General features: G+C 35.3%; 1 protein-coding gene across 1 annotated transcript; it reads right to left on the bottom strand.

Moving 5' to 3' along the window:
* Positions 1 to 37,058: 37,058 nt before the first annotated feature.
* Positions 37,059 to 37,679, bottom strand: LOC145112540 (secreted RxLR effector protein 161-like). Its single transcript, XM_079048695.1, has one exon. The coding sequence runs from the start codon at positions 37,677 to 37,679 to the stop codon at positions 37,059 to 37,061; it is 621 nt and encodes a 206-aa protein (XP_078904821.1).
* Between the last annotated feature and the right edge of the window lie 34,410 nt (positions 37,680 to 72,089).

A 72,089-nucleotide genomic window follows, 5' to 3' on the forward strand; every position in this document is an offset into this window, starting at 1 on the left:
TTTGACAATCACACACATACCTTTAATATAACTAGGAAAAGGACCCATGCTTCGCATGGGTCGGAAAGGTTTTTTCAAACGTGTTTGTAAAGAAATAAAAATAAAGTGGCAAAAATATGAATTGGAAAAGGTTAAGGCAAAAGTGTAAGGAAATAAAACTAAAGTGGCAAAAGTAAGAATTAGGAAAAGTTAAAAGTGGCAAAAGTATGAATTGGAAAAGGTTAAGGCAAAAGTGTAAGAAAATAAAAGTAAAGTGGCAAAAGTATGAATTAGGAAAAGTTAAAAGTGCCAAAAGTATGAATTGAAAAAGGTTAAGGCAAAAATGTAAACAAATAAAAGTAAAATGTCAAAAGTATGAATTGAGAAAAATTATTGTTAAAACTATCCATATGCTTTAATATATAATGATAAAAAATTGGGTGAAACCAAAAACACAGCAGAAACAGTGATGAAGTCTGGAGGGAAGTTACAATAAAATCAAACTCTAAGCTATTACAAATCCAAAATTAGGGGTGAGATACCTGGAACTCGCAAGCCAACCTTGAAGCCCTTTCAAATTCGACGAAACCTACATAAGAATGAAATGAAATTAGACGTAGCCAGTCGATGCAAAACCAGAACGAAGCAGAGTGATGTAAGGGACGATGATAGAGACGTTGGAGGGGTCGACGCTCCGCCGAGCACTTCCACCGACCGCCTTCGCGAACACCGGTTGCCTTCAACGCCGACGAAGCACCTCCGGTATACCATTTTCTCCCACGAAGCGACTAGGAACAACAATGCTCCTCGAAGGCACTCCTCATGCGTCGCCGCCTCACAAATGTACATGAAGCCATCAAAGAAAGAAAATGGTGGGTTGAAGAGAAAACGATGAATAGCAGAAGAAATTGGAGCCAGGCAGCAGCAGAACAGCAACGAAAGTAAAGAAGGAAGAAGGAGGAAATAAGGAAAATCGAAGGAAATTGTATTGGACGACGAGGGGGGAAGGCGGCCACCAAAACGGATAAAAAGGAAAGGAAAAAAGAAAAGAGTTGGGGCGCTTTTATGAAAATGTAAACTTGAGTGGCAGAAGATGAAAGATAAAAGAAGTTACTGCTACCCAACTTTTTAAGCTTTTATGGTATATATAATATATAATTTTGTCTAATTTTAAAGTATTATTTTTCCTGTGATCAGGTGAAGAAGTTCGTGCATGCATGAGCGAAGCTGCCAAGGCCAAAAGAGAGTTGCGGTACGAGCGAACGGCCTATATATAAAATAAGATCCCCACGACTTTCCCTTGGGCCCTTAAAACTATTAATATATATACCTTTTAACTTATTTCATTTTTAGTGAATATATTTAATAGTTAATACTAATATAATTAAAATCACAAAATACATTACTTAAAGCAAAAATAGTTTGTGACATATCCAGGATTACTAATTGTAACTCATAATTATTAAGATATACAAAGTAAGATTTGTTACATCTAAAAATGTTGCAACATTTTAAATAACCCAAAATAAATTATCGTATATTTGTTATTTTGTAAATAATCCTGCACTTGTTATAAACACTTGTAAAACGAATAGCTAACAAAGTTCTCGAAGTAGTTTTCAAAAAATGCAAATCTTAATTTAATTACTAGAAAAATAATACATTTAACTTTTTTTTTAATAATCGAACAAATTTATATCAGTTGGAATCTGCTTAAAGTATATCTTATGACTTCTTAAATTATTCTACTGAACAAAAATAAGAATATAATTTTAATCGTAAGAGTTCTACAATTATATATTTTTTAGACAGAATTGCAAAAATAGTCCCTATGATTTTGGTCCCTGTAATTAATATTTTTGTGTGTTTTTGGTCCCTATAATTACGGTTTTGATTCAAAATGTTTAGTAGGGCATTACGGTCCAATTTTAGATACTTTGTGTGATTTTGGTCCCTGTAATTAATATTTTTGTGTGTTTTTGGTCCCTGTAATTAATATTTTTGTGTGTTTTTGGTCCATACTCAACTTAAAATGACTAATATGCCATTTGAATAACTATTTTTTAACTTTTTTTTATTATTTTCTTATTCTTAGAGTTAAAAAAACAAAAAACAAAATCAATCTCTCTCTCTCTCTCTCTCTCTCTCTCTCTCTCTCTCTCTCTCTCTCTCTCTCTCTCTCTCTCTCTCTCTCTCTCTCTCTCTCTCTCTCTCGTTTCCAACTCAAACCATACATACTTCACACATGTAAATACATTCACTGAAAATCAAAAAATTCACAAAATTGAGTAACAATACTTGTAACTCAGAAGTTTGCGACGGCAGATTCGACGGCAGATTCGTATACACATGATATGTTAGAAGAAACAACAAGATGAAAGGAGAAGGTTGCACCCACTTTTTTATTTTCGTTAAAACCCCCAAAAACATCATCGATCCTACTGAAAATCAAAAACACACAAAACTGTATGTTTCTTTTTACAAGTTTGAACATACATACATACAAAGGGTTTACAAGGATAATCACACACACATCAATTTCAAATTTGATGGAGAATAGATGATGGTTTTACCAGGATGAACACGCAAACACACAAATCATTTTTCATAGACATAGGGCTTAAATGTTTTTAGAAATCGTTTCAGAGACGAGGTGCACCAGTGAATTCGGTGCAAACTGATCAAATCGAGCTCTCCAATCGCCATCACCGGTGAATCAGAAAACGCCATCACCTCCTTTAGATTATGAAACTTGATTTCTCCAGTCTACATTTCCTCTTTCTCGCCTCCCATCAGCGACACAACCTGCCACCAAACCTAGAAAAAAATCAATGAAACAAGTATGTTCTTGGTGCAAACCCATATCGGATTAATAAGAGACCTCCCTCGCGCAAGTTTTCTCCACCATCTTCTCCTTGATCGATATGCAGTTCTGCAATAAAATGAGAACATGGCTTCTTTTCTTTTCTTTTTTTTGATTTTTTTGTTGGTGTACTAAACAACAACAGGGGATGTCGATTATTGAAGGTTTTATGGACGTAGGTGAAGAAGACGATGACAAGGTGTAACAGCCCAAAAATCATACGAAAATTTTTCATTATATAATTAGTAATATCAACCACATTTGTTTTCCAAAAATCCCATTACATAACCACATTGTTTAAAAGATCAGAGTATTCAAATACTAAGTGCAGAAATACTGGAGAGCACACGCTGTGCCATCAAGTCGGGCCCTTGCCCTTAGAACCTGTAACGACGTAAATTTTAAAACAATTTTTCATTTTTCCACATAATAAAACTCATATGATATTCTCAAAATCTCATGTATCAAATGTCATCATAATAAAACATATCCCAGAATCTCAAAACATTATCCTCTGCCAGTGTGTACAAATCATGCCGGCGCCTTCCCGCGATCCTCGCTGGTACCTGAAACACATATCACATAACACGGTAAGCATAAATGCTTAGTGAGTTCCCCAAAATACCACACACAACACATAAGTCACTCGAGGCTATAACTCGGTATGACCCTCCGGTCAATGTGTCTCAGCGGGACCCTCCAGTCCGGTCTAGCTCGTTGGACCCTCCGGTCCGGTCTAAATCATTGGACCCTCTGGTCCGGTCTAAATCGTAGGACCCTCCGGTCCGGTCTCTATAACACATGGCATACATATATCACAAATCACATAAACTCAACATACACATAACACATAAGACCCTCTGGTCTGCACATAGTTACCACTCTAGGTAATGTATAGTGAGAAGACTCACCTCGGGTAATCTCGGAAAGTCTCGAACTCGAAAATCTGATCTAGCCTCCGCCTAATCACATAAAGTAATTATCTCTAATTAATACGACTCTCAAAGGCTAGACTAATCTGTGACATCCCCATTTTCACGGCCAGAAAAGACCGATTTTGTTTATGCTTGTTTGAAAATCAGAGTAACATTTTAAATAAAAGTGTTGCAGAATTTGTCCCAAAACAAAATATGATAAAGATTTATTAAAAGCATTTCCAAAGAAATATATTTCATTAAAAGACTCGGGATGTCATGTTCGATACAGATCAAAAGCATAAACAGTACAATATAAGCCTTACTACATTATTTCATATCTACAGGCCTATATCCGTAATCCCTCATCCAAAACATCGCATCTATGCTCGAACGCCACAGTTGGTATCAGAGCATTAGTTTAAGCGAACTAGGAATTTCTAGGATTTCTAGACTTAAACTTAGAATGCTAAGCGATGATTGTGAGATGAGTGTCTGCTATATTTTAGACACGTGCACTACCTTATTTTAGGAAAGATACCTAAATTACTATTATGTGCTAAATGATTTATGTTATAGCTATAAAGATGCCTTATATGCTATTAATTGATCAGATCTATGGTCTATTGCCGACCAGATCTGGAAACTTTATGTGTTCAGATTTCTAAACGTATAAATTATGGTATTATAACTAGCATGTAATTTTTCGGAGTGACAATGAGGAATTATACGTCTATCGTAAATAAAGATTTCCCTATCTTAATATTCTCGTCTCGAAATTCTACTTGGTGCGAACCGAACTCTCCAAAATTGAGAGGTTCGCAAATGGACTGTCAGCCGACTTTGGCCCGACGGTCAAGATGGCAACCACTCTGAAATCAGCGGTTCGAGGAGCTAAGAATGTGGAGACCCAGCAGAAGGAAAGGGGTCTGGAGAGGGCCGAGGTTGGTGAGAAAAGGAAATTCGATGGATCCTCGAGGTCCAGCAAGAAGAGTAAATTCTCGAAGTCTGGTTCTAGAGGAGGAGGAGCCGAAGCAAAATGGTGCGACAAATGCAAGAAGAAGCACCAAGGAAAATGTGACGGAGGGGTCACCTGTTTCAAGAGTGGAAAGCCCGGGCACTATGCTAACGAGTGCACGTTCACTAAGAAGGTCTGTTATGAGTGCAACGAGGAAGGGCACATTTCGAGGGACTGCCTGAAGAAGAAGGAGGCAGGAAGACCCAACATTCCACCGAAGCCGAAGGCAATAGCCTTCCAGATGACGCTCGAGGCTGCAAAGGAGGCAGCAGATGTCGCTTCAGGTACCTTTCTTGTAAATGGTTTGCCTGCCAATATACTATTTGATTCCGGAGCAAACTACTCCTTTGTGTCACATAAGTTTGGTGGGAAACTAGCATTGCCCGTAGAAAAACTTGATAATGCCCTGATTGTAGAAGTTGCCAGTGGCAAGTTCGTACCTGTTAGTGATCGTATTAAGAACATAGTCATCGACCTAAATGGAAATGAATTCCACGAAGAGCTATTGCCTATAGAGTTGAACGGTTTCGACATCGTTTTGGGAATGAATTGGCTTAGCGCCAACGATGCTGAGATTCTTTGCAGGAAGAAGATAGTAAGGGCGAATCCCCCTGGAAAGGAGTCATTTATGGTGTACGGGGACAAACGCAGAATGAATTCTGGAATCATCTCCCTGATGAAAGCCAGGAAATGTTTGTCCAAAGGATGCACATCATATTTGGCATTCGTAATTGATGCAAAGAAGGAGAAAAAGGAGGTGCAGAGTATACCAGTGGTGTGTGATTATCCGAAAGTCTTTCCCGAAGATCTTCCCGGATTACCTCCTGATAGACAAGTAGAGTTCTGAATAGACTTGTTACCAGGAACGACACCAATAGCAAAAGCACCGTACCGATTAGCACCGACGGAGATGAAGGAGCTTATGACGCAACTTCAGGAGTTGTTGGACAACGGTTTCATTCGACCTAGTTCATCGTCCTGGGGAGCTCCGGTGTTATTCGTGAAAAAGAAGGACAGAAGCATGAGAATGTGTATAGACTACCGAGAGCTGAACAAGGCAACAGTGAAGAACAAGTATCCATTACCAAGGATTGATGACCTATTCGATCAGCTGCAAGGTTCGAGCTATTTCTCAAAGATCGACCTTAGGTCAGGATATCATCAGCAAAAGGTGAGAGAGCAGGATATTGAGAAAACTGCATTCAGAACAAGATATGGACACTACGAGTTCTTGGTTATGTCGTTTGGACTAACCAATGCTCCATCAGCATTCATGGATTTGATGAACAGGGTTTGTAAACCATTCCTCGATAAATCTGTGATAGTGTTCATAGATGACATTCTGATTTACTCGAAAAGCCAGGAGGAGCATGGCAGACACTTGCGAGAAGTATTGGAAGTATTAATGAAAGAGAAGATGTATGCTAAGTTCTCCAAATGTGATTTTTGGATCCGAGAAGTACAATTTTTGGGTCATGTGGTTAACCAAGAAGGGATAATGGTTGACCCAGCAAAGATCGAAGTTGTGATGAAGTGGGAACGACCAAAAAGTCCCACGGAGATTCGAAGCTTTCTGGGATTAGCTGGATATTACCGAAGGTTTATCCAAGGCTTTTCTTCGATAGCTGCTCCATTAACAGCTTTGACCCATAGGGGAGCTACTTATACATGGAGTGAGAAGCACGAAGAAGCATTCGAGAAGTTAAAGAAGAAATTATGTGAAGCGCTGATTGAAACATCCCAAAATTACAGCCCAAAAATTTTATTTTTAATTCATTGTGAAAACCATAATATCCAATATCATAATAAAACCATAAGTATTATGTCTCAAAATACCATAACAAATGTCACATATCAAATCTCGTGTCAAAATATCATATCCAAATATCAGAGTCTAACTCCCAGGCTGAAGACTGTGGTGTGTGCCATGCGATCATCCCGAGCCCTTCCCGGTGCTAGTGGAAGTACCTAAAACCAAAACTGAAAACAGTAAACACAAAGCTTAGTGAGTCTCCCCAATCTACCACATACCATCTACACATAGCATGCAACTAGGAGATACGGGCCTCACCCACACTCGTGGAGATACGGGCCTCGCCCACATTCCGCTAACTGGGAGATACGGGCCCCACCCACATTCCGCTATCTAGGAGATACGGGCCTCGCCCACACTCCACTGTCTAGGAGGTACGGGCCTCGCCCACACTCCACTATCTCTAAGGTACGGGCCTCGCCCATGCTCAGCTACTTCGAGATACGGGCCTCGCCCACACTCGGCTATGATGAGATACGGGCCTCGCCCACATTCAACTACTAAACCCAGCATACAAGTATCACACAGACAACATATAAAGCTAATCTACTGACCATACATCATAATCAACTACTACTATGAGATACGGGCCTCGCCCACACTCTGCTAAGATAGGATACGGGCCCCGCCCACACTCAGCTACTATCATATCATACTACGGGCCAGCCTTGGTGCCGTAGACCCGTTCCTACTGAAGGAGAACTCACCTCGTAACGCTGGCTACCAAGATGCTAAATCTGAAACTGCCTGACTGCTGCTCCGGAACTCCCCGGCTACAAATCCCATAAACACTAAATCAAATACTGATAACTAATCTCAGGGTAAAATAACTATTTACCCCAGGTCAAGTCAACTTCCTGGTCAAAGTCAACTTCCAGTTGACCGGACTCGCCGAGTTGGGCCGCCAACTCGTCGAGTCCCTATCATCCATTCTAGTCCTCTACTCGCTTCTACTCGTCGAGTTTGGCAAGGACTCAACGAGTTCTTCTTCGATACTAACATCAAGTCTAACTTCATCCGACTCGCCGAGTTATATGAATAACTCGTCGAGTTCTCCTTCATCATATGAACACGTCTAGTCTGTGGCTCGCCGAGTCGTATGAACAATTCGTCGAGTCTGAAGAACAACTCGCCGAGTTGAAGAACAAATCGCCGAGTCCCAAGCATGCTATTACTATACAGTCGATTCTAATCGATTTCAGTGCTTCCAAATCATAGATCTGAGCTTCTAGGACTGGTTTTACACGTAAAGTTTCCAACTTTACGTGCATGCACAAAAGTATAAGGCTAAAATACCAAAAATCATCAAATACTAAGCACTTAGGGTTTGGAACAAGGCCATGATTGCATAAAGGTGGCTATAATGAGCTCCTGGAGTTCAATAACGTCCAGATCTAAGGTTTCCATCCAAAGGAGAGTCCATATCTCAAGTTTTGAATCATATAAGGCTCCAAAAGAGACATAACAAGCATAAAAGAGGGTTTAATGGAGGAATACACAAGGTAATAACTTTATTACCTGAATGAGAAACAGATGGAAGCTAACTCTTGGATCTCCTTTCTCTTCTATGGACCTTCTTTCCTTCATTATCTTCCAAAGCTTCCAAACTAGCACAAACACACTCAAGCTCAACAATGGGGGCTAGGGTTTACAAAGGAAATGCTCCAAAGGTGCTGGAGGCTGGGATGGGAGGCTATAATGACGTTTAAATAGGGTACAAACCCTTGAAATTAGGGCTTTATCCAGACAGGCAGACTCGCCGAGTCCCAACATATGGATTCGCCGAGTAGCCAACTTAAATCACGAGCTCATCCCGCTTCTACTCGACGAGTCGGGCTACAGACTCGTCGAGTACCCTTTAAGAAATGAAAATTACTTTAATTAAATCACATACCAGAAATGGGGCGTTACACCGATTCTTTCTCTACCCGATGGAGTTGAAGACTTCGCGGTCTATAGTGACGCATCTGGAGTCGGGTTGGGATGTGTTCTAACTCAAAGAGAAAAGGTGATAGCATATGCATCTCGACAGTTGAAGGAGCATGAAAAGAACTACCCCACTCATGATTTAGAGTTGGCAGCGGTAGTATTTGCCCTAAAGATATGGAGGCATTATCTTTATGGCACGAAGTGTAAACTTTTCACTGATCATAGGAGTCTCCAGTATCTCTTTAATCAGAAGGAATTAAACATGAGGCAACGATGTTGGCTATAATTACTCAAGGACTACGACTGTGAGATACTTCACCACCCCGGCAAAGCAAATGTTGTCGCTGATGCTCTCAGTCGGAAAGTCAACCTTGAAAGAAAAAAACCAAGAGCGTTGAGAATAGAAGTTGTCTCGACCATTGTGGAAAGTATCAAGAAAGCTCAAGAAGAAGCTTCAGAGAAGAATGACCGAAAAGAAGAACGTTTGGGTAAAACATTGGGTTCAGTACAAACAGTCAAGGACTGAAGGTATTCCAAGATCGGATTTGGGTACCTAAGACGGGAGGAGTTAGAGATCTTCTGATGGAAGAAACTCACAAGACCATGTACTTAATTCATCCCGGTAGCACTAAAATGTATAAGGACCTAAAACCCTACTACTGGTGGCCGACGATGAAGCTCGATGTTGCGAAGTATGTGGCCGAGTGTGTAACTTGTGCAAGAGTTAAGGCACAACATCAGAAACCGTACGGGAATTTAGAACCTTTACCTGTACCCATGGGTAAATGGGAAGACATCACCATGGATTTTATGACTAAACTTCCCAGGACGAAGAATGGTCACGACATGATTTGGGTGGTCGTGGATCGTTTCACTAAGAGTGCACACTTCATAGCAGCTAACGAAAGGTGGTCTATGGATAAGCTCACAAATGCTTACGTGAAGGAGATAGTAAGACTTCACGGTGTTACTCTAACGATTGTATCCGATCGTGATAGTCGTTTCACGTTGAGGTTTTGGAGGAGTCTACAAGAGGAACTGGGTACGAAGTTGTGTCTGAGTACAACTTACCATCCGCAGACTGATGGTCAGAGCGAAAGAACGATTCAAACGCTTGAAGATATGCTGAGAGCATGTACCCTTGAGTTCCAAGGTAACTGGGATGAGCACTTACCTTTGGTAGAATTTTCCTACAATAACAGTTTCCACTCGAGCATCAAGATGGCACCCTATCAAGCTTTGTACGGGCAAAAGTGTCGTACGCCGTCTTGTTGGCTTGAGGCTGGAGAAAAGCAGTTTATGGGCCCCGAGATAGTCCATGAGACTACTGAGAAGTTAAAGGTGATCAGGGAAAGGATGTTAGTAGCTCAGGATCGTCAAAAGAGCTATGCTGACAAGAAAAGACGACCGATGACCTTCGAAGTTCGGGATTCGGTTTTGCTTAAAGTCTCACCGTGGAAGGGACTTATAAGATTCGGAAAACGAGGAAAGTTGAGTCCAAGGTTTATTGGACCGTTCGAAGTTCTTCAGAAGATTGGGAACCAAGCTTACAAGCTCGAATTACCCGAAGAACTAGATGGTATTCATAACACCTTCCATGTGTGTTATCTAAGGAAATTCACGGGAGAAGTTCCCGACATAATTCTGATCTCAGAACTAAGAATGGATGAAAACAAGAGGCTGATTGAAGAGCCCGAGACAATTGTTGACCGTAAGACTAAGAAGTTACGACGCAAGATGGTCGACTTAGTGCTAGTCCAATGGAAACATTCGAATGGGCCGAATCTCACTTGGGAAACAGAGGATGACATGACGAGTCGCTATCCGCATCTGTTTGCTGACGCATGATTCCGGGACGAAATCATCCTAAGGGGGAGAGAATTGTAACGCCCGGGTTTCGGGGCTAAACATTTTTAGACGATGTAATAGTCTAGGTCAACTATTGTAACTCTTTTGATGTAATAAAGATGAAATATTTGAGTATTTTGTGAATTATGTGAATTTATATGCTTATTATTTAATTATAAATGTATAATTAATAAAGAATAAAAATAAGCGTCAAAATTAAAGTGTGAGATAAGCCTGATATCTTTACATAAAGTTGTAGTGGTCGAAACAAGGATTCCGGAGATATAAAGAACGCCGAAATCCGAGTTATAACGAAGAAGTTATGACCCGTCGAAGTTTCGCGACGGAACCGGCACGACACCGGGAAACGTAAATAGTGAATTTACGATAAAGCGACTTTTATCCTTAGCGATCTAAACGACAGTCATAGAAAACGTTAAACCGAGAGCGTCCATAAAAAGAACGCCCAAATCTGACTTCGTATGAGGAAGTTATGATTTTTCGAAGTTTCGGCTTAGCAGTATACAACCCGAAGTTCGAATATTAGATCGAGCGGTTTTTAGCCGACACAACCTAAACGAGAATCGAAGATCTCGTTAATAGTAGCGTAACGATAAAAAGACAGACGAAAACGGATGTCGGATGAAGAAGTTACGAATTTTTAACGGACCAATCCTGTCACAGCCTGTTAAAAATATAACTTTTAAAATAAAGTCAAAATTAGCCGACGGAGTCTAAACGAAAGTTGTAGAGTACGTTCCCGCCTACGCGTGGATATAAAGAACGTCGAAAACGGAGCTCGTACGCGAAAGTTACGAATTTTTAAAGTTTGTAGTCGAATTTGCGAAACTGTGATGACGCGGCAAGATCTAAGCCGTTGCTTGTTGCCCAAGGCTTCGCTTCGGATGGAGACACGTCGCCTCGTTTCGCCTTACGCCCCGCGTCCGAAGTTGGGTACGCCCAGCGTACCTTTAGCCTTATCCTTCCGAGTCCGAGTGCGAGCCAGCTGTACGCGAGCTGGAGCCTTATCCGATCTACGCCCCGCGTAGCCAAGGATTACTGTGACAACCGTCAATTTTTGGCCAAGTCAAAGTCAACTAAAGTCAACAAGTCAAACTGGTCAACTCATCTAACCCTTGTATATTAGGGTTTCCATTATGATTCTTATTGTACTGCTCGCAATCTTAATATAAAGTAACACTTAGAGTTTTCACGTGTTCGGAAATTCTAAACCCTAATCAGGGTAAGTGATGAATCTACTCGATAAAACATTATTCCATACCCCTCGAAAGCGTATAACATTCATAACAAGGCTTAACAGAGCGTAAGAACCTTGCGTTGCGAAGCCAAACACTCAAAAAGGTCACAAAAGAAGTCTCTCCCAATCTCTTTCACTCTGACTCTCCCAAAACTCTCTAAGTAGGAGAAATCTCTCCAAGTATGTGAAATCTCTCCCAAATCTCTCTCTGTACGAGAAATCTCTCCAAGTATGTGAAATCTCTCCCAAATCTCTCCAAGTAGGTGAAATCTCTCCCAAATCTCTCTCTGAATGGGAAATCTCTCCAAGTATGTGACATCTCTCCCAAATCTCTCTCTGAATGGGAAATCTCTCCATGTATGTGAAATCTCTCCCAAATCTCTCTCTGAATGAGAAATCTCTCCAAGTGTGTGAAATCTCTTCCAAATCTCTCTCTGTATGAGAAATCTCTCCAAGAATGTGAAATCTCTCCCAAATCTCTCTCTGTATGAGAAATCTCTCCAAGAATATGTTATCTCTCCCAAATCTCTCTCGAAATCTCTCTCAACTTCTTATAATCGTTTGGGGCATCCCGACCCTCAATTTAGTCGAAAACCGTTCGAAAATGGAAGTCTACGCGAAAAACAGCCTTAAGAAGCCGAAACCTCTTAAGGAGCCGAACCTCCCTTAAGGAACCGACACCTCCTAAGAACCGAAACCACCTCCTGAGAACCGAACCTGCTAAGGGACCGAGAGGCCACCTTCGGTCCGAGATTGCTACTTTCGGCTCTTACTCCACTTTCGGTCCCCTGACCATTCCGAACCAAGACCTGACCTTCGGCTCTCCCCTTCCCACCTTCGGTCCGAGAGGACTGCACCTTCGGTCCGAGAGGCGACCCTGCGCAGCCGAACCCTACTCTCGGTTCCTCTTCTACTTTCGGTTCTAAGGGCTAGGACCGAACCTCCGGCCCTGAACTTAGGAAATTGGCAGTTTTTGCCCGGTTTCCAATATTTTTAGCGTTTTGAGCCCGTTTTTCGAGATTTTAACATGAGATTTTCACCCAAACTCGTATTTTAACATAATAAACCCTAAATATTCATATTTTAATTATATTTTGGGGAAAATCCTTGCCTAAGAATAAAATCTAGTAGGTAAGATTTATGGGTGGAGTGTTTACTTTGCCTTAGTGTGTGACACAAGCAACCACCCCATGCCCACTCCATGAACCACCCTTGTCCTTCCACCATACCTAGTCATTCCATAGTACTTTTCCCACCATTTTTCAGCCACACACTTGGTCAAGAGCTGGAAAACTCTCCTCTCTCCTCTATTTTCTCTCATTTTCCACCAAAGAACAAACTTCATTCTCTCTCACTTTCTCTCTCTAACTTTCGAGATTCAAGGTTATTATCCAAGCTTTTCTTCTACTTTTGGTAAGTATTATCATCCTCCATATGATTATTTCACTTCTTTCTACTTAAATCATAGGTTTCTTACACAAACTTAATCATCTTTGTGTTAGAACTTCGAATCTTCAAGCAATCTTCTAAGTGTTCTTGAGTTGAACACTTCTTTTCTTCATCATCCATCTACTGAAATCACTCAAGGTGAGTTCATACCCCTACATTTTCATGTTTTCTTCAAGTTTTAGGGGGGGGGGGAATACAAGTTAAAACACCAAGAACACAACTAAACTCAAACAACAGCTTTCATCAGAAAAGTTGAGTCTTATTCACGGACTGTTTTGACTATCTTAAACTTAATATCTTTCAAAACTGTTTAATATTCAAATAGTTCAGGTTCATACCTTTAAAATGACTACTTGCACATCTCCATACGATTTTTCTACGATTTATGGTGATTTTTACAAAACTGCCTATCATTTCAGAAACGAATTCGGACCAGTCTGTGAATATGAATATTTTGACACAAGTTAAAGACTTCTAAAAATCATAATAAAAATTATGAATAAACTAGACACATTTTATGACCTCTCAGAATTTACGGAAATCAGTTTTCGACTTCGTATGATTTTTCTATGATTTTTCTAAAATAGTGTAGAAAGATAAAAATCTAGATAACAGCTTATAACTTTCATCACACTTTGTAGCTTGTTGAGCAAAGTGTTAATCTTTGAAGATTTCATATTTTACATGTGTTTCTTGTTGTGGTATAATTATATAACAGAAAATACTCACTGAATTGTAAGAATCCTCCATCATTACCAATAGTACAAAACAAGGCATGATAAACATAGTTATATTTTGCTATACATTCGACTTACATAGAAAATGGTCCTTATACACCACAAACAAACATACTAAACTATAATAGGTATAGTTAGGTTGCATATACATTACAAACATTTTGATAAACTATAATAGGTATAGTTTATGTTCATTTACATTACGAACTCATTACAAAAGGTTTTCATACAAAAAGGGGTACAAATACAAAGTACCGGGTTTTCTTACAAAAAGGGGTACAAATACAAAGTACCGGATTCATACAAAAAGGGGTACAAATACAAAGTACCGGGTTTATACAAAAAGGGGTACAAATACAAAGTACCAGGTTTTCATACAAAAAGGGGTACAAATACAAAGTACCGGTTTCATACAAAAAGGGGTACAAATACAAAGCACCGGGTTCATACAAAAAGGGGTACAACTACAAAGTACCGGGTTTATACAAAAATGGGTACAAATACAAAGTACCAGGTTCACACAAAATGGTTTTTATGATATTAAAACTACATTTCATCTAGAATTGTTAGACTTCAGCTATAATTGCTAAGTGTATATGCTAGAGTTATATAAGAATCTAGTCACAATCGACTTAGAATTGGTGGGTCCGCCTTATCTCCTGTTCCTTGTTTGGTTGTGGACCTAGGGCAGACCCATTATATTCAACGGTTTATTTAACTTAAATTTTATATAACTTATATACGCTGGGCGATTATAGAAGGAATCTATGGGTCCTTCTAGGGTACATTATCGCATAACATAGAAGCATTCTTTTCACACTTAACTAAGAAAATATTGGATTTTCTGGAAATTATACTCTATCGCTTTTACAAGAAAAACGATTTCTTCCTCAAACAAAACTCTTATGAACTCACCAACTTAATTGTTTACACTTTTCAAAACTACTTGTATTCTCAGGAAATCAGTGAAACAGGAAAACATCAGCACTTTGAGGATGGGACGTTAAATCGTCAAACAGTTTATTTTGTCATCATAATGTAATTGATTTTGAAACATGTAAACATATACTATGGTGTAACCTTTTCAATTATATTTATGATGGTTGTATTTACTTTGAGCACTATTATACTCGTTGTTGTGATACTTTCAATGAAGTCCTCCACCTTCGGACGTTTCCGCCATCCTTGGTTTGGAGGTGTGACAATTACGCCCAGTGTAGTCTGAGGCCCCGCAGGCTATAAAAGGGGGCGAGGGTTTCCGGATTTTTCACACCAAAATCACTTCTCTCTCTAGTTTCTTTCTCTATCTAAGATCCCAAACCACCCCTAAACCCTAGGAAAAATCCCTAGCACCCTAAAGGAAGCCCCAAGGCTCCCGGAGTCCCGAGGAAAAGGGTCTTTCGGTTCGGAAACGCTGCTCCGAGCAAAGCCCGGTTTTCTTTAAAATCCGCTGTAGGTGAGCTACACCTACGCAATTTTTAATATAACTTTTAAATAATTATAGTAATGTTATTAGGTCCTTAAAATAATTATTTTGGCTATTATTATGAGTTATATTGAGTGTTATTTAACGCTTATATAATAATAATAATAGCTAGACTATTAATTAGTCGAGGTTAACGTTAAAACTAAACTCTAGTGGTATTAATACTAGGTTTTGATCAAGGAAAAATTGTTTTGAGATAACGAAGTGTTGTTCGAGTACCGAGTCACCACCTAATCAAGTGAGTGCATAGTTACTTTCATCTTACACATAGATATGAAGTATTTTATATAAATTACGTGCTATGTGTGCATATTATCTGAATACTTGCTGTCTATGTTGGATGAATGATTTTTATACACGTTTTTCATGATTTAAACTGTATATGTATTTTATATCTACAAAAATATTGGGGTAAAACATGGGTAGATGTAATAAGACGATGTGTGATAAAATGATGAGAGGCCTCGATGTTGTTGTTGATTCTGTCATCTAGTGGAGTATGGATGACAACCACAGACTCTTCTAGACAGTCCGGTGGAACGCTAGCAGGCTCGCAACCTGTAGCTGTTGTGAACGATGTGTTCACCGGTATACTCCATCCCCCTCATGGTTGTCTTTAGGACATTTATTGCTGAGGAACCTCCTTAGCAGTAGTGTCCATCCCGATGATGATCCTTAGGCTAGGTCCCTTATGATAGGTGTTTAGGGACGTAAAGTGAGGATAACGGGAACGGGTAATCGGGTTATTGTTGATTGATGAAATTAATAAACTTATTTATTGTGGGTTGAAAACCCTATGTGCTCACCAGGCTCCCAAGCCTGACCCACTCAGTTTCATGTATTACAGGTAGTGGCGTTCGAGCATAGATGCGATGTTTTGGATGAGGGATTACGGATATAGGCCTGTAGATATGAAATAATGTAATAAGGCTTATATTGTACTGTTTATGCTTTTGATCTGTATCGAACATGACATCTCGAGTCTTTTAATTAAATACATTTCTTTGGAAATGCTTTTGATAAATCTTTATCATATTTTGTTTTGGGACAAATTTCGCAACACTTTTATTTAAAATGTTACTCTGATTTTCAAACAAGCATAAACAAAATCGGTCTTTTCTGGCCGTGAAAATGGGGATGTCACATAATCCCTCCCTATATTCTCTCAGAAGGGGAAAAGACCATTTTACCCCTCCAATGGTCCAATGTCCAAATGTTGACCAAACCCTAAAAGTCAACCCCAGTCAACGGTCCAACTTTGACCAGACTCGTTGAGTGCACTCAGGTGACTCGGTGAGTCCATACGTGTCCTCTGAATCATCCTAAGGCCTCACTCGACTCGTCGAGTTAACCTTTCTCTTGACGGTTACCACTAATCACGAATCGTGGTGCAACACGATCCGACTCGTCGAGTCCGCTCATGGACTCGGCGAGTTTCTTCCATGAGAATGCCCAAACGACCTCCTGAGGTCAGATCTGTTTCTATAACCTATAGATCTGGCCTTCTAACACTCAAAAGTTACGTAAAGGTCTAAACTTTATGCTCATGCAACACTCATTTGGCTCTATATGATGATTTAGCCCTAAAATGACAACCATGTTCCAAAACCCAAAAAGGGACTGCATAAAGCTGGATGTTTGGGGCTCTCTGGACCTCTCAAGGTCCAGATCTAAGGTCTATTTCACATTGGGACCTCTCATGCTCTTATTCCAACTCAAGAAAGGGTAAAGAAACCCTTGATTCAAGAAGCCTACACAATAAAGAAGAAAAGGGCCGAATTGCTACCTCAAAGTGAAGCCTCCTTGCTTGAAAGTCTCAGAACAACAACCTCCTTTGGTCCTTCTTGCTGGATCACTTCTCCCCTTAGCAAAATCACAACAAATGGATCAAGATGGCTCTCTCTCTCACTACACACGCTCAAATATGCTAGGGTTCTTTCTTCTGGTAAGGTAGCCGCAACTGAAGGCTATAAATGCCTTTAAATAGGGCTCAGGCCCAAAGATTTAGGGTTTCTGCCAACAGCGCGGACTCGTCGAGTCGCCTCACCGACTCGTCGAGTCCATTCATTAATCCGAGTCATCAATCGCGATCCTACTCGACGAGTCTAGGCGTCAACTCGTCGAGCCCCTCTTCTCAACTCAAAATAAATATTTAAATTATGATACCTGGAAATCCGGATGTTACAGAACCAGAAGTACCTGAAACACCTAATAAAAATGTAAGCACACGCTTAGTGAGTTTCCTAAAATACACAAAACACATAAGCATATAATGACATGCACATATACACATAAATCTGCCATGGAATCCATCCATGGTCTTCAACCGGGATGCCATGGGCTACCCCCATGGTCTTATACCCAAGGGCCATGGGCTCCCCCCATGGTATTCACATAAGTCCACACATAAGTCAATTAACAAACCATAGCATACTCAATTACTAAACATCTCATAACAAATAATGGGCCGGCCTTGGTGCCTTTGACCCATGGGTGTAGTGAGAAGACTCACCTCAATCTGCTGAACAGAAAAGTTGCTCGCCTAGCAGTCTGAAACCATACACTAAACAATAATACAAATAACCCTAAATTAGGATTATAATTCAACCTAGTCAAAGAGTCCAAACACTTAAGCCTAAGCCCTTACATGGTGGCCCAAAAGTCTTTCCATTACTAATGACTAAGGAGCCTACGATCCAAGATAAAAGCTATTATTGGGCTACATGTCCCAACAATCCCAATCGATAGAAGTATGGCCCAAAACATAATAACAGCCCACTAACTCTAAATGGAACCAGGTCCAAAACAGAATAAGGCCCAAAAAGATCACAAGCCCACACGAAGCCCAAACCCATCTGAGGAGCGTACGCCCAACGTGCCACTCTAGTACGCTTAGAGTACTGAGCCCCTTGGTTGTACGCGCATCGTACATGATATTACGCCCGACGTACAAGCTGATTATGCACCAACGACCATTAAGTTTTTAATACTTGGGATTTCAACGTTAAAATTCATATCTAAGTCCATTAAGATGTCCTAGGGCATAAAGTTGGCAACTTTATGCCCTTGCATGCCATAAAGGTCCCCAATACTCTATTCTTCCCATTAGGACCTCATTTAAGACTTCAAGCTCATGCATGGAATCAAAACAACCTTCAAGATGGCACCTTTATGCATCTAACATGATCAAAGAGCTTAGATCTAACCATCCTAGTCTTTGGAGTTGCTCAACTCACAAGAGAGGGTCCAAGAACCAAAAAGGGACTTCATAACAAAACCCTAGCTCAACCTAACAAAAGAAATGACAATGTTATGACTTTATACCTCCAGAAGTTCCTCAAGATGAACTAAATGCAGGATCTAGAAGCTCAATGACACCAAAGACTTGCTCACCACCTTCTCCTTCTTGATTGCTCTCTAAAATGGCCACCAAAACACTATTTAAGCTCAATGATCACACTCTCATGAAAATATGGGGTTAAGGGACGAAATGAGGCTATGGAGGCTGATTAGGGTTTGGTCCAAATGATATAAGGTTGCTTAAATAGGGTGCAAGTCAAGATATTAGGGTGTTAGCCACCTGACACATACGCCCCGCGTACCCGCTCGAACGCCCAGCGTACGAGCCTCAACCACCCGATGCGCATCTCTCATGTACGCTAAGCATACCACATGTACGCCCAACATACGGAAGGGTCCTTTTTGCCAAAATGAAAATACTTAAAGATGGACAATGGAATACCTGGATTGGAGTGTTACACAAGGGGTGTTTCGTCCAGCTCCTCCTAATACAAATGTCCATTGTATGTGTATACGTGTGTGTGTGTGAGAGAGAGAGAGATGGGTTGGTAGGTGGGTCATTTTTTTAGTTTTAATTAACTAAAAATATTAAACATAAATAATAAAATAAAAGAAAAACAAATCTAAGGGGTATAATGTTCTTTTTAAGTTGATAGGGACCAAAACCAATAAAAAGATTCAATTTTGGACCAATGGTGCACCAACATTTCGTTTTGGACCAAAAACACATAAATTTGCCAACCACAAGGACCATTTTTGCAATTTTGTCTATTTTTTTATTTAATTACGTTTAGAAGAAAAAAAATTGTTTGTGAGGGAACCTGGCCCAAAATAATCTGCATATATACCGTATTAAAAATTACTCAAACGGTGAAACCCCCCCTTGATTTATACGCTAGCACTTGTTCATTTTGCAGCCTCTCGCAATAACTTTTGAAGATAATTGTAATAACAACAATTACTTAAAAAGGTTAACACTTTTTTATTTGTATTTGTCATTATGACCGGCTATTTCAGGCAAACCGAAAAAAAAGACTTAATATAGTAATATATTTCTTAATTTGTACACATTTAGTCATTAATATTTTTTTTTTTTGCAAAATAAGTTCTTGTTATATTTCTCTACATATTCAGTACTTATGACCGATTTCTTTAGGTTTTTCTCAAGGGATCCTACGTGGTACAATCATTAATAAGTTATTTGGAGATGGTTATGATTATGGTCACTGCGGCCTCGACTGCTTGGTTGCTTAGGTCTTGTGGTTTGACCTAAGTCTTGTGTTCTGAACGTCATAACTTCTTCATACGATCTCGAATTTTAACGATCTTTATATCCACGCATTCATATTCGATATTACAATTTTCGTTTAGATTACTCTCATTAAAAATTAATATATTTTTATTTATGATTTTAGAAAAAACGTTCACACATACATACATAAAGAACACATGGATATAAAGATCGTAAGTAAAAACATATATTACTTTTTAACGAGAGTAATCTAAACGAAATTTGTAGTAGAAGAAGTTACGACGTTTTTGGGACACAAGACCTAAGCAACCAAGTAGCCGAGGCCGTGGTGGCCTAAAACATCAACATCTCCAAACACATTATTAATGATTATGCCACGTAGGATATCGTGAGAAAACCTAAAGAAACCGGTCATAAGTACTGAATGTGTAGAAAAACAACAATGACTTATTTTGCATCAAAAAAATATTAATGACTAAATGTGCAAAAAAAATTAATGACTAAATGTATACAAAATGAAAAATATATTACTATATCAATTATCAAGTCATTTTTTCCGGGTTACCTAGAGTAGCTGGTCATAATGGCTGAATGTGTACAGTTAAACTAATTGAAAGGGTAAATATAGAAAAAACAAAAACTCAGTCACCAAATGTGTACCATCAAAAAATATATATTACCTTTTAAGTTATAATATGAAATAAAATTATTTAATTATGCAACACAAAATTTCTGATAATATCAATGGATTTATATTAGCTGGGGTAACTTTATGTTTCACGAACATAATTTCAATAAAAAATAGATATTTTGGTAATTTGATCTTTTTAGGACCATGTTATAAAAAAGAGGTGATTTTCCCGTTTAAAAAGTCGATTAAATCACGTAAAATACAATACATGTGTAGCTAATGAAACATATATATGTTATGTAGATGGATCAATTTTTAAATGAAAAAATGAACTCCTTCGCATAAATCTCACGATTTCTTTTGATTTTAATGTACCAGCTGTCACTATTATTCTGTCATTTTGTTCCTTTAAAAAAAAATTACAAAAAAAAAGATATTTGAATATTTTTTAATAATGGAGGGACACGTAAAGAAAATTAATGGTTGGAGGACTGGAGGTATATGAGTGACATTAGAATCGGGGAATCTCTTTTTGGATTTGTCAATAAGGTAAGGTATAACTATTTCACGGATGGAAAATTTTGGTTGTGTGAAAGTTAAGTTTAGTAGATCGTTAAAAGATAATTTTAAAGGAATTCAAGAATATTCAAGAATCCTTATCAAATATCGGCTTCTTAGTTTGCATAAGTTATCTTTTATTCGAAGCTAGTTGTCATCTTTTTTTTTTTTTTTTTGGGAAATCTCCGGAAAAATCCCAATATTTTACCATAATTTACGAAAAAGTCCAAAACTAAAATTTGTTTACGAAAAAGTCCCAATTACCGGTAAAAACGACGATTTGACCCTATTTTTCCGGTTTACCGGTTTCATTACTTACCCGGTTTTAATAAAGTCTCATTATTTTACCATAACTTACGAATAAGTCCCAAAATATGGTAAAATAATGGGACTTTAATGAAAGTTATGGTAAAATAATGAGACTTTAATGAAACCGGGTAAGTATTAAAATCGATAAACCGGAAAAAAGGGTTAAATCGTCATTTTTTCCGGTAATCGGGACTTTTTCATAAACCAATTTTAGTTTGAGACTTTTTCGTAAATTAGGGTGAAATATTAGGACTTTTCCAAAGATTTTTTTTTTTTTTTGGCTAAGGAAACTATTATATTTATATCCTTTTGGTGATTGAATAAACCATTAAACTTTGAACTATTGAAATCGTTATGGTATTTACAAGTTTGCAACGGTTGGGCTCAAGAGATGATTTTTTTTTCTCGCCAAGAATAAGATTGGGTTCATAAACGGAATGATCAAGAAACCAAAAGAAGACTCGACCACCTACATGATGTGGATGCGTGTCGACGCAATGATAAAGACATCAGTGTTAAGTACTAACACTACACAGACACAACGAAAGAAATCTGGGACGATGTTGAGGAAATATTCGGAAAAGAAAGTGCTCTAAGAGCATATGAGCTGAAGCAATCGCTCACGATCACGCGACAAGACGAAACTTTTGTTTCGGCATACTACACCAAGTTACGACGATTGTGGCACGTGAACCATACCATGTCTCCTGTTCCTCATTGCACATGCTTGGATTGCATGTGTGACATTGGCAGAAGACTTAAGGAATTCAAAGAGAATGAAAAGACTCTCCGAATTTCTCATGGGTCTTGACAACGAATAGTCAACCATAAAGACACAAATTCTCTCCATGAAACCTACACCCATGTTGGGAACAGTGTACCATCTTGTGTTAGAAGATGAACAACAAAGGGCAGTTTCAGCATTAAAGAAGTCGACAACAGAAGCAGCCGCCTTCCAAACTTATGCCCCCGAACGAAGGGAAGTCTCCACAGACTCTAATCAGCAAAAGAAAAAGTTTACACCAAAGGATTCTAAATGAGTGACATGGGAAGAAACGAAGCATTGTAATAATTATGGCAAGAATGGTCATAACATAGACATGTGTTTCAAAAGGCTTGAGTATCTTGATTGGCGACCAAGCAAAACAAAATAGGAAAAGAACAAAACAAATGCAACTAATGTGGATTCAGGGACCGGTCCAATCCAATATCAGTGCTATCCAATGAAAATTACCAAAAGTTCAAGTAAACATACTAGTAAACTATAATAGGTATAGTTTAGAGTTTCAGTTCACACTAGACACTAGAACAGAGAGAACATACTATAAAGAGAAACAGGGAGGTAGATACAATACACGATAACATAAGAGAACATACTATAAAGAGAAACAGGGAGGAAGATACAATACACGATAACAGAAAGAATATACTATATACTATAACAGAAGAACAAATCGTGATTTACAAATTATACCAATGATCACTAACTCATTGTTCTAAACAAAATGTGATAATAAATTGGGTATACAAGACTACTATAACTTTAATGTGAGACTACTTCACGGCTTAGCAATTTGTTTGCTGAAGACGCGTTTTGTAACCAGAATCTCTTGCAGGGAGAGCGTATAGTATGGGTACAACCACATCACATTATGACCTTAATAAAACATACTTGTTTTAAGGTAACCAGTACTTCAGAATGTCAATTTAAAGGACAACTGTGTACTTACATTTTTCCATTACTTTCATATTGTGACGATTCCACTTGAAAGTGAATGCAAACTATTTTCGAGTTAAGATAGTTATAAACTAGGGAAAACTTACAACTTTTCAAGCGACAAACAGAACGGTCGAGTCTAGTACATTCAGTAGAAAGGGGCCTATAATGCTAACTTTATGATTCCTTAGTTTATACATCAGGAATATATATTAATCAGATCCGACAGGTGGTAGGATGTGTGCTTTCCGCTTCATTTCCTGTTCCTTGTTTGGTTGTGGGCTTAGAGCAGATTCACCCAGCCTACTATCTATTCGATCTTAGCTATATATATATATATATTCCGTATACACCAAGTAATCATAAGGAGTATCAGGTATGGGTCAGGTCATAGGACACTAATTCAATGCACCGTTTTCTAGTACAAAACATACTTTTCAAATAGAACATTTGGTAGACAAAACTAGAAACTTACCAGTAAAGGGCTTAATCCATTTTATTAAACCAGTATAACTTAAAAGACCTTAGGTGGTTAATACTATAATACCTTAGTTTATACATCAAGGTTATATATAATTAATACCCGATAAGTAGTTGGATGTGTGCTTTCCGCCTTACTTCCTGTTCCTTGTTTGGTTGTGGGCTTAGGGCAGATTCACACAACTAACTATCTATTCGATATTAGATTATATATAGCTAGTATAAACTAAGTGATTATAGAAGGAACCATTGTGGTTACCATTTTTACTAAAAGAAATAAGGGTTTTCTTAAAGAATGTTTTCATCAAATATAAAGGAACTATTACAGTTAACTCCGTGAGTACCAAGTTAATACGCCAGGGTTATATACAACGATGATCTAACAAACAATGGGATGTGTGCCTTCCGCCTCATTTCCTGTTCCTTGTTTGGTTGTGGGCTTAGGGCAGATACACACAACCGATTGTTTGTTTACTTTGGGTTTTATATAACTTGTATCCATTTAGTACTCATAGAAAGGATTGTAGAGTCATTTTTGCTTATCATTCATCAAAGCAGGAAATATAGGATTTTCTGGAGGAACAGGCGAACTTTTCTAAAAGAACTTACAACTTACTATAACTTTCTTACAACTTACTTACATCACTAAAATCTTATGAACTCACCAGCTTAAATGTTGATCTACTCTTTCAAAATAACTTGTATTCTCAGGAGACCAGTAGACAGGTACGCGCACTGGGATTCAGAAGATGGAGCAGTATAGCTTCATGTCTTGTTTGTTATTTACTTTGTAGTCTATGTTATGTGAACCACATACTTTGTAAACACTTTCTTTCTAATGAAATGGTTGTTTGTTACTTTGATTACTATGATGCAAGTCTTGTGATACTAAACATGACGTCCTCCACCCCCGAACGTTTCCGTCGTTCCAGTTTTGGGGTGTGACATATATATATATATATATATATATATATATATATATATATATATATATATATATGACTGATATTTCTTCATTCTACACTCCTTAGCCGAAAACTCAAAAGCCTCTCTCAAGTATCATCAACCAAAAATCCTACTCTCTCCTCAAGATCATGAGAAACTTCCTCCTTTCTTGAATTTCATGTGAAATTCTCTTGAATTCAACTTAGGATCTTGCCAAGAACACCAAGTGTACTTCACTTTATCAAGCAATCACCTTCCAATCTTCATATCTTTGATCCGAAAACACTTGAATCTTCAAGTGTTCTTCATTTCATCAAGAACACTTAACCGTAAACCCAAGAACACCAAGATCTTCTTGGACCGTGAACCCATAGGGCTAGCCGAAAACCCCCTTACAGCCTTTCATTTTGCTTCTAACGCTTTTAATTGTAATTTAAACTTACAAATTAGTCCAATTCCTTATCATTCTTATGTTTATATACACTAATTGTATATATATATATATATATATATATATATATATATATATATATATATATATATAACATAAAATGCTTATAGGATTCGTTTTGCCTCGGGATCTAACTTGTGGAATAACATCCTATATCGACCCTTCTATCGAATCACTCAAATAAGGTGAGTTCATACCCCCATATTTTTCCAAGCTTTTTCAATGTTTTTAGGGGGAGAGCACAAGTAAAACACAATAAATTTTGTGTTTTAAAATATAATTTACTTATTATGTTTTTCTTACCATCAATATGTATTTAAATGAGAAACTTGTTAAAACATGGAAATAAACTTATAAACTATAATAGGTATAGTTTATGGATCATATGAACTATTTTACAAAGCCCAGGTTAAAACATGGAAATAAACTTATAAACTATAATAAGTATAGTTTATGGAACAAAGGTATCTTTTTACAAAATTACTTGTTAAATTATAAAAAGGTTTTCACATTATTACTTGTAACGTCGTTGATCTAGTTTGTGAGACACGTATTCGTGTACTTACCTAAGTACCAGTGAAAGTCTACCCTTATGAACCAGAGTGTCTTGGAGGGAGGGCGTGAGTTTGTGTATAGATCTATATGAGACCGACAATCCCTCACCCCTACTGTTAGCTACAGTTGGAACGGCATGTCTGCGGGTGACAAACGTCATAAACAATATCGACGTCCGATTCACGTCATATCAATCGGTATGGTCATAAAACTCACAAGGAGAAAACAACGACATATTTACGTAGTAATATACTTTTCCTAAACAGTCTCAATGGATATTAACTATATGATTACTCAGTATATACAATAGGGTTAGATAAAATTGAAGTCCGGTAGACAGTGGAATGTGTGACTTCCGCCTCATTTCCTGTTCCTTGTTTGGTTGTGGGCTTAGGGCAGATTCACCCATTCAACTGTCTGTTCGATCTCGGTTATATACAACTCGTATGTATTAAGTGATCATAGGAGGGTATTATCGTCACATCAAGTTTTCATGGCAAACAAATCTTTAACTAGTTAACTTATAAACAAAACTAGATATCATTAAAGTAAGTATAGTAATTATACTTGTGTTTTTCGGTCTTAGAACAATTAAGACTACAATTTGGTTTTATAGAAAATATAATATTTTATATGATAAATATCGTTATTTTTGAAGGTAAACAGTTTCGATTTAACTTTCTGAAAACAATAACAATTATTACTGAAAACAATGTTTTACAATAGTACAAGTAGAACTAGGAATATATTTACAAAAGGTTCAGCACTTATTTATAAACTAGTATAACATAAAGGACCTTAAATGGTTAATTCTATAATTCCTTAATTTCTACATCAGAGTTATATATAAATAATATCCGATAGGCAGTGGAATGCGTGACTTCCGCCTCATTTCATGTTCCTTGTTTGGTTGTGGACTTAGGGCAGATTCACACATTCAACTGTCCGTTCGATATTAGGTTATATATAGTTAGTATAAACTAAGTGATTGTAGAAGGAACTATTGTGGTTACCATTCTACTAAAGAAAATATATAAGATTTTCTGGAGGAATAAGCGAACTTTTCCAAAGAACAAAGAGTATATTTTTTATAACAAAAATACTTATGAACTCACCAACTTTAATGTTGACACTTTTTCAAACCACTTGTATTTTCAGGAACGTTAGTAGACAGGTACCTCTCAGGTGTTGCGAAGACGGAGCTTTACGTCTTAACTTTTGTTGTACTTTTAATGTTATTCAAGTAATGTTTTGAAAACAATGTAAATATTATATTATCAATACGATGGTTGTTGTTACTTTGATTACTATGATGCATGTGTTGTGATACTTAACATGAAGTCATCCACCCCCGGATGTTTCTGTCGTTCCGGTTTGGGGGTGTGATAAGTTCTGGGGAGAATGTGTCTCACAAAAACTTATATCATAAACAGATTGCCCTCAAAAGTCATTAAACAAAAGACACCATATGAAGTTCATTTTGGGCAGAAACCTAGTTATGACCATATTAAGGTATTTAGGTGCTTGGTTTATGCAAGAAATACAGAAACCAAAGGAGACAAGATCGAAGTGAGGGGGAGACTAGGCATATTTAATTGATATCCACAAAGGTAAAAAGGGATATCGAATATTTGATTTAAGAGATACAAAAATGGTTGTTTATAGGGACGTTAAATTTGAAAAGAATGTCTTACCTTTCTTCATTAACTCAGAAAGCGATTAGCAATAAAACAAGACAATATGAGTTTTTAGATAGACCAATCCAAGGAAACGATGAGGAAACACAAGAATAGGATAATCAAGAAATATGCAAGAATCACATCATGAAGACAATATGGATCAACATATAAATAATGACCAAGACGAAGTCACCACCGATCCAAACACAAGGATTGAGAGCATACCTCAAGGTTCAACAGAAAATATTGTTGAAGACGTGACCGTTGAAACAAAACGGACTAAAGGACAAAGAGAAAAAAGGAACGGGTCGAGATCCAAACATTATGATGATTTCGCTGTAAAGTTTCCCCTTCTGTAGACCATGCATCATCTACTGCCAATCAACAGTCTTCGACGGTACATCCTCTTATTAGTTTTATCCCTTATAAGCATTTTACTGATTCACACAAAGCTTTTTTGGCAGCCATTAGCTCAAACTAAGGAGTCGATATTCTGATAAGGATTCTTGAATATTCTTATATTCCTTTAAATTTTACCAAACTACTTAGACGATCAATGACGAATCTAGAAATAAATTTTAATCAACGCACGCTACATATAAAAATTCAACAATCAACAAACCAAACCAAATTGTAATTCTACTGTTTAACATAGAATATTGATTATATTTCAACTTTCAACACATCCTAACTAACTAAGAGCTACTACCAGGCAACAATTAATGATCATATTGATTTTGAATAAACCCTTAACATATAAATAGACAACTTTGAACATTAACAATAGACAATAAACGGAATAATTTTTGATAAGTTAAAAGATACCAATTAATAATAGGCAAATCAGTCAACAAATACTTCAGTTACCATGCCCCAACTTAACATCATTAACTAAAATTTAATATTAGTATTAATAAATCTTAATAAAAATCAATATTTCAAAATCTAATAGTTAATTATTATTAATGAAGTCAACTGCCTTTTCTTTCTCGAGGACCTAGTTCAAGAAACTATAATTTCTATAACTTTATATAGCTAACATTGTACGATGTCTTCAATTTTGCTCATATGATGACATTGTATGATATCTAATATGGAAAAAAGCATTTATATAAATTCTAGCCAATTACACGTATAAGACAACCATCTTATCAACGTCCTCTTTAACATCCAATTAGTTCGATACAATATTCTGAAGCCCTCTATCAACTAAAAATAAAATAATTTTAATATTGAGTGTTTAGATAAAGGATTTATCTTTTTCTTTAGAGACTATCACATTTTCCAAATTTAGATAAAGCGATTTATCTTCTTCTTTAGAGACTATCACATTTTCCAAATTGTTAGACCTTAAGGTTAGAAATAACAAAAAGTTGGATAATCTAATGGATTGTGTTTGGAAATCATTTTTCGAAATCTACAATTGGGCCCTTATTCCCAGGGTTACACAAATGCAGACTTATGAGATAATCCAATAGATCGAATCAGATTGCAAGATCAATCTAATTCACAAACACAAAATACATTTGATGTGTTGTGTGTTCTTCGAGAGAGCATGCATACGGATAGAAGAATACGAATATCAGTTATTAAAATGATAACTTTTGTATGCAACAGACCATCTTCCATTTTATACTTGGAAGTTGACAGTTTCTAGATATGGTTACAGGGCAAAACAACAATTAATATTAGTTACTAAGACCGGAGGGTATGGGTGGGGAGTTTCCCTCACTTTTTGTGGGTCACATTACCTTTTCCCCTCACTTTCATTTCCTTCACCTAAACCCAAAGAATGGGTTGGAAACTTCCCTCACTATTTTTTTATTTAAAATAAATATATATTTCCTATAAATATTATACTCATTTTGTAGGGAATTAAAAACCATGAGTTTTGATATATTTTTAGTAGGTATATAATTTAATAAGTATTAAAAAAAAGTTGGCCAATAGGAATAGGAGAGAGAGTGAAGGAATGGGATCCCTCACCTCTTTCCCTCACCACATTTCCCTCAGTCAAGGGATGGTGTTTAGCTGAGAGGGAAAACTTCCCTCACTCTTTCCCTCACCCATACCGTCCAACCTAAGTAATAATGACCACCACGTCACCACAGGGGCGAATACACGAAGGTGGGTCACTTGACCTACCTATGTTTTAATTTTTATAACAAAATATAAAAATAATTTTAGGACATACCTTATATATTTGAAATAACCTACCTTGTTTTATTTAGAAAAAAAAATCAAGATTTTCTAAAATCTGCATCTTATATTTTAGTAGCCAAAATACTCAATTCAAGTATAATATTACCTATTACAAAATAGCCCAACACAATTTAAAATTAATTAAATAAAAAAAGGAAAAGAATTAAAAATAAAAAACAATCAAACGTAAGAATTGGGATATGCAGGTGTAGTTTCGTTCATCCTCCACCATCAAGCTTCACACACACAAGGGCACAAGACCGGTCGAGTGATCAACGATCAGTTAGACAGTCATCATCATGCCGACCGACGCCTCTGACACTGTCGGTAGCCTTCGGGCTCCTCCGCCAGTCCGTCTCGCCCCTCAAAGACTAAGTAGTATCTGATACAGTTGAGAGCGTATTACAAGATATAAGACCTCGTAGGATACAATTGTAAGAACTTTGGATCTTTATTTGCTTATGCAAAATTGTGACCGCTACTAGTATTTTGTTTTCCATCTTTCTAATTTCTATTGGTTTCACTTAAATAATGAACCATATTAATTTTTGTTCTAAACTCATTACTACATCACCATAACATAACTATCTGCTTTTGGCCGGAAAATATATATATCCGATCCACCGCTAGGGGTTCTGTCCCTTGTTAACACTAAAATCATAAACACAAATAAGATGTTTTAATTGTATTTTGGTGCTGTGGAGACGAGACTCTTTTGGCTTCTTATAAGCCATGTTTTGAAAACCGGACCGGACCGGCCGGTTCGACCGGTTCAACCGGGAACCGATCCCGGATCCGGTTCTTAAATGCCAAAAAACCGGTATTCATGTGAACCGGTGAAAACCGATAAAAACCGGTCCGGTTGAACCGGTCAAAACCGGAAATTTTGAAAAATATTTATTTTTTTCATTTTTTGTATTTTTTATATAATTAAATATAATTATGACGACCGGTTGGACCACCTGAACCATCGAATCGGTAAGACGACCGGTTCGGTCTCCGGTCCTGTTTTTAAAACCTTGCTTATAAGGTATAAGATATATATTATTTTTCATAATATTTTTTGATGTATCCTTTTTTTATTTTTTTAAATTCTAGCCGACTTTAAAAAAAAATCATCTAGATTGTCTTGTTTGACTTACTAATCCTCCTTTGGCTTCCAAGAGTAATTAAGTGTATATTTTTGAACTAGCTTCGGATGGTCTTTTTTTAATAAATCATTTGGTGCCGCGAAAAAAATGTTATAATTCTTTTTGTCCAAAAGGTTACCGGTATGGTCACTAGTAACTAGTAAGAGTTCTGTCATCAAAAAGATAAGTTACTTTTTAAATTTTTGTGTCCGACAAAATTGGTTATATTATATATAACATAAAAGCTTAAAATGTTGGGGAACAGTAAATTTTTTTCTCTTTCTTCTTCTTCCGCTCAAGTTTTCCTTTTCATAAAAGCGCCCCAGTTCTCTTTTTCCTTTCCATCTTATCTGTTTGGTTTCACTTTGGAAGCGATTGAGCACCGCCATGACCACCATCTGCTTCAGTTCGGGTAATCCACTACCAGATAATTAAACAGTATGGTCACAAGACACAACCAATGAAATTTAATAATAATAATAATAATAATAATAATAATAATAATAACTTTTTTGAACGGCTTATAATAACATAACTAGTCACATTCTGAAAACTTATCATAATATTATAATACTAATTGAAAATCAATCATCTGTAAAATTGTTATTAGCAGCGATTAGTAATACTTTAAATAAAAGTGATTAGTATAAATAGTTATAACTTATAAGTAGTAGTCACTTTAAGGAAGAGTTGCTCATAAAGTTCACATTTTCAATAAGGAAAAAAATAGTGGATAAAGTAATCATTTAAATAGAAAAAGAAACTTTCGAGACATATTCGTTGTAACAGTAAAATCAAAATAATTTTTTACATCTAAAAAAATAAATTAATTAATTAATAAACATTTATGTGTATACATATTATCACGTATTGTTTTTGTGTATTCTTACTATAAGATGCTTTATAAATTATCAAATGCTATCATTTAATGTTTTGAATCGTAATTTTCTGATAATAAGCTGTATATGTTCAATTACGTATCTATGCAATAAACTTATATTTTTTTTTTATCAAAATATATAATTATTAGAGTATAGACAAGGGTATTACTATAATTACATTACATAAAGGGCAAAGTTGTAATTTATTCTTTGATAGTTAGTTATTTAACATTTGAAACTATTATATACTCTCTAATTCTGTAAATAAATAAATAAATAACCCAAAGTAGTCTAAATTAAAAAGAAAAGATAGATAACTTTTATAATATCTATGTTGTAGCAAATGTCACGATTTTCAAAATTATAAATATGTTTAAGATTTTTAATATAATAGTAATTTTTCAAAGCTTAAAATAGACAACAAACAACATATTATCTTATTTGAATTGGTGTATGTAGTATCATCACGATAGAAACATTTATGCAAGACAATTAGAACTTGATCATAGTAACAATTACGAAAAAAAATCATTATATATATGTCAATATTCTAGTTTTTATTAGGGGTGAGCATAGGCGGGTACCCGACAAATTTTAGTGGAACCGGAACTGACGGTTCCTAAAATTTTGGAACCGGAACCGGAACCGGTTACATCGGTTCCTAAAGTTTTGGAACCGCTCCCGGAACCGCCGGAGCCGGTTCCAGTTCCGGGTACCCGCTTGTTAAAATCTTTCAAACTATTATAAGTCAAAAATCATGAAAGTTTTACAATTTATCTATTTCGAGAGCTGGTAATCATTGTTTTGAAAAGTTTTAAAGTTGTTGGTGTTACCCTTCAAGCCCGAATACTTCAACCCATATATAGAGTTTTTATTCGAAACCATGTGCTGAAGTGGAAATGAATTAAAGCGCATTCTCCATTTATAAGCAGAATAGTCTTCAAAGATTTGTTGCAGCAAGCAATGTGGGATAATATGCTTTTTCCATAGAATTCAATTTCCCACAAATATAGAGCACATCAACAGAACATATTTTTTGTTGAATACTAAACTTAAGTGAATTGCAATATGATTTCATTGTATTTCTTATTAGTTATCAATAAATCTTGATACATTACTAAAAATTTTTAAATCAATGTCAATATTCTAAGAACTTGAGCTTTATTATTAGAATTATTTACTAATAGTTTTGTATTCCTATGTGAAATATATGTGTTTCGGTGTTTATTTCATGTGATTGGATTGAACAAAAAACTTTATAAACTTCATAATTCCTATTCAATGTTATATATATATATATATATATATATATATATATATATATATATATATATATATATATATATATATATATATGTCAACCGGTTCCAACGGTTACCCAGCGGGTAGCGGTTCCGAAAAAGTGAGAACCGGAACCGGAACCGCTTAAGGTGGTTCCACAACTTAAGGAACCGGAACCGGAACCGCTTAAGGCGGATACGGTTCCAGAACCGGCGGTTCCGAGGCGGTTCCGGTTCCGAAGGCGGGTACCCTGTTCCGCTGCTCACCCCTAGTTTTTATGTAGACTTAACCTTGATAATAAACGTCCGTGTTTGATAATGCTTATCACGCGTTGGTCATCCGTTACTCAAATTGAACTCTAACTACTTTAGAAGTTACAATCATAAATTACTCTTAGAGAAAAATGTTTCAACCAAAGAAAAAGTATAAAGTAAAACTGCATTAATACACAATAATTAAGCCTCTCTAGAGCTAATAAGTTAGGATGGTCCTTCCACTAAGTATTACTTATGTAGTCTATATTCCAATTCTTTCCCTTTCACACTTTTTGCTGTTTTTGGGATGCAAATAAAGTTCAACACCATCCAAAATTCCAAATGCATATTTTACCTCTTAAGAATTATAATTATTATACATTACATTAGTAAATATAGCATCAATAATGATTCTGTTATATCTTTTGGAGAAATGAATGTCATTGTCTAGTATTTTCTATGGTTATAGGTATTATTAAATGTTTTTAGCAATTGATATATAATTGCCGATAGAAATAGATCCTCCATGCACATGAACCTATATGGATGTTGCAATAACATATTTTTGAATTTTTGGATCTATATATTTCTTATTCAAACTCCCCAAAGGATCCAACAGATTAACTGCTACATCCTTTCTCGTCCATGGGTGCTCGTCTTCTATAAAAAGGAATGATAATGTGAAATAATCCTTATATTTATCTGACGTATCATATGAAGTATGATCAAACCTAGAATTTGACGAAGAGCTTAAGTGACAACTTATAGATGCTTTAACCTAGTAATTTTTCTTATAGTTATTGCATCCGTCAAGTGTTTTTTTTTTTTTTGTTTTTTTTTTTTTTTTCTTAATCCAGTCGAACCTCTAGAGTTACCAAAATAATATGATACCTCATACAAGGTGAATCATCAGGACTAAACCCAAACCCATGCTATAGATATTTATCAAGACTCAAGAGACATGTATAGTATATCGAGGTGTAGATACTCAAGCTAACAACGAGTAAAAACAAAAAATATGATGCCTAACTTGCAAGAACTTTTATTGAAGTAAAAATAACTCAAAAACTCCAATAGAATTGTGAATATAGGATCCTATCAATGATTATATACTAAACACATCATATTAGAATATAACTAGGATTTTGTTATAGAAACATCTAGACTTTCCTTATATGCTTTCCTTATTCCTCAAGGAGAATAAAATTACAAAATCCGGACCAAATCATGCCTCTAGCCACCATTCGTTGGGTTAGGCTGTTGTGAGAGGAGCTACTGTTCACGTCGGGTTAGACCTGATCCATGGGCTGATCTGATTCGCTTTGTGTTCACGTCAGGTTAGACCTGATCCAGATCTGGTTCAGTTTGAGATGGGCTTGGATCATTATGATTAATCTGAGCTTCTTCAAGTGTTCAGTCCTCACTCCACAAAACCGAGAATGTACCTAGTCCTTTTTTGTCTTCGATTTCAGACAAATCATTCTACTCCCATGCCTTTTTCTCATCAGAGATTGCATATGTGCTCACAATAATTTTATTTTCCTGCGGATTGTATAAGCATTATCCTTCTGAATTAGGTTCTTTTCCAAAATACACCAATGGACGGGATCTATCATCCAATTTCTTTAAATGTTTTGGAATTATTATCTCACATGCAACACAATCAAATACTTTTAGATCTTCAAGGTTGGGCTTATCTCCATAAAATTTTTTGAATGGTGTTACACCTATCAATGCTCGAGTAGGTGTTCAATTTATAATGAAAGTTACATGACGAACCGCTTCACCCCGAATTTGGTTAGGAATACCTTTTGCTTTCATTAAGCACCGCGTCATATTGAGTAGAGTTCAATTTCTCCGTTCGACTATTCCATTTTGTTGAGGTGCATAAGGAGTCGTCAACATACGTGTTATCCTTCTTCATCACAAAAACACTTCAACTCAGGTGATGTAAATTTATAGTTTAGAAAGTATAACACAAACAATTAATCAAACTATCTCTTTGATTAAGTGAGAAAATAGCTCAAAACTCAATTTGTGAATACAATCTCTTATCCCTACACGGCTAAACAACATTTATATATATATATATATATATATATATATATATATATATATATATAGAGGTAGGTTCAAATGTGGATGAACAAATATTGTGTGGATGTAGGGTTTAATATGTACCAAGTATTATTTAATTTTAATAAATAACTAATTAAATCATTTACCCTTTAATTTAGGCAAATTACTTTATTTAAAACCCTAGCCCTCTTCCATCGACACCCACAAAAACGTATGTCTCCCGCCTGCATCGACCTTCGACCCCGGAAGACCTCGCGCCACCACCATCTTTTCTCAGAACTTGGAGAGACCATGAAATCCAAAATTGAGAAGGTATTTGATAGCACATCCGTGACTAAAAAGAGATCCAAAAATCAATCTTTTTTATTTCTCAGTTCGTCGAAAATCATCGCATTCTTGATTCGGTTTATTGATTTTTTTGGTAAGATTGAAGGAGTTGTAACTTAGGGTTTTACACAAGATGTTGGGAGCTAGATTGCAGTTTGGAAGGAGTCGTGGGGGAGAGGATAGGTTCTACAATCCGGCGAAAGCAAGAAGGAATCGTCAAAACCAGGATAATCTCCGTGGAGCTCAAAGTGACGTCACTCCAACCCAATCCACGGCATCGTCTGGCACCGAGGAGCCTGAGAACCGAGCTGTAAAGTCATCGAAGCCGATACCATTAGAACCTCCGATGCTTTTATCGTTGTGTAACCTGGAACAGTTTTTGGAATCGATTACACCTTTTGTTCCTGCTCAATATCCCTCCAAGGTTTATTCTTTTTTTTTCATCCATTTCCTTTGATTCAGATTTATATCCTTATTAGGCGATTTTGATGCTCCTTACGTCGACTATAAGAAGGTCAACTCATTGGTTTCCAGATTAGTCATCTACAATACTTTTCTTTAATCTTAATATTAAACTTATACAATGTTTGGGATAACTTTAATTGGTTTGTCAAACGGCGAGTTCATATTCATCATATGTTCCGGTTTTGAGGCTTTCTTAGGTAATTTTTAAGAACATCACAGTCTTGTGATTTTCGTCCATCTGACTATTACATATAATTTATATTGGGTTTAGGTTTAGTATAGATAATTTTACAATGTTCTTAATTTTACTTATTCTTAATTTTACAACAGAGATGCAATTACAAAATCATATTGGATTTAGGTTTAGTATAGATAATTTTACAATATTTGGTCACTTTTTGTTGTGTTTTCATGGATGATTGGTCCATGAAAGGACAATTGGTCAATGAGTCCACAAGTTGTATTTATTTATATTCTTGAACTTCATTCTTTGTATGTGTTTTGTTTCAGGACCACTCAGAATGTAGCAAAGTTGTTTGGAACAACAATGGTGGATGGAAATTAAGAGACAATTTCATGAAAATTGAGATTCATCACACCAAAATGTCAAAATATAACAGCATGAAACAAGAATGAGAATGAAGATTCTTTCATGAATGATATTGTATTCTTATAGAATGAAGATTTTTTTCAAGAATGACTCACTATAAAGCTTGTATTCTGATAGAATGTGGAAAAAATTCAAAAAATAACATTGTATTTTTATAGAATGTGACAGTAAAAATAGTTTTTTTGTTTATTTTTGGATCTTAGATTCTTCAATAATGTTAATAATTGATGATTATTCTTTAGGAATCTTGTTATTCTTCAACTCATGGTTCAAAATTTTGTTATTCTTCAAAATGTTCATTCAATCAGAATATGTATTCTGTGAGAATTTGTATTCAATCAGAATATGTATTCTATTAGACTATGTGTTTTAAACTCTTGGTCCACATTCATCCCTACATCCACACAATACTTATCATCCACAGTATAACCTAACCCTATATATATATATATATATATATATATATATGTATATATATATATATATATATATATATATATATATATATATATAGATTTTAATTACCGACTTGTGAATTAGAATATGGAAACTAGGAAGCGACTTGAACATAGTTTCCTAAAACTAGTTTGCCTTAAATTGAATTGTTTGGTCTCCAAGTCCTACTCGACTTAGGATTCCAACAATCACCCCCGAATCTCTAAGTCCTTCTAGAGACTTCTTCAATCCCGATCAAGCTGCGCATTTCCTTGAACTTGGTTCGAGCTAATGGTTTGGTAAGAATGTCCGCTTTTTGTTCTTCACCGGGAATGTACTCCACCTCCACTGGTTCGTTTTCAACACAATTACGAATAAAGTGAAACCTCGTGTGAATGTGTTTACTTCTTCCATGAAAAACGAGATTCTTCGTTAGTTCGATAGCCGACTTGTTATCAACTCTAAGAACCACTTTCTCTTGCGCTTTGTTCATGATTTCCCCGAGCAAATATTGAAGCCATATTACTTGACATGCGGTTTCCATGGATGCCATGAACTCCGCCACGCAAGATGATAAAGCAACAGTATCTTGCTTCTGTGAACACCGTGTAATTGGAGATGACCCGTAGTAGAAAATGTGACTGGTTGTGCTTTTTCCGTCATCCGGGTCAACATTATGACTACTATCACTATAACCAATGAGTCGACTTTGTCCCATCCTCTCGTACTTGACTCCGTATCTCGTTGTTCCTCGCAAGTACCTTAGGATATGCTTGATTGCAACACCATGTGATTCACTTGTACTTTGCATGTATCGGCTAACAACTCCAACCGCATATGCCATATCGGGTCTTGTTTGGAAGAGATATCTAAGGCATCCTACCAACTTTCGATACTGTGTCGGGTCGATTTCGGGTTCATCTCGGCCTTTGACAATTTAACTCCCAGTTCCATTGGAATGTGGGTCGGATTGTAATAATGTAAACCGGCTTCTTTTAGAATGCGTTGAGCATACGCTTCTTGGTTTATAGTAATCCCCGATTCTTCTTGTTTAACTTCGATGCCAAGGTAATAAGTCAATCTTCCAAGATCCGACATCTCAAAGTTCTTGGACATCTCTAATTTGAACCTCTTGACCATGCTCAAATTTGTACCTGTGACAAATAAATCATCAACATAAATTGCTAAAATTAGCAAGTTAGATCCTTCACATTTTCGGTACACCGATGGTTCTTTCATGCACTTTTGAAATGTCATACTCTTCAAAATCCCGTCAAGCTTCGTGTTCCATGCTCGAGGTGCTTGTCTTAGACCATATAGTGCTTTCGTAAGGCGATATACTTTATGCTCGTTGCCTTTCTTTATATAACCTTCCGGTTGCGATACGTAAACGGATTCCTTTAATTCTCCATGTAAGAATGTCGTTTTAACATCTAAGTGGTGAAGCTCCCACCCATTAGTAGCGGCTAAGGCTATAAGAAACCGGATGGTTTCAATTCGAGCTACCGGAGCAAATACTTCTTGAAAGTCAATATCGGGTTTTTGTACGTAACCTTTAGCAACCAACCTTGCCTTGTATTTATTAATGGTGGCGTCTGCATTTTTCTTCAATTTGAACACCCACTTGAATCCAATTGGCTTTACCCCCATAGGCTTGTTTACGAGAGTCCAAGTATTATTCTTGTTTATCGAATTAATTTCCGCATCCATGGCTTTGACCCACTCTAGTTCTTTCTTCGCTTCTTCAACCGATACCGGCTCGTCATTGGTTGTAAGAAGAAGTTCTTCGAGATTATCAAGATCAAGCTCATAATATTGAAATCGTCTTGGAGGTACTCTTGTTCTTGAGGGTCTTTGATTTGCAGCTCCTTTTTGAACATTATTATTTACCGGACTTGGTTGTTCATTATCTTGTACTTCCGCTCCGTCTCCAGTCTCATGATCCAATTCAATCGGTTCCATTGGATCATTATTTACATCACTTCCTTGATTGTTGTTCGCCTCGTCTTCTGGGTAGTCTCATGGTATTATGAATGAGCTCGGTTCTTCATTGTTGGTTCCTGCTTCTTTAATCCAATCCCACCATTTGGTTTCATCAAAAATAACATCTCGACTCACGATTATTTTTTGTGTTACCGGGTTAAATTACCGATAAGCTTTCGTACCCGGTTCGGAACCAACATGCACTAGTGGTCTTGATCTTGCATCCAACTTCTTTAGATTAACTGGTTCAACTTTTGCAAGTTCTAGACACCCAAATATACAAACATTTTCTAAATTCGGTTTTCTTTTATACAACTTTTCGTAAGGAGTTGTATCACCAAGGACTCTTGTATAAACACAATTGATTAGATTTGTAGAGTGATTTACCGCTTCTCCCATAAGTAGTTTGGAACATGCATTGCCTTCATTATACTTCGTGTCATGTCCATTAGTGTTCGGTTTCTTCGTTCCATAATTCCGTTTTGTTGTGGAGAGTATGGGTCGGTAAGGTGGTGTCTGACTCCGTTTTGATCACAAAAAGAATTAAACCCGAGAGAAGTAAACTCACCTCCCCGATCACTTCTAAACACCTTCAAAGGCTTTCCAATTTCATTCTCCGCCAAAGCTTTGAATTTTTGAAGTGTGAAAATGCCTCACTCTTTTCTTTCGTGAGATAAATCCACATAAATCGTGAAAAATCATCAATTAGTGGAAAAAAATATCGATTTTGACCCTGGTTGCTGGCGTGATCGGACCACATAAATCACCGTGAACTAGTTCCAATGGTCGTTTTGCTTTGTATGTTGTCATAGTCGGGAATGACTTTCTTGTTTGCTTGCCCACCAAGCAAGACTCACACAATTGATTCTCATGATCAAATTGGGGTAACCCTTTGACTAGACCCTTCTTTGACATATTTTTCATTGACTCGAAATTGATGTGCCCAAGTCTTGCATGCCATCGCCACGTGTCTTCACTTAATTTCGAATGAAGACAAATAGGAACTCCAATTTGTAATTTTATTTTATAAAGGCGGTTTGGAGTTCTTTGTACTTTCATTAATAAGCAATTATCAGCATCGTGCATGGTCAAGTAGTTGTCTTTCATTCGAATATCACACCCGACTTCGGTTTCTTGTCCGAGACTAATAATATTGTTCTTGAGATCCGGTATGTAGTAAATATCCGTCATAAGCCTTTGTTGACCTCTCTTGCCTTGGAAAAGTATAACACCTTTTCCTTTGATTTTTACACACGAATTATCTCTGAATTTAACCCTCCCGGTTATACCTTCATCAAGTTCGGAGAAAAATGACCGGTTTCCCGTCATGTGATTTCTCGTCCCATTATCCAAATACCACATATCGTTATATTGTGAGTCGTATCGAGACGGTATCCCCTTTTCTTCATTTAAAAATACGGTCTCGTGTAAAAATACGGTCTCGTCGGTATCGTCATATTCAGCAAAATTACTTTCTTGTAATTTCTTAATTCGATCGGGACATTGAGACGCGAAGTGGCCTGGTTTGTCACAACGGTAACAAATAATATTTGATCGATCCTTCTTATTTTTATTTTTATTCGGGTCAAAATTAGGCTTGTTAGAGTCATTGGGCCTGTGATTTTTCTGCTTTGGGCCTTGTCGGTTCTTTGTCCATTTGTTTGGTCCACCTGATCCATCCGACCCGTTTTCCCCATGAATAAACCCACTTGATGATCCTTTTCCCTTCGTCTTCCCTGTCACTCCTCCATGAGACCCCGATGATCCACCACTGCCACCACCTGTTGCTTTGGAGAATAGTACATTCGCCTGATCACTTCCATCGACATCCTCTTCCCTTATTCTCTCCTCGTATGCCTTCAACCGACCGACTACATCTTCGAATCCGACTGTTTTCAAATCGAGCACCTGTTCCAAAGAGGCGACGATATGTATAAACTTTGAACGAGGCAAGGTTTTGAGGAACTTCTTTACTAATTTCGATTCATCAATAACCTCTCCTAAAGCTGCTGATTTCGAGGCGATACCAGACAGCTTTCCAGCGTACGCGTCGATGGTTTCCGACTCCATAATCTTCAGCCGATCGAATTTCACGTTTAGGGTTTGCAACCGGGCCTCTTTCACTCGATCTGCGCCTATGTACCTCGTCTTGATTGCGTCCCAAAGCGCCTTAGAAGACTCGGCTTCTCCGATTTGCATGATTAACGATTATGGGATCGCCTGATATAATAATCCCATTGCCAGGTAATCCTTCTCATCGTTTTTCTTTGTTCCTGGGTCGATAATACTCCATGCTTTATGAATTTTTAAAACAACCTTCATACTGTAATTTGTGGAATTGAGCATGGGACATTGAACTGAGGTCGCTCCAATCTCCTTCTCCCTCACCGGAGCACCGCCTGAAGACCCTTCATCTCCTGCCATGTTGACCACCTTGTTCAACAAGTAAGTAAATCGATCTCAAAGCCCTATGTTCTTGGCTCTGATACCAATTATAGTTTAGAAAGTATAACACAAACAATTAATCAAACTATCTCTTTGATTAAGTGAGAAAATAACTCAAAACTCAATTTGTGAATACAATCTCTTAACCCTACATGGCTAAACAAGATATATATATATATATATATATATATATATATATATATATATATATATATATATATATATATATATATTCTAATTACCGACTTGTGAATTAGAATATGGAAACTAGGAAGCGACTTGAACATAGTTTCCTAAAACTAGTTTGCCTTAAATTGAATTGCTTGGTCTCCAAGTCCTACTCGACTTAGGATTCCAACAAAATTCTCCACCTTTATTCGTATGGAATGTCTTGATCTCTTTTCTGGTTCGTTTTTCAATTGATGTCTTGAATCTTTTAATAATTATGGATGCATCGCTTTCGTGCTTCAAGAGAAAAGACCATATATATCTAGAGTAATCATCAATAAGTACTAAAATATAAATGTTACCCACTTGAGTGGCGGGATCAACCGATCCACAAATATCTCCATGCACCATCTCAAGAATACTTGTTGCTATATACTTAGCTTTCTTTGGAAACGACTGTTTTGTTTTTTTACCAACTATATAAGATTCACATAGTTAATCTTAATAGCCAGTACCTCTTTAGCTAGCTTGTGAATCAAGTTAACCGCTCCAAAATTAATGTGACCAAGTCGTTCGTGCCATAACCATGATTCCTCATGAATTTTAGTTTGTAAACAATACGGTTTTCAAACTTTTAATTGAATTTTATAGAGATGATTTGCATTTCTCGGGACTTTCATAAGTAATCTCCCGTCTCCATCTCGCATAGTTAGGATATATCTTCTCATTCGAATGTCACAACCAGATATTGTAGATTACCTGATGCTTATTACATTACTCCGAAGGGATGGAATGTAGTAAATATCTTTCATCATTTTTTGCTCACCATTGTTACCTTCGAACGAAATTGATCCTTTTCCTTTAATGCTAACACATGACCTATCTCCAAATCTCAACCTTCCAGTTATTTGTGTATTGAATTTAGAGAAGTATGAGTAGTTACCGATCATGTGATTACTCGCATCATTATCTAAGTACCAAACTTCGTCTTCATCGGTATTTGACTTGATCTTTGGAGGGATGTATTTGTCTTCGTTCAAGAACATCGTTTCTTGAATTGCATCCATCATAAAAACGTCCCTTCTTCGTGATTCGCATCTCCTTCTTGTGTCTTGTTAAGGTTTGCCTCATGGTTTTTGGTTCGGTCTAGGCATCTTGAAGCGAAGTGTTCGCACTTGTCGTACCAGTAACATTGGATATTTGAGAGATCAATTTGTTCATGTTGTTTGCCCTTTTGCTTTTGATCTTCTCTAGATTTGGAGGGTTTTGAGTGAGCTTGATTTTGAGTGTTATCCCGACCATATCCACCACCACGACCACGACCTATATAGCTCAAACCACGACCTATATAGCTCGAACCCCGACCTCTACCTCTTGATGATTCGATGTTTCTGTTGGAGGATTCAGTTTTGGAATAGAGTAGTTTTGCTTGGATTTTATATGCTTTATCTTCATTTTTTATCCTTTCTTCATAGGTTTTAAGCGACCAACCACGTCCTTAAAAACTATCATTTTAAGATCCAAGACCTACTCAAGAGCTGCTACAATATGAACAAATCGCCTAGGGAGGCTCGTAAGAAACTTCTTCGCAAGCTTTTGTTCTGCCATGACCTCTCCTATTGAAGTAGATTTCGAAGCAATCCTAGATAATTTTGCAGCAAAATCTTCTATTGTACTGGTATCACTCATCTTGAGGTTTTTGAATTCGGTGATTAACGTTTGGAGTTTTGATTCCTTCACTCGATCAGCCCCAAGTTTCAATTCTAAATTGCATCACACATCTCCTTACACGTTCTAAGATTTTCGATTTGAAGTATTAGGTCTTCCGGTATTGATTGGAACAATAATCCTTTCACGATATTGTTCTTCTTGGAGTTGTCTGAGCCTGGATCGTCAACATCCCAGACTCCATGGATTCCAAGTAATACCTCCATATACATCCTCCAGATTGTGTAGTTAGTTGATGTTAACATTGGACACTGAAACGTCAACGAGGTTGGTTCCTTTGCTATCGGTTGTGAGGAACTTCCTTCTCCTGTCATCGTCGGATGTTAACTGCTTTATCCTTGCTCTGATACCAATTCAATCTAACAGCAAGTAAAAACAGAAAATATGATGCCTAACTCGCAAGAACTTTTATTGAAGTAAAAATAACTCAAAAACTTCAATCGAATTCTGAATATAGGATCCGATCTATCATTATATACTAAACATATCACTTTAGAAAATAACTAGGATTATGTTATAGGAACATCTAGACTTTCCTTATATGCTTTCCTTATTCCTCAAGGAAAGTTGAATTATTTAGACAATACACCAAGCAAAACACAATCCGGACCAAATCACGCCTCTAGCCACCATTGGTCTCAGACAATTCGCCAATAGATATGTCTATATCATTGTATCTTTTAGTTGATCTTCACTGTATATGGAACATGATATTGTAATAGATGTACCTCATGTTAATATTTTTTGAACGACAAGTCTATCTATTTGTAAACTATTTTGAATTTCACTTTATGTTTTAGACGAGACTTAAACCATCAACCTTATAGGATGAGAGCAAAATTTGATACAATTGGGATAGAAACTATTTGGTTTGGTGTACCTCATGCTAATATTGTTAACATGCAAAATTAAATTTCATAGCACAATTCCACCAAAATTGCAAGTCAATATAACAAACCATGTTGATTAATTATATATTTTGGATAGCTTTATATTGTTGCTTAAATGATTTGTCATTACTAGGTACCTAAAGAAGCGTGATTCGTCGTAAAACATTATGTTGACTAGGTATAGAAATCATCAAGTGTCATGCGCCACTCATAATCTTATTTTGCAAACGTTCTTTAAATTTACATTTTATATCATGATGGATAAACACTAATGTATCGAACCATTAGATACATATTTATGTGAAATATGAACCTTTTCTTAACAAAGGTGATTTTGTTGTTTATGATACCAAAACATGGTAATTCATTGTAATTATCTTTTTTACACATATTGATATTTCTTTTTTGCTATTAACAATTTTGGCTTCGTAAATAAATGGTTATTATCAGCCAATGCCTCACCAACCCATATGGCCATATAGCCATTTCCATCTTACAGCACATACATCCACCATTGTTGTCGTAAAGATACTAAAATCCCAACACAAACAAAAAATGGATTGGACGCAGACTCCTTTAGATGACAGTTGTTCACACAAATGAGGACTCTGAGATGTAGATGCACAATGAAATACCTTTGGACCACATATATACGTGAGGTTGATGACCAAAGGTGATATAGATCAGTTGACCTTACAAAGCTAGCTATTAATTATTAAAGATTAATAGAGAGGGAATGCATGAAACTTTGAGCTAACATATTCATATCTCTTGACGTGACATAATTCAATTTAGGTACACCATTTATTTTACAGGCAAGCCGATCATAAGGGGAGTTTAGAGGTTTCCCTAATAGGCTTTACCATGGACTCACATAGATCAATCTTATGTACTTGATGGTGATGGGTCAATATTCATAAACTTGAAACTTGATAGAACAATATTAATTTTATGTTATAAAAAAGGAAGCATTCTACCAACTATATCGAAGCATAGCTAATGAGTTGTCCCGGTCCTAAGACTATTTAGGTTTCAGTCAAGATATAATTATATAATTATAATAGTATAATATGTTAATACATTAGGTCTTCCGGTATGGAAGACATATTCACACGTATGATCCGATGTTGCAAATGTATCCGCGCTTGAACACCGACCCAGAGACGTGTAGTGGTGGTTTGGAGTGGACAGCTCTACGGGTTATCACGACCAATGGACGCCATTTCTTCAAACAGACAAACGGTCACAAAAATGGCCGTTGATATATTAAAAAACCAAAAAAATATATTTACTTTTCAAATTTAAACCATACAACCTTAACTATAAATATCAACCATTTTATAGACGTTTCACACTACAAGCACATCACATCTTTCTACTTTCTCATATTTTCTTCAAATTATTGATCCAAATCAAAATACACCACCCACTTCAAACATGTCAACCACCTCCAAACACTCCAAATGATCCTTATGCGCATGTTGATTACATGCAAATGTTGACATCTTCAATTCAACAACAACCTCTACTCACCAACCTTCCATACCCCCCCCCCCCCAAGTACTACCAACAAAAAAGACCACCCCAATTGAATCAACCTTAATTTTAATCTTTTCAACAACCTTCTCAACCTCAAAAATTTCAATCTCAGCCTCAACAATTTCAAACACAACCATCTCAAGTCTCATTTTCTCAATCTTAATCTATAAACCTCGACAATGACGACGACGAAAGAGTCCAAGAAACTCAATCACCATCTAGAAGAAGACAAAAGAAAGGAAACAGTAAAAAAAAGTTATGGGTTGGAGCAAAGAAGAGGAGGAAGCTTTAACAAAAGATTGAATTTTCATATCGCAAGACTCGTGCACCGGCAACGCGCAATCAAAACAAAGTTTTTGGAATTGTGTTTTAGAACACTTTAACGTGCTATGAGGAAAGCAAACAATCAGACGTAAGAGTCAATGGGAAATGGTGTGGTCTACGAACGGCTTGCACCAAATTTAATGGCATATTTGAAAATTTTAAAAATATGCACAAAATTGGTGGCACCGATTTCAATATTTTATCAAGCACATGCTACCCATACAAGCTTTCCAACGGCGGTAAACTATTTGTCCACCAAAAATTATGGAATGTTTGCCGTGAGGGTCCAAAATGGGTCCTTAATTCAGATGCACATTCGAAATCGACCACCGCCTCCAACAAAAGGCCAAGAACTTCCGAGACATATGTGAGTTTTGGCCCCGACGTTAATGATGAATTTGATGACACCGAGGGGGAGGGTCCACCGGAAGTCCACCTCCGTTGACCACCGGGAAGGGACAAAGGGAAATGGGCGATATCTGCATCCGGAAAAGCGAGTACGGACGAAGTACTTTTGGAAAAAAAATAGACAATACTCTACCCTTTCTCGAAAAATATGAAAAAACGGAGGAAGCTCGTCACCAGAAAATAGTACTTACCGATCTTCAAATTATAAGCACAAAGCCCCAACTGGATCTCGACTCGGAAAATCAAACGCCATTTTTTAAAATTCAACGACAAGTCTGTTAAAAATATGGCAATTACGTTCTAAGGTTTTAATATCATATAAATATATTAATACACATCACATTTATGAACAGTAAATTCGCTTTTAGCTTTCTTGGTATTCGGTAGTGGTTATTTGGTTGGGTTTTAGCTGTTTTCTTACTGCTGATTTTTTATGCTTTTTGCCTGGTTTGAAGCCGATGCGCTAGTCGTTGTCTGTTATACAGCTCTCTGTCTTCCAATCAGAAGTCGATGCCACCCTCCCCTTTATTGCTCTAGATCTCTTTTTCTTTCATTATTCATCTTCTCCAAGCTGCCCACCGCCTTTCTCTTATGTTTATCGTTGTTCTCCATGAGATCAACAAATCAAATTTTTTATATTTGAGATCGCCGCAGAGGTCGTCGACAATCTTAGGTTTCTCCTGAAATCCATCCCCCGAATAAGCAAAAGTTGCCACGACCCTATTGTCAGTCTGAAAGTATTTAGTTGTGATTTGAATATGATTAACTTCTTAAATTCAATCGATTAAACACATTTGTTTTGGTTGTTTTTGATTCAATAGAAGATTATGTATGTCACACCCCCGAACAAGGACGGCGAAAACATCCGGGGGCGGATGACGTTATTGTATTGTATCATCACAATTGAATATAATTGAAAACATAGCAACCAACGGCATACATTGAGATAACATTATTACATTGTTTACAAATTGTATTTGTTCACAAATCACACAAAAGTGACAAAAATGTAATATTTAAATTGCACCAAAATATCCAACATCCATAGTCCAAGTACCTAATTACTGTGTTCCTGAGAATACAAATCATTTTGAAAAGCGTCAACTAAAAAGTTGGTGAGTTCATAAGCATATTTCTATAAAAAGCTTTGTAACATCTTTGATTGTAATAATTTGTAAAACTCCAGAAAATCTGATATTTTCTGTGAAAAATGGTTTGTAAGTCTCGTTTCTAAAACTGTGAATCATTGCATGCGTGCCCTTTGTTTTCTTTTGTTTGTAATTAAAAAGAGTGTGTGTTCCCAGAAAATCTCATATTTCCTGTTTTATGAAAAATTGTAGTCTTAAAACCCTAAGACTGGGGTGGTGATATTAATGTACAAAAATGCAGCGTAGTTTTATATTTTATAAAACCAGTGAAGTGTATAATTTCGTAATCCAAAATAACATTGTTAATCCCTATGTGAGTCGTTTCAACCATGCTTGATATGACTGATATGCCTGTCATGACGTTCTTCAGGCGTCAGTTTCGGTAAGATATTTGTCACCCTAGACTGGCCCCGTCTAGCTGTAACAAACAGCTCAGGTGTGGGGGTGTCAACCCCGTATATATCTATACACAATTACCTCGCTCTCCATCCAGGAGACTCTGGTTATAACTACAAGACTTACAATGTACTCTAGGTAGGTACGCCGAAGGAAAGTCTCACAAGTGTCTTAACAGATTTACGCGAATTTTGACTCCCATTATTGAATAGTGAAAATAACATTACTAGTGTAAATTCGTGACTTGAAGTTTTATGACACGCGTTTTACAGCTTTATGACATATAACTTCTAACTTGTACTTTTAAAAGCTTTATGATGGACAGATTATGACACACAATTTTTTCTGTCGTAATAATTCTGTTTTGTATACCATTTTGGATAAATTATTTATAACACTTTTTATAAATAATCATTAATGGACTTGTCTACTTGTAATATATGTTGTGTAAATAGCATAATCCTTTAAGTTTTTAAACCATTAAAATGATGACAACATATTACGACTATTTCACTAGTAAAAATTATGTTTAGTAAAATAATCAAGTTTTGTACTTTGTTTAACACACCAAAATTTAGTTTAGGAGTTTTGTAACACAAGATATACTATTTTGTTGTGACTCTAGCATGTCACGATTTTCACAAAATACATATAAAAATCTTGAAATTTATTATATTCCATTATTTGTGTAAGTACAAATGTTAAAAGATATATGTCCCAAAAGTTAACATTTTTTAGTATAAAACCCATATTTTTGCCATTTTGGGTGAACAACATAGCCACAAAACTTTTATAACACAAAGATGTTATCAACATGTACTTTATGATTTCTAGCATCTATTAAGTCCCTTTTTAGTTGAGCGTTTGTTTCCTTTTTAACCCATGACTATGATACATGAAACTTTCCAAATGATAGATTTACTCTAGCCTCATGAGGCTTGTAAATCTCGAGTTTATGGAGTGTTAGCTTGAGGTATTTAACATTTCAAACACAAGTAGTTACACAAACACACAAGTGCATGCAAATATCCAAGGATTTAAACAAAACTTGACTTGTATTCCCCCCCCCCCCCCCCCAAAAGGATGAAAAAACAAGAAAATAGTGGGGTATGAAGCTCAACTTGAAGATTTCGAGTGGTAGAAGAAAGAAGAAGGAAATTTTCGAGCCTAGCCTTGCCTTGGAGAGATTCTCGAAAATGGTAGTGTACTAAGAGACTACACACAAAAATGGTGTGTAAACATGAGCTTTAGTTTGAAGTGATGCAAAATACTTGAAGTTTACAAGATTACTTACCAAGTTCTTGAGTTGTTTGAAGAAAATCTTGAGGATGGCACCACACACCCACGAATTTTGAGAGAAAATGAAGGAGGATTCTTGAGACTAAGTGAGAAGGAATGAGAGTGTTTTGTGTGTGTGAGGGTTGGAGGTTGCGGCCGAGAGATAGGAGGGAGAGAAGGAATAAGAGTTGACTTTGAGCTTAGTTGATGTGAAGCTTACATTAATATATGGAGGATTATAGCTTTGTTACATGGGAGACAATAGTGAGGTGGCTATGTAATTTCCCTTATCTTTTTCCTTTTCATTTTTTTTCTTTTTTGTTCAACCTTCAACCGAACTCTAGGGCTCTCGGCCCAAAAGAGAGCCCAAAAGAAGTGGGTTTTGATTTTTGGCTTGGCCCAATAGGAATTTTCGGACCAATAGGAGTTTTCGGTCCATTAAAGCCCAAAGATGGGAGTTTTCGGCCCAATAAGGCCTAAGGAAGGGTTTTCGGCCCAATGGAAAGCCCAATAGAAGCTTTCGGCCCAAAAAGGCCCAATGAAGAGTTATCGGCCCAATAGGACCCAAAGAAAGATTTTTCGGCCCAATAAAGTCCAAAGAAAGGTTTTCGGCCCAATAAGGCCCAAAGAAAAGGCCTTGGTCCAATAGGGGTTTTTGGGCCGAGAATTCTTGGGCTAAAGCCCAAATTTGCTTGGACTTAGCTATTGGATCGAGTTTTTGGGCGTGTACGAGGCTTGATTCACAATGTATGCACGTATGATTTTAAATAACATTGTAGTTTGAATTTCACTAAGTGGGGTGTTGCAAGGTTACATGAGGGAAATTGTCTCGTACAAGAATCACAATCTCAACCCTAATTTGCTAGTTGTGACAATTTATATTTAAAGGTTTTTTCCTCAGGACCCGAAGAAGAAGGTGAAGGGAAGCCACCATGCCTATGGTAAACCCTAATCTTTTAAATTCAATGTTGTATTTCTTTGAATGTTGTGTTGTAAACTGGATGGATTTGTTTGTGATTGGTATGCAGGATGAGTCTTCTTCATCAAATTGATTGATCTAGGGTACATATATTTGGAATGATGACTCGAGGTCTAATTTGTTTCTTTGGAGGTACATCCATTGTGAACCATTCTACATGATTTTTCATTATCCTAATCTTTGTGTATATACAAGTTCCATTCTATTGAGTTTTAAATGCATCAAATATATAACTAGATAATTTCATGTGTTTACTTTTTAATCTTTAGTTGCTTACTTTCTTCACCTGAAATACTTTTGAATCTCTTCTTGAATGTGTTATGTATTTGGGTATTTTTTTTCTCTTGAAAAGTGTTGATCTTCATGATGAATGTTGACAGGTTTTAATATTTTGTTGTTATGGTGATTGAAGATTGGTGAATCCGTATGAAATTTTATGTGGATGTCGACAAATTTGTGTAGATATTTGTGATATCCAAAAACAAATCGATTATAATTAAGATTTATGATTTGATATTGGTCTATTAGATCAATGTTAGAAAGATATTTTTGATAAATGGTATGCACTATGCACATACCATGTGAAATTGTTGTTGTTGTTGGTGGGTTGTAAGAAAGTTAAACAATAGAAGTGAAGTCAGTATCACCTTTCTATATTGATTTCAATACATACCAAAATAATTTTAGAAGTAGATTCATGTTGTAATCAGACCAAAGCTTTTTGTAGTTGTCCATTTTTCTATGGCAGTAAAGGAATCACTTCAGACCTTTACTAGCGACAACTTGAATAAGTTTTTTCTTCTTCATTCTTTTTGTGAATCGAAATATCAGATTACACAATTGCTAAAAACAAATGTGTTTGTGAAATTATAAAGAAAGTTTCATGTAACATTCCAACTGATCGATTGAATGCTTCAGCCAGGTTTATCAATTTTTTGTCTAATCCTTTTATTTATCTTCAACTCTTTTTTTTTGAAAATATAAATGATTTCTTTGTAAAGAATTTCTTTCTAAGTAAGGTGTTTGACAAAACTCTTGACTGGGTTTTATCATACTTATAGTTGGGATTGACCGTATGAGTTTTATTTATACTTACGATTAACCGTATGACTTGTTTGTATGGAAGTTTGTTTCATCTGATCACCCATTGTTAGTCATTTTGTCTTGGTCTTGAACTACTCCTTCAGTAAAGTGCAAAAAGATTAGCTAAGTATTTGTAATTGTGTTATGTTACTTGATTAAATATTTGCCTTAACTGTTATTGAAGCTCCTAAGGTATGTGCATGGACAATTGTGTTTTTTATTTTTACCTATAGCAAGAACAAGTTCTATTTGCAATACCCCTAAAATTGAACAGGAGACTAAATAAGTGGCTATTGCGTCCAACAATGTCACTTAAGAACAGCCCATTAAAGAGGTGAAGATGTGTGGTTATGGAGAAAAGTAAGATTTACCTGACGATAACAATCAATCTAAGAGATAGAAAATGGTTATGATGCTAGACATCGTGATGCTTTACAGTTGAATGCATCATGGGAGATATGAAATCTAACTTTTCATTTGACTGTTGTCGCAAGTTTATTTTTATTTTCCATCTAACTTATCATTTGTGTACTCAAATGGAGGTTGAATTAATTCGAGAATTTGATAGCTTAATCAAATGGTTTGTAACATTTGATTTTCTTGGCACAAGATGAAGGTGGCCATAAGCAAAGGTAGGTAATGGATAATTTGGTCTTTGTTGCGTTTACATTTTCACTCCTAAAATCTCTTATATATATGATGACAGGGATAATGATTTACACCGCTTGCTATTTATGCCAAAGGGACTTCCTGATGGAACTAAGTTGTCATATTATGGCACAGGAAAAGTGACTATTGTTTAAATCAAATAATTGGATATTCTAAGTTACTTTACTCCCTTATTTTTGTTATTATTCTACATTCTTTTTGCTGATTCAGGAACAAATTAGTTGTATTTTCAGGATGCTGTGATGTAGAAAGTTGCAGGTACTATCAACATGCTTCAAGATTTAATAATTTTATGTCTTAGTGTGTTGTGTTTTTGTGTTTGTATACTGCCACTTCTTGGGTCTAACAATTAGGTTATACTTCTTTGTTGCTAAAAAAAGTCATGAAGCGAAGCCCGGGTTCACCTCCTAGTTTATGTTTTAAGTTTCTATGTTTTTTTAGTAATGTAGGTTTAAATTTCTATGTTTTTATGTTTTTTAAGCAATTTAGGTTTTAAATTTCTATGTTTTTTTAAGTAATATAATCGTTTTTATTATTAAAATGTTATTTTTTATTTGTAAAATATTTATTTATGTTTAATAATTATGTTTTTTTTACTTAATCTAATGTAAAAAATAAAGATAAATAATATGGAGTGGTAACCATTTCCAATGGGTACTAGTGTGGTAGTGAACATATACTGAAGATGACATGACACATATGTGGTATCACTTTTCTAGTGAAGATGTAGTGACCATACCCCTTAGCCTTAAGCATGACAGAGTAAGTGATAGCATGCCACACTGCCACATTAGCTTTTTGGCATCCACCTCACTCACACGCCAGTTTTGCCACACGACATGTATGTCATGCCATTTTTAAAGGTGTGTCAAATTGGTAAAATTTATATAAAAAACAAAACAATCAAAATTAGAAATAACTGGTACCCTCTCTCTCACCTCAACATTCAAATGTCGTTAGAAGCCAAGAAGTTCGGCATGCCACCATCAGGGGACGATTTATGTTATGGATGTCATGGGGCTGTCGAACTAAATGTCATCCCACACCCTTGAGACTTAATAAAAGACAAAAAGATAATATGATTTTATAAATACTAAAGTTATTATAAACTACATTATAAATCGATTGTCATTATTTTATTTGATAAGAACGAGTTTTTTTTATAGGCACCCATAATGTTTTAAACTCTATATAGTTTATCATTAGCATCTAGTTTTTATACAACTTTACAATTTAATTCTAACAATACAAACTTTCATTGAACATATTTAAAAAAGTTGGTTTTTTCTCATTGAACAAGTCAAGTGTTATTGAACTTCAAATATATTGAATGCTAATTTGACATCACAATATGGTTACTTTAAATCTAACGAATGTCTATGCATTTTACATAATTTTCCATTAAGAAAAGTTAAATATCTTTGTACTGACATAAAATAATGATAAATAGAATTCATTAGTTCCCTCTTTTAATCTTATCTTTTGACACTTGCATTGCATTGATCTAACAAATACAAAATATTAGTAGTAAATGATATTTGAATTCTCTTCCATTAAACCAAATAAACATGCTAACCAACAAATGATATACAAAATTACAAACCAAAACAATTATAACCTTATATGACAATATTCTATTCTTACACTAACAAAATCCTCAAAAATCAACACATTTATTCCATTTAATAACATATTTAAAATATGTAATGCTTTAATAATAAATTAAATAAAACTTTTTATAATAAATATTAGTTAGTTGGAACATAATAGTTATAATATATAACTAATTGTTACTTATTTTTCATAAAACTATATGTTATGAAAAAAAAATGTCAAAACAAAGACAATTAGTATATAATATTTTTTTCTCCATACATAATAATTTTATGTGTTAAAATATTGCATTTTAAAACTCTATAAAACATATATTGTTATGTATGAAGAAACATTGTTGTGTAAAAATCACTTTCCTTTTTTAAATAACTAAAGCTTTAATTAATATGAATCATATTTTTTAAATAACTAAATCTTTAATTAATAGAAAACACTAAGAGGAAACTATCAAAACGATTACATATTACAAGTAACTAAGTGTAGACTCTTAACTCTTAATCTAATAAATCCATTGAACATTAAAATTCATATAAACTTCATTTATCCACTAAGACCCAATAGTAAGAAATAGTGATAATCGTTTCGAAGATCGACTCTTTTCTCCTTTGAGTTTCCCAAAAAATTGTATTTCTGTAGGTAATGTTATAGTGAACCACATAGACGAATCTATTTGGGCATTAGGGGTACAAGTGCATTCCCATAAAATTTTGACTTATTCACCAAGATAACCATATGTAGCTCCACCATATTACCCATACTCTATCAGGATATTTCCAATGAGCTATTTGAAATAGCATTTTAAAATAAAAGTTTCATAATATTTTGTAAAATAAAATCATATAAGGAAAACATTTTATGAATAAATGTGTCAAACAGTGAAGTCCTTAACACTTAAAAATGTTAAATTGTCAATTCATACGAGAGTATAACAAAATAATCAGAGAAAAAAGAAAAAATATACAACTTGCATACATTTTAATATTATTTACAATATCTTCTAAAATATCCAAGAGCTAAATATGTCTTCGGTCTTCATTTAAGTCTTTCTAATTTGAATACATGTCAAAATAAATTTGATGCCCCAAGACCAAGTTATAGAAATTTAGTGTAAACATAAATAAGGTTTACATGGCCCAACGAAAATTCTAAAGGAAACATACGGGTCAGGAGGAATAGCATGTCAATCTATTAATTACCCAAAATAGCAATCCACTTTGTTAAATTTGATTTTAATACCTTAAACGTCATTTTTTAATGATTAATATACATCTTAAACTTAATTTAATAATTTAATAAGATCCATTTATAATCATCTGTATATTTAAATCATGGATTAATAATATCATTTCACAAACTCTATTTTAAGGTTTTAAAACTAAAAAACGATCTTTATATTGAGTTTTCATCCATGATTTGCATTAAAGATGATACAAGTCAACTCCTAATCATATTCCAACCTTATTAACATGTTTAATTTCTAAATCCAATATATATGGATGTTTTGTCAACATTAAGCTTAAAACTCAATTAAAACATCAAAAATTCACTTTCAAATCAATAGAAGGATTCAATACCATGAATTGAATTTAAAACTAGTGAATTACATCCAAATAGTAAAAATAAAAGTATTCATGTAATTTAATGGAGATCCAATCAATTTCATCTCTAAAAATTCATTAAATATCTAATCACAAAACTAAACCATTTCATTGACTATAATCAAGTTCAATTGGATCTATGGTTGAATTCATAAAGCCAAGGTTTCAAATTCTCCAGTAAAGCTTCAGAACTCAATTTTTAACTATGTAGATGAACTATGTCATTTAATTACTGTTATATGCTTAGAACTCAACACTAAACTTGAAATAATAATGAAGTTTATCATTCAATTTAGTCTTGGGGAACGAATAAAGCTTAAACAATAAGGAGATGAAAGAATGGTTACCTTCCAAGCTTCTCTTTGTTGAATTTTACGTAGAAAACCACTAGGTCTTCAATCTTGCTTCCAAATTCACCACTACAAGCTAGAAATTAGACTCCTTAGCTCTTTTCTAGCTTCTAATCTATATCTATATAACTCTTTTAAAAGATTTGATCCAAAAAATTATGATTCAAGATAAATCACCATTCTTTTACCAAATTCATTTGAAACCTCATCAACCCCTTCAAATTTTAATCAATTAATCACAACCACTTAAGAGTTTTTTAACTAAACTTTTATAATTATTAAGTTAAAGACCTTTAATAATGTCTTTTTATTTTCCTCACATTTATACATGTTGTTTACAAATTAGTAGTATATAAGTAAGATTTTGTTACAAAACATCCATGTGTTTGAACAAGTTAGTGTTTCAAATGTGAAGAGTTGGAGAAATGAGTATTTTCGCATCCATGATTACTTCAACACAAAATTTTCTTGGTATAATAATGTTTGAGATGTAAGGTATATTGAAGATCAACAACGTGCTTTGTTGTGGAAAAATATAATTTTTTTTATCAAAAACATTGTGATTCAAGATAAATCACCATTCTTTCATCACATTCATTTGAAATCTCATCACCCCCTTCACATTTCAGTCAATTAATCACAACCACCTAAGAGTTCTTTAACATACTTTAATAATTATTAAGTTAATGGCGTTTTATAATGACTTTTTATTTTCCTCTCATTTATACATGTTGTTTTCATATTAGTAGCATATAAGTAAGATTTTGTTACAAAAACATGCATGTGTTTGAAGAAGTTAGTGATTCAAATATGAAGACTTGAAGAAATAAGTTTTTCCGCATTCATGGTTACTTCAACACAAACTTTCCTTGGTATAATAATGTTTGAGATGAAAGTTATATTGAAGATCAATAACCTTCTTTGTTATTGAAAGTTTTTTTTTCGAATTTGATGATTTGTTTTTGTAGACTTTATAAATGTTTAATATGTTTTTGTATACAAATATTATAATAAATGTGTTAATGCTTTTATGTTATTAAAAGTTATATTATGTTTATTTGTTATGCTATTTGTTATTCATTATATAAAGAAATTAACATATATGTAACGTCCCAAAAACCATAGATTTGTTTTTTGAAATTTTAGAGGTATTTAAAAGTCATTTCTATAAACAAAACATCGTCAAATATCCATTTCATAACATGAATCCAAATCAGCGTATTACATCAAAACATTTTCCCAAAAACATAGAGACAACTGGAGAGTGTGTACTGTCACACCTTTGCTTTTTCCCAATCTTCAAAAGTACCTGAAACATTTAAAATCAAAACTGTAAGCCAAAGCTTAGTGAGTTCTCCAAGTTATCATATACAACATAACACAAATACATATAAAACATCTATGGTTTATCAGCAAACCTTTCGACTATTAGCAACCACGAGCTATTAACACTCACATATAACAGACTAGGTTATCAGCAACCCTAAGCGATCGACAACTCCCAAACAACACATGATATAAGTAACACGGTAAGAAAACTCACCTCACAGACAAAGCAGAAAACGCCTACAACTCGCAAGACATGAATACATGTACACCAACCACCTAAAGATATAATCCAATGTTAATTCTCCGCCTTTGACCGAAAACCTAAAGTTTTACCTAAAGGCAACCTTGGTCAAAAGTTGATGGTCAAAGTCAACCCTTCAGCCACCGTGTCGTGGCCAACCCCTGGCCACACCGTGGTAGAAGACAAATCAATCGTGAATCCTTCGCCCGTCGCGCCGTGGTCAACCTCTGGCCATGCCGCGATACACGTGGAAAACTCAACCCTTTAATAAGTCCTTAATCCTTTAAGACTAAACCTCAAACTTTCAAGAAGGCTTAAGCGCACGAGAATGAATCATAAAAACAATAACTTTATGGACATGCACACCCCATGCATGTCCTACGCCATTTTAGGTAAAAAGGGTTAAAATGTGCCATTGATTCATTGCATGGCTCCAAAACACACTTTAGTTCTAGAATAAGGGAGCAACTAGAATTAGGGATATTAGTTCAAACTATGATATTTTGGCAAAATTCATCCCTAAAGTTGTAAGTTCATAATTTGTTCCCTAAATAACTTTCAATTAACCAACTAGTCTCAATAATTATAATTTAATCATATATAATTAATCCCTTAAGATTTTAGGTCTAAATTCTAGTCAACTAGTTTAAGTTAAGGTCATACCACATTTTCTATATTTAGTGAAAATAGTCCCTTGACATTTTAATTTTGATTCAACTTTAAAATGACTTTATAAATAATATTTTTAGTCTATCATCTTCTAATTTTACCTTAAATAATAAAATTCTTACAAATAACTTCATATTCTAATTAAATCGATTTTATCGAGTTTCATTTCTTAATTTCTAATATCAAAGTAATTAGCTACAACATTCACTAAACATTAATTTAAATTTAACTAAATTAACATAACTTAACAAAAAAAATTATTGAATTTCCTTAGTTTTTTAAACTAAATTTAATAATTTATTAGTTTTATATAGAAATGCACTTAAGGTTAACACATGTAGCCCAAATTTGCAAAAATTTTACAAAATAATGCTAAGTTTTGCCAAAGAAAAAACACTCACCAGTTCACGGTTATAGTTTGTCTATGTTCCTCCATTTTTAAATGATTAGTGTGTTAAAGGGCGTTAATGACCCAAGGCAAGAGGATGATTATTAGAGAGAGGATGATTATGAGAGAGAGGAGAGAGGAGGTATATGCTCAAAGTTTCAGCTCTTCAATGTTTCTAATGGATGGCCAAAATTCTAAGGGGTGATGCTTCTTATATAGTCAAGGTTGCTTAGTCCCAAAGCTAGGGTTTCAAGGTGGAAACCTTAATTTCCAGCTTAGGGCCTAAGCAGCCCATGGATCCTCCTTCTAGAAGCCTTGGACGAAAAACGTTAGGGCCTCCCTAAGATTTTCGTCCAACCCTCTTTAGGGTGATCCAAGAGCCCAAACCACAACTATTAATTTATTGCAAAACAGCCCTTGAACTTTTAATTAATTTTTTTAATCCTAAAATTAATTCCAAATTAATTTATGATTAAATATTAATTAAACAACATGATTTATAATTAATATATTATTTTCATAACATATTAATAAATCATTTTATATACTAATTTATTATTCCAAATAATAAATCTAACCTCTTCCTCAATTAATCATCTTGTCTAGTTGTCAGTGTGAAGGCAACCCAAAAGGACTATGCTACTATCAGTTTAAGTACATACCAAATATAGTTATAGGCTTAGACACCTAATCCAACAAGATGTCCTAATGGAAACGATGCCTTTTTTGGATTGATGTGTTATATCCACCTTGTTCTAGACTTGGGAGTGGTTCCTTTACTGGACGTAGACCCTAAGTATAAAAATGGCAACGGTGCAACACCCGAATTAGCCTTTAACGAAATAAGGAATGTAATTTGAAAAGAAATGTTTTGAATTACATTATGACTAATGAAATATTTTGATATAGAATGAAATGTGGAATGATATCTTTTAAAATGAAATGATAATATACGAAAATATATTTATGATATGTATGAAAAGAGTTTTCCTTGAAAATGCTTGAAAATATTTATTTTGCAAATATGAAATGTTTTTTATGAAAATGTGATAAATGTTTTGGGTCATAAACCAGTGTAGCTCACGACACATTATTATCTTATGTATCTCTTTTTAATGTCATGTATCTCAAGTTACACTTAAGGAGATAGGATGATAGATGGAAGTTGGAAGTCAAATGATAGAGAATGGAGTGGAACTTGTTAAGTTCCTTGTTAATTGTATTGATGTAATTCTTATTAGCTTTCCATGGTTGAATTGATGCTTAATGGTAACACCCAATGTTTTAATTTGTAAATGTTTTTTTGGGGACCAATTTTTGTTAAATGTGGGTTAATACCCGTAATGAGTTTGTTAAAACCATAGCATTGAAAAAGTTTTGAAAATTTTGGGGTGTTACAGTTTGGTATCAGGGCCATAGTTTAAGCGAATTAGGATTGGATCATTCCAATTCTAGGCTTAGAATTTGGTTATGGAAAGTGTGAATAAGTCATATGCTTACTATGTCGTACGTTAGGTAGAAAAATCTTGTGCAACAAGTGATAGAAAGGAATTTCCATGCTAGATGTTGATGATACTCTGGATAAATTAAATGAACTCGCAGAAAGATACATTGAGTGCTTCTAAAGTGAGTAATGGAAGTAGGACTAGATACATACAAGAGATAGATTGAAGGTAGCAAGGATATTTTGAATGTATGCCACGACTTATATGGTATCATTTGAACTTTGTTTTGATTATTGATTGTTACTAACCCACACGTTCGAATTATTTAATCTTTATTTTGGGACTATGGGACCTTATTTCGGGACTTCAAATATTTTAAAGTATTTGAAGAAAAATTAATTGGGTTTATAAAACTATTTTAAGACCGCCTATACGAGGGAACAATTGTTCTAGAAAACTACATCAATTATAAATAATTATCTAATTTTGTGGTGCAAAAAAATAATTTGTGAATAGGCCATCAACGTCTTCCAGGGTTGAATTACATAAAGTGCGGAAGGATATGTCAACAACCACACAACCTTTGGCAAAACCCATCATAGTCAAGATGAAATCAAACCTAGCCCTTCGTACAAAGCAATTAACTTTTAGAGGCATCTAATTGTTCCAACAGAAATGATTCCCAATATAGGAGTAAATTTTGGACTTGATTGTTTTCTTTAAGTAACATATCAAAATTTCACCAGGTTATCTTTATTCCATAGCCAACAGTCATTGTTGGTAGAGAATTAGTACACATTGATGATCGAGAGGCATTTATCTAGTTCAATCAGTTCTCTTCCCATCATCAATGGTCTTCACCACGGCCAATTCTAGTATCTACCAACTAGAGTTACAAAGCAACAATCACGTACTATGGCGATTTTGGAGGATTTTAGAGAATATAGAGGGGAATCGTGTAAAATAGGAGTGATCCATACCAAGTTTCAGCCAGGAAAGCATTTACAACCATCCAAAATGATTAGTGTGTTAAAGGGAGTTAATGACCCAAACTAAGAGTGATATGGGATCATTCTTGAGGAGTCACCATCATTTGGCTATTAGAGCAAGGTTTGAAGGTCGTAAACTTTTCACACCAACACAATCCAAGGTTTTAGGACCAATTATTTTTTTCTAAGATACCCAAAAAAAAGTTCGGAGGAATTTGAAGTCCCCCGCCCAAAGTAAGTTCATTCTAATTCTTTTAAAGCTTTAATGATCATGATGGCATGTTTAGAAAGAGAGAAGTATGAAGGTTTTGTGTTTGGTCTTTTTGCACAACAATAAATTTAAAGAGTCGAATGTCTTTTTAAAATCCACCTTAAAAACATGGTTTTGTGTTTTACCTTTTGGTCCCAATTGTAAATTCCATTGACCAAAAAATGGGTTGTCAAGCATGTTTTGACATGATACAAAGGTTGTTGGAACATCACTTACAAGAGAAACGATCATCCTTCTAAGCCAATTTGAAATGCATTTGTCGATGATTTTGTAAATGCATACAATAAGGCTTATTGTGCATAAGTTTTTCAAGGAAATAACATATTTCTCCTAAGAGATAAGAGCTACAAAAAGGGACATCGTAATTATGACTAATGTGGTTCAAACTATTTAAAAAGGCTCATAAAGGCATCTTGGATTCACAACGTACCCTTTGATGATATGTGACCTATGTGATCACACACCTTGGACCTCCTAATGGTTGGCTATGAGTCTAATAAGGCTAGAATAAGTGTTGTAACGCCCCGATTCTCAAGTATTGATTTAATGTGTGAGTTATTGATTTCAAGGGCTACTCAACGAGTTGATCGCCCTACTCGTCGAGTAGCAGCGTGTTGGTCCACGTATTTTAGTGACCTACTCGCCGAGTCCAAGAAGGGACTCGACGAGTAGGAGCTGGCAGATGAAACCCTAAATCTCGGGGTTTTGCACCCTATTTAAAGGATCATTGGCCTCCCCCAGCCTCCCCTTTACTGCTTCTTGTCCCTCTCAAACCCTAAATCGTGTGTGTGTGTGTGTTCTTTGGTGTGTTCAAGCTTGGAGGAGGAACTTTGGAGAAGGAAACACTTGGGGAAGCAAGGAAATCAAGGCTAGGAACTCGTGGGGAGCTAAGAGATTCATCATTTGTCACTCTCTGGAAGGTATTAAACTGTTCCTTTAGCTCATCTCTCTTTTAACCTCTTTTGGATGGGTTTTATGAAAGGCTCCCCATGTTTAAGCTAAGATCTGAAGTTGTAACTTCAGATCTAGACTCCCTTTGACCTCTAGATCCATAAAGTCATCAGCCTTGCCTAAGTAGGAGCCTCCCCTCAAGTGTGAGACTTCATTGCAAGCTTAATTTTGCCATTTAAGGGTCTTAAAGCTTTGCATGCACGTAAAGTTTGCGACTTTACGTGATAAACATGCCCTAGAAGCTTGGATCTGTAATCTGGAACCTTGCCATGGCTTAAAAAGCGTCTGCATGGATAAAGGTCTGCAAGGACTCGGCGAGTTGGATGAACAACTCGGCGAGCCCGTTGAAGATGGTCATGAACTTGACGAGTTGGATGAACAACTCGGCGAGTCCGTTGAAGATTGCCTTGAACTCGGCGAGTCGTTCGAAGACTCGGCGAGTCGGCTAGGATTTCTCCCAATTCTTGGACACGTATGAACTCGGCGAGTTAAAGGGGAACTCGACGAGCCAATCAAGGATTTCACGACTTCTCGAGTTTAGGAAGGACTCGACGAGTCGGTGAACTGCACTCGACGAGTCGAGTCAACATGGACTGTTGACTTTGACTGTGAACTTTGACTTGGACCAAGGGTTGACCAGTTGACTTATGAGGGTATTCTGGTAATTTGGAGATTTATGAAAAAGGGTTCTATGGTAACTATAGGTGGAGGAGCTCGTGCTGGTGATCCGAGAGTTTAACTTTCTAGTTTCAGACGACAATTGCAAGGTGAGTTATCCTCACTATACTAAGGGGTCTAAGGCACCAAGGCCGGCCCATTGGATGTGTTATCCTAGCAGTATTGGATGTTGAGTATGAGTCAGTGTTGCATGATAGGGGTTATTCCAGTTAGGTGGATCTGTAGGACTACCTATGATGTTATATGATTATTGCATGCTCAGTAGTTATGTTATGTGTTACATGTTATATGGGATGGGTTGAGGTTGTACTGCTCCGTGCGGTAGCCAACAAACCCTAGAGTATTCCAGATATGAGCTGAGGGCCGGTAGGCATTCTAGACTCATACTGAGGACTCGGTAGCATTCCAGATACGAGCTGAGGGCTCGGTAGGCATTCCAGACTCGTACTGAGGGCTCGGTGGCAATCCAGATGTGAGCTGAGGGGCCGGTAGGCATTCCAGACTCATACTGTGGGCCTAGGGGTATTCCATTTTGTAAAGCTGTGGACCCGTTACGTGCTGTTCTGTTTCAGTCTGTTATGACATGTTATTACTGATATGGTTATGTGGACTGTATGTGTATCGGTATTTTGGGGGTAACTCACTAAGCTTCCGGGCTTACAGTTTCAGTTTATTGTTTCAGGTGTTTCAGGTACATCAGGGGATCGCGGCAAGGCGAAGGCATGATCGTACATCTCCTCATATTATATTTATGTTTCTGGGAATACTATGATAAATAATATTTTGAAAACAAAGTTGTAATATTTTGATGAACTTGACATGTTTTAAAAGTTTAAATTTGTTTGAAATTTTTGGGTGTTACAAGTGCTACCACACTTTCCACAATCCACGTAGGTGTCACATATAATTTGGCATGTTGCTACAAAAGTTTTCCATTTACAGGGCATAGGTTGTCGCGCTTGTCATGCTATTTGTTTTTTATAAAACTAATTTATTAATAATAATCAATTTAAACAAATTATTTGAAAACTAAAATTTCATTAAACTTGAAAGGAAATTACAACAAACCTATAAAAACAACATAGAATTTAAAAATACAAAACATGGAAATTAAAATTATGAAACCTAGATAGATAAAGGACATCTTCATCGGAAAATTGGTCGTCTAAATTATCGAACGATTATGTGTTAACATTGATGTGGTCAACGGTCCAAATATGTTCTGTCAAATCTCTACGAAGAACATGATGGGTCTCAACATCATTAATTATTGCTCTCCTCGCCAAGTACTCATAGTTTCCAACCTCAAAAGCTTCTATCGGTGGAACGATCTCATTTTCATTATATTCACATATTGCATTTCCTTCGTCTTCGAGAATCATATTATGCAATATAATACAAGTATACATCACCTAACTCATTTTCTTCTCATCAACAAAAAGTACATGGTATTTAAGTATATGACAACGTTTTTTTAAGAGCATCAAACGCTCGTTCAACATCCTTCATCGCCTTTTCTTGAGCTCTCTTAAACTTCAACCTTTTTCATCATTAGGACAAGACAATGAATTCACAAAGCAAGAATGCTCTGGATAGATCCCGTCCAGAAGATAATACATGTATCTATATCACGTTCTACGCATATCAAATGAAGAATCTGGTGCAGTCTCGTTATACATGTCGTCGAATAACGGAGGCATGTTAAGAACTTTTTATGTAATTGAGGGAACCAGCAGAACCAAAGAATGCATGTCATATCCACAAATCATTTGAGGCCACCGCTTCAAGTATGATAGTTAGATAATCATGACCACCTCATGTGTAATATCCTTGATGTGCATTCGAGAAATTATGTCATTCCGAGTGGAGGCGATCTAGGCTTCCTAACATTCCAAGGAAGTCGTGCACATTCGAATGATGATCATATAACTTTTGGATGTCATTACAAGTAGGTTTGCGCAAATATCGTGGACCATACAATCTCATAACATACTTAAAAAATTTGTGAAGGCTTTGTCGTGCAGTACGTCCGGACATCATAAGATTCTCATCTAGTGCATCGGGGGAAGTGACCTATGCTAGTTGACGAAGTGCGACAGTGCATTTTTGTAAGGAAGTAAAACCAGTTGTACCTCTAGCATCTGCATGTTGTTAAAAATATGGACACACTGTCGTGACGCCGTTGACTATACGCTGAAACAAATATTTGTGCATACAGAACTGATGAAAAAAATAATATCCTTGAAAAGTCGTGTGTTCTTCAAAATAATATTTCATGAGGCGTTGGTGAGCAACTTCACGATTTCTTTATATGAACCTTCTTTTTTCTCCGATGAGCATTTTGGCATTTTGTTGACGTAGTTATTCTATCTTTTGTTCAACCTCTTGAATGACCTCAATGGTCGATTCGAGCAACACATCAAAAAAAAAACCCGACAATGAAGAAGATGAAGATGGCGGTTTTAGAGAGACTAGAGACTGAAGAAGAAGGTTTTGATGTGGTATGTGAATGAATGTAAAGTTGTATTTATAGTTATTATTTTTCTTAAAATAATTTTTAAATAAAGAGCCATTGCTCATTGGTTGAAGTGTGGTTGCTAAACTCGGTAGAAACTCAACGAGTACCGTCGCCGAGTAAAGGTTACCAAAGTGGCGGCGCGGTGTTTGCCGGGTGCCCTAGGATTCACAGACCATCACCGAACACCATTTCGTGCAGTCTAACGCTAGTGGTATAAATTTTCTAGAGAAAATTACAAATTTAGCGATTTTCCTTAATCTCTTTGTAAAAAATAGCCAAAAAAACCCAACATTACAAAATAGTCATCACAATCGCAGATAGGTTAGAGCCATCTGCGATTTTGAGTGTTGGTCTGCGAAGGTACAAGTGTTTAAAACGTGTTTGATTATTATATGTTGTACGTTCGCTGAATGGACAGGGTCCATCTGCGACCACCTGCGATTTAGGCTTTTTCAGAATATAAATTCCTAAATTTTTTTGGAGCCTTCATTTTTGTTGATTTTTTTTTGGGAAAACTCTCTCAAGCCTTTCAGATGAAGCTATGTATCACAAATCAAGTTCTAACTATACAATAAAGAAAAAACTATGAAACATACTTATACAACCTGAAGATGTATCAAAATTCATTTTGATAACATAAATCATATTTTTACAATTGTCTAACATTTATTTTATTCCAGAAGGTGAACTCCCACAACTAACTACCTCATTGATTCGTCAAACCTATTATTTTCGTATTCAAAATTTAAAAAAAAATAAATAAATAAAATACCACTGCAAAATCGTAGATGAAGTGAGAGAAAATCACAAATGATCTCACTTCATCTGCGAACGTATGTAGAAGGGAGGGATATTTATACCCAAAAAAAAAAAAAAAAAACTACGAACATACAAGTCAACAATGCACGACCATGCTCTACAATGTTGTACATTTGCATATCAACACTCAAAATCACAGATGACTCTAATCCATCTGCGATTTTAATGGCTATTTTTGTAATGTTTGATTTTTTTGGTTATTTTTTACAAAGACATTAAGGAAAATGGCTAAGTTTGTAATTTTCTCAATTTTATATAGATAAAACAAATTAACAAAATAACCTAAATAATTATGAGAAATTGAATAAAAACTTGAACATGATTTTGTTGTTTATAGAGGTAAACTGAAATATGTGTATTCATCGAATACACTAAAAATATCTATACTTTAAAATGCAATATTTACATATCATTAAAAAGTAATCAAATCGTCATAAACTTTTTTAAAATTTCAGTTTTTATTTACTTGATAAACTATACATAAAAATACAAAATTTTCGTTGTGAACCACTATTACCTTCAAAAATATGTTGGAAAGTAGTGTGTTTTAAAAAAGTCAAATAAATAAAAGGGAAACATGCACATTAACTGTGGGTTTTAAAAACTTATTACGTCAGTTTTCTTGTTATTACAAGGGTGTTGACTTAAAAACAGTACCTCGTTCATATGGGCATTATTTCTTTTCTTTTAGTTTTTTTTTATTTTATGTACATTGGAATTATCTAAAATGGGAAAAATAAACAAAAATTCTAATTTCCATTTGAAAAAAGATAAAAGGTCAATCATAAAAATGATTACACCAAGAATTAAGAATGGAATACGAGGCGTTGTCTCTTTTTCCCCAGAAACATTTTTATATTAATTAATTAAAAACAATTAGATATATATATATATATATATATATATATATATATATATATATATATATATATATATATATATATATATATATATATATATATGAAAGAAAAAAGTAGAGCTATAATATACGTTTAGGGTCTGCTAAATTCACAGTCCGTTGAGGGAGTGACGGTGAAAAGCAGAGCAGGACCGTCTGGTTGAATCAGATAAGTGATTGATTGGACGGTGATTAGGTATAGTTTTGAGACAGGCCTCACTGTGTAAAATGTATTTCAACTTTTAGTAGAGAGATTTGCTTGCATGGGGTCTGACGGACGAATTACTTGATGTGATTACATATTCTCTAATAAAAAATAAAAAAATACCCAACAAAAATATAGAGAATTGATTTGTCTATATTTTGAAACAAATAACCATTTAAATATAAATTTATAAATTGTTGTGTTAGCAATTTGTTTTTGACATGTCATTTATATAGGTCGCATATGAATTCATATAATTATATGATATAAATTTGTAAAACACTAAAACGACACAATCTATAAAACATGCATTATGTATAAACATAAACACGATACATAATTAATTTGTGTGACACGTAATACGATACAGACATATATGTTTTTACAGCCAAATCGTGTGTAGCAGGAAAAAAATGAAAGAAAGGGAACTACACTCTGCTACAATAAACCCCCAGTGCGTGGTCGGTGAAAGGTTGGATGGGTGCGGTATTTTCGATATGAAAAACCCTAAACCTATATATATATATACACACACACATTGGAGTAGATAATTGTGAGTTTGATAGGCTTGCTTCTATTTTACATTGTCAGCCCACGAAGTTCCCCTTCATGTATTTAGGCCTCCTTATTGGAGCTAATATGAAGCTCGCTAGAAATAAGAATTTCATTGTAATTTAATTTAAATCTAAGTTATCCTTATGGAAAACGATAATTCTCTCATTTGGTGGTAGACTCGCTTTTGTTAAATATGTGTTGGGTAGCCTTCCTCTCTTCTATTTCTCGATATTCAAAGCACCCTAGAAGATTATTGATTTGCTAGAAAGCATTAGAAGAAAGTTTCTTTGGGGAGGTTTAGAGAATAAAAATAGGGTGCTGCTAATAAGACACACCTTACACACCTTATTGACCATTTTATAAAAAGTCAACCTATAATTGACTATTTATAATCAGTTTTTTCGGAAAACAATGCAATTTCAACAAATAAAAATATTTCAAAATTAAATTAGGGTGTCTATATGGTAAAATGGGGTGTCTTTTTAACCAACCCCAAATAAAATTCATTGGGTGGCTTGGGATACGGAAATATAGACCTAAAAACAAAGGTGGGCTTAGGGTTGAATGTCTTAGATATTTAAATATTGCGCTTCTTGCTAGGTGGTGGCGGAGACTTAAAGTTGAAAATGGTGCTCTTTGGTCCTTTTGCATTAAAGCGAAACATAACACGAGTTTCATTGATAATAAACCCTTTGCTAGATGTGGTATTTCGGGGACGTGGCTTTCCACTTACCAAATAAAATAGGACCTTGAAGAACGATGTATATCTCTTGTTGATCGTTTTTGTAAGAAATTAAGAGATGGTAAGAGCACGCATTTCTGGAAAGACAAATGGTGTGGTGACATGATTCTCAAAAACTCTTTTCTATAGCTTTTTAAGATCGATTCCTCCAAAACCTGCATGGTTGCAGATTGGCTGGAAAGAAACAATCTTGAAGACTTTAATTGGTTGTGGAAGAGACAACCTAGAAGTAGAAAAGAGCGTGAGGAGCTGGTCAACATCAGCGTTGTTGTTGCGGATGTTTCGCCGAACTCTTCCGTTGATTCTTGGTGTTGGATGGCGGACTCCTCGATGTCTTTTATTACTAATTCAATGAGGAAATTTGTGGCTGGTAATCTGGAGGTTGACAGCAATATTAAGAGCTTTAAATGGGTTAGTTGGGTGCACGTTAAAATTAACTGTTTGGTTTGGAGGATTTTATGTAATAGAATTATGGCGCTGCCAATCACGTGGCTAGGGGAATTGTTGTTTCTACCACTATTTGTCTTTTTCTGTAACAGTGAGGAGGAGGTCGTGGATCATGTTTTTTTCAGATGCCCTTTTGCCTATCAGAGTTTGTCGTGGTTTATCTACTAGTGTGGTATCAATGTTGAAGTGTCGGGCAGTAGGATGGCGCTGCTCAAAATTTTGGAAGTCTAGACTCATGGAAGGAAGAAAAACAAACTCATATTAGTTCTTATTTATTCGGTGCTTTGGTCGCTTTGGAAAGCCCGAAACTCACTTGTGTTCGACTCGAAAAAGATGCTCTCCTTTTAAAACGGAGGAAAAGATTCAGTTGATCACTTTTAATTGGATCAAACATAGATCGGTTTTTCATTGTATTAGTTGGTTGGATTGGTCTATCTCTCCTTTTAATACTTATACTTTGTAACTCTTGCTAGAGTCTTTCTAGTTTTCTTGTTTTCATAAATCATTCGTTAAAAAAAAACATTTCCCAACGACTAGAGAAAAAAAATTAATTTCTAACGGTCATAAATAATATATATATATATATATATATATATATATATATATATATATATATATATATATATATATATATACATCATTTTATAACCCTATAAATACCCATTTCTTTCACTTTCAAAATCACTCATTATTCTATCATGTCCTTTCTATTTCTTAACAGAAAATAAATCCCAACATTCCAAACCCAAAATGTGATAGAATAAAAACCAATGTTTCAAGTTCAACTACCCCGACTCGATACATTTTCGCATTCGATCCATCCCTACCAGTTTATCGTCCCCAACTCGATGCCCCCATTCAATCTCCTCCACAATTTCAATACCAAAATGTTAGACAATACTACCACATGCAAGTACCAAATGTTAGTCCCAACATGTTAAACAACTTTGTCATTTTTCCCAATCAGCTTTCACCAAATCAACCCCAAATCTGAACCCCACTCTATCAACTTTGTCATTTTTCGCATGAACATTTCTGGCTATGCATTCTTGAAAGATTTCACAAGGAGTTGGGTGAAGATGATAACTACCGTACCAAACATTAACTTAATTTAGAGTTTTGAGAAATAGCAAAAAATCTTTCGAATATGAACGGGTTGTACAACAACCTAAAAACCCAAATGAGAAGCGATCAAGGAGATGAAGAAATCCTTCAAGAGTCTTTGCATTTGTTTCACGAGGAAACGAGAAAGATGTTCGGGTTTAATGAGCCTTGGAAATTGTTAGCTTCCAGTCTAAGATGGAGAAAATGTGAAGTCTACTTCCTACTAGGAGGAGCACAATCAAAAAGAACAAAAACAAGCTCCAAAAGATACACAACTTCTTCTGATGCTCGTGTATGGCTAGATTTAAATGACGAAGACGAGCTCGAGCTAGAAGAAATTGTTCGACCGATGGGTAGGGATAAAACAAAAAGGATAGAGAAGGGGTCTTCTTCCAATGCATCAGATTTCAACAACGAAGCATATGAAATACACAAAATGACGGAGACATTTGATAGATACAATCTAAATTTCATTGAGCATTTGACATTCGACAGAGAATAACATACCCACAAAAAAGGAGCCTGAGGAAAGGAACGGAATTGAATATATGAATTTCTTGATGCAAAAAACTGGTCATCTTTCGGAACAGACCCTAAAGCTAGTTTTAAAGACGAATGAGAAGATGATAAAAAAAATATTTCCCTTAGATTGTTTAGTTTTTTTTTTTAAATCTTGGTTGTTTTTTTAATCTGGATTGTTTTTTAGGTAATTTTTTTAATTTTGATTGTTTTTATATAATTTTTATTTTTAAGTAATGAAATATTTCTATTTTAATTAATTTTTGTGTTTATTAATCATTTTAATTAATTCTATTTATTTTTAAATTATAAACTAAAATTAAATTATTTTAATTTTAAAAAAATAAAAATGAAAGATAGTGAGAGGTGACCATTTCCTGCCTTTATGAGTGAAATGTGGGTGTGTGGAAAATTGACATGGCACTTAAAAAATGACTGATGAGGTTTGAGTACACCCTCCGGTCTAATTGTGTTACAAGAAACACAAATAGACACGAACAACAGGGCCGGTCTTGAGGAATTAAATATCATCAAAGACTCAGGACGAGTTAGAAAAATGGTCATTATCGTTATTATAAGTTTTTATTTATAAATAAAAATGTATAGAATATATAATAAAAAATTGGGCCCTGTGTAGCTGCCTACTTTGCCCCCCCCCCCCCTATAATGACGAATAAACACGTTTTTAATACTATTTTAAGTTAGGAAAACATGCAAATTGGTCCTAAAACTATATATATATATATATATATATATATATATATATATATATATATATATATATGTGTGTGTGTGTGTGTGTTTATGCATGTCGTGTTACACGAATTTAATCAGTGTCTTATACATGTTAAAATATGTAAATTAATGTTCACACTTGTAAGACACGACACTCAAATTCAAAATTCGTGTCAACATGAATTGACACAAAACACGGATTTCTCAATCCCATATAAAAAAAACTCTTAACTTGTCAGTCGTCTCATGTATCAAGTTTTCTGGTCTAGTTGTTTATAGATAAAAATTATTATATACAAATCACTTCCTAAAATCTTATTGTAATTTTCCAAAATTTAAGCACCATTTAAGAGATTACCAATATATCCATATTTATCTTAAATGGTATCTTTAACATACATACTCCATCCACAAATCATCAAAACGATGTTGTTTTGGTGATTTAGCAGAAGATATATTTATTTTGCCGATGTCATGCACAAAAAAAAAGGTGGGGGTTATGGATTAGAAAGATGATATCTTCAATTCTACAATGAAACTTTCTTTTAGAAATGTCATTTTCGCAGATAATATCTACAAATATTGCATTTTTAGTGAGTATTTCAACTAATAAATGCCATTTTCACATATGTTTTATGCGGAAATATCATTTCTCGATTAAATTTTTTATGTAAAGCTACACTTTTTTAGATACCATCTAGGAAAATATCACCCCATAAAATGCATTTAAAAAATTGCTATCAATTTTTTTGCAAGTTTAAATTTGTGTTCTTAGCAAACAAAAAAAATATTTTTTCCTAAAATTCCTAACAAATATTTGGATATCATAGTTTAACCTTTCGTATATGAAGCTCTGATACATGTCATTGAACAAAACACGTCACAAGCTACGTGGGTTTAGACACAGTAGAACATCAAAACTTTTAAGCATTTTTTTACTGTAATCACATTGCATCCAAATTATAATGTATGTAATGTATGATCACATTCAAATGTGAAATATATCCGGTCATTCTGATCCATTAGTGCATATGTACTTTTATCTAGTGTTAATACACCATATCATGGCTGCTTATGGCTGCCAATCATCATTACTATAGTTGTTGTAACGTCCCAAAAATGTTAATAATTTTATTTTTATTTTTTAAACC

Source organism: Lactuca virosa, chromosome 1 (assembly GCF_052849685.1).
Source record: "Lactuca virosa cultivar CGN04683 chromosome 1, Lactuca_virosa_CGN04683_v6, whole genome shotgun sequence".
In the NCBI taxonomy this organism is placed as follows: Eukaryota; Viridiplantae; Streptophyta; class Magnoliopsida; order Asterales; family Asteraceae; genus Lactuca; species Lactuca virosa.

Bases quoted from the DNA above. Each gene is read 5' to 3' on its own strand.
- LOC145112540 (XM_079048695.1), bottom strand. From the start codon at position 37,679: ATGGCATATGCGGTTGGAGTTGTTAGCCGATACATGCAAAGTACAAGT.